Source organism: Panicum hallii, chromosome 1 (genome assembly GCF_002211085.1).
Source record: "Panicum hallii strain FIL2 chromosome 1, PHallii_v3.1, whole genome shotgun sequence".
Taxonomy (NCBI): Eukaryota; Viridiplantae; Streptophyta; class Magnoliopsida; order Poales; family Poaceae; genus Panicum; species Panicum hallii.
In genome coordinates, this window is record NC_038042.1 from 668711 (window position 1) to 740310 (window position 71600).

Consider the following 71600-nt stretch of genomic DNA (forward strand, 5'->3'; position numbering starts at 1 on the left):
GCCAGCTGTGTACACGTGGGCGGACGCATAAGATGAACTGGAGGCTCCCACGTCCTCTCTGCCGCGACACGTCAGTGCACGTAACGCTCGCGTCAAGTTGTCTTGAATCTTACGCAAGCTGTCCTTGTACTGCGCCTCCGGTACACGTACTCCACGTTCAAGCAACGTGATCTGAGATGTAGCTTCGACCTCCGCGAAGTTGATCAGATCAATCTGCATACGTAATGGGATGCAGAGTAATATTGTTATCGATCTTTTATAAAAAAAGATTTAATAATTAAAGTTGCGAAAGACGTACAGCGCCACGCTGCTCCTGATCACGGTACGAGGGATACGTGTCCGAGATGGTCGGCTGGTGCTGATGCTCCGCGTCATCAATACGTGAAAGAGTGACGTACGGACGCGTGCGAAGGAGGTACCAGCGGAGGTATGCGGCGTATGACGCCTCCGTGTGTGGCTGCCCCTCGTCCCACACATCGTCACGTGCGTCAAGCCACCCTTCTACGTACTCCTGCATCTTGACGACCCAGTTGACCTCGTTGGCATGATATCCCCTGCGCGAATATCTGTTGCAAACATTTGAAAGACAACATTGCTTTATGATAACGAATATATAATTAATACAAAATGAGTTATCACAAACTTACTCGTGTACGTTGCGCAGCATGGCCTGGAACGCTCGAGGTAGGAGAGGAAAGTGCTGTCGTCGCCCGAACTGCCTCATCACACGCTCGACGCAGTACGGCTTGATGAGAATATCGAACACTAGGTTCGCCTTTGTCAGCCAATACTCCTCGTCACGCGTGCAGAGGGAAGACAACCCGTGCGGCGCACGTGTCTGGATAGCCGCAGCGGTGTACGGTGTCCAGATGACATCCTGTGGCCGCATCCGATTAAATTCGGACACGAACTGAGGGTATGCTTTTCGGACCTACCGATGTGCCCAGCTCATCTGCAAAATTACACAACTGCATCGATACTCCTCATATACAGAAACGTACAACAGTAAATTAAAGAGCTTAAAAGAACTTACCCGTCGATCGGTCCAAAGCGAACCCATCGTGGGGCTATCCTCGTCCCACATCCCATACATCTCGGGCGGATAAGGCTCCTCGCTGATTAGGGAACGTGCTATGGCGAATCGCTCGTACGACCATAGCTGCAGCAGAAGTGGGCAGCCTGTGATGACGGCGGTCCTCTCCGTCTTCAAACAGGCCTGGCAAATGCCTCGATACGTGGTAGAAAGCAGTGCCGATCCCCAGCTCCACCCAGGTACCTGGCCCGGCTCCGCATCCGCAATCGCGCGCGCGTATTGCATGATCACCTTGTCCACATAATTGCCGATAGAGTTGCATAAAAGAGTCCAGCCGAACAACCACAACAGATATGCCTCCAGGTATCGCGACACCTCGTACTGCCCAGCCAGAGGGTGCAGATCCTGAGCCTGAAATATATTTATTCAAAACTTAGAGGTAGTCACATATGATTCAATTAAATTAATTAAAAAATAATTGGACGTACCCTAAATTGTATTACCCAACTCTTGGCGGGGCCGGGCAAATCAGGTACGTTCACAACAAATGGCGGGTTCACTGGAGCAAACCGCTTCTGCAGCTCCGCCCTCCAGAAAGGTGGCACGGCAACCGGGCCAACAGCTTCACCCGCAATGGGAAGCCTGAGCAGGTACGACACGTCCTGCAACATGGGGGCCATCTCCCCGCACGGCAAGTGGAACGTGTGCGTCTCCGGACGCCACCTGTCCGCCAACGCTGCAAGTAGAGAGCGGTCCAGCTGCATCCGTTTCTTGGCGCCACCGTCTTGGCCGTCGCCGGCCTGAAGCATACGTGCGAGTGGCAGCAAACCAGCCTCACGTAACCTGTATATTTTGCATTGTGGTTACAATTATCGTACAAGCTATACATTAGTTTCGTTAAAAAATATAAAGTATCACCTGTCAAGCCAGCGGTCGTCTAGGTGCAACAACTCCTTTGCTACACGAGGGCGCAACTCATGAAGCTCCTACCCCTCCACCGCTGCCAGGTACGACCTGTGCCGTTCGTCGATGTGCGCGTCAAGGAGCTCCGGTGTCTGCGCCATATCTTCATGAAAAATATAAGTACCGTAAGACATATTCCTACAAACAATTGAAAATACTAAAAACTATTTATAATAGAACTAACCTAACAAATATTTCTAAAAGCTATTAAAAATACTAAAAACTATTCAAAATATAACTACCCTAAAAATATATTTGAAAACTATTGAAATTATAAATACTATTCAAAATATAACTACCCTATGAAATTTATCTAAAACTATTGAAAATACTACTAATAAATATTTCTAAAAGCTATTAAAAATACTGAGAACTATTCAAAATATTACTACCCTAAGAAATATATCTGAAAACTATTAAAATTATAAAAACTATTTGAAATATAACTACCCTAAGAAATATATCTAAAAACAATTGAAAATACTAAAAACTATTTATAATAGAACTACCCTAAGAAACATTTCTAAAAGCTATTAAAAATACTGAAACCTATTCGAAATATAACTACCCTAAGAAATATATATGAAAACTATTGCAATTATAAAAACTATTCAAAATATAACTACCCTAAGAAATATATCTAAAAACTATTAAAAATACTCAAAACTATTTAAAATAGAACTACCCTAACAAATATTTCTAAAAGCTATTGAAAATACTGAAAACTATTCTACGTATAACTATCCTAACAAATATTCGTAAAAATAATTAATAATTATACGATTATAATACCTCCAAACTGACGTGTGGATAGGGTTTCGCCGCTTTCTCTCCTCTCCTCTCTCCCTCTCCTCATTTTCTTTTTTTGTTGATTTTTGATGAATATTATGAGAATTAGGGGTGGGTGGGGGGCTTAAATAGTTGGGGGGGTGACATCCCGCCCGTTGGAAGGGCGGGATGCCCCTCGGGGCAACCTCCCGCCCGTTGGGGGGGCGGGATGCCCCTTGGAACCTCCCGCCCTCCCAACGGGCGGGAGGCCCCTCGGAAGACACCCCGCCCGTTGGAACGGCGGGACATCGCGTAACTTTCGTGAAGAGGCCCCTGCGAAATTTTTTTCGACCCCCCGCCGACCCCACGCCCGTTGGATGGGCGGGATGTCTCATCCCGCCCGTTTATTGGGCGGGAGGCACCCATTTTTAAAAATGTTCTAAGCCGCGACCCCTTTTTCGAATTTTAATTTTTTTTAACCCTTTTTTTAAAAAAACTCAAACTTGGAACGCGACCACGTCCCAGGAAACAAACCCGGCCTGTCACGCCCACGCCGCTCAAAATTCGTCTGCGGCCCGAGACACTTGGCCCAGTCTGTGGCCGCTATCTTGCCTTGCGGGCTGCGCTGCGCTCTTGCAAGAGGCCCGGACCGGGTTTCTGTTTCACGGGTCGGTCCGTGGCGTGTTAGTGGACAGACTTGCAAAGGTTTCTGGCTCGTTCTCCGGCCCACGTGAATCCGGCCGTGCGCTTCGGCTCCTAACAAATCCAGACGACGACGATGGCAACGCACCCCGATCTCGCTTTCGGTTCCCTTCATCGTCGGCGGCAATGGCGGGGAAAGACCAGCGCGCGGTGGTGCTCCTCCCGGTGCGCGCGCTCGACGGCCGCACCACCACCGTCCGCCTCCTGGCCGCGGCCACCGTGCGGGACCTCAAGGAGGCGCTGCGGGCCTCCTTCCCGCCCGCGCAGGCCGCCCCGGCCTTCCACCTCTTCCTCCGCGGCGGCAAGCTCGTCCTCGACGCCGACCTCGCCGGCATCTCCCTCGCCCGGGGGAAGTTCGTCTCCCTCATCCCCTTCGCCACCAGGCCCGCGCCGCCGCAGAGCACGCCGACGCCGACCGCCGCCGCCGCTCCGAACCCGAGGCCGCCCGCGTTGAGAAAAAGAGGAAGTATTTTTCGTCCTCTTGGCGAGGCGAGGATGTCTACGCCAAGATCGCCAGGGTGCCCAACAGCAACCCTTCCTCGCCGTCCTTCTACTGCCACGGCGAGCAGCCGCTGGGCCCCGCGCCGATGGTGGAGCACCTCAAGCAAGGGCTCGGGAAGCACGGCCAGGTCAGGCATGTCCAGGAGATCCCCGGCAGGGAGGCGTCCTTCTGCCCGCTCCCTCCTCATCTCTCGCAGCCCACGAGGGACGCGCTCAAGGCCATCGGAGTCACTAGGCTGTACAGCCACCAGGCTCAGGCCATCGAGGCCGCCGTCTCCGGCAAGCACGTCGTTGTCTCGACCTCGACGTCCAGCGGCAAGTCCCTGTGCTACAACGTCCCCGTGCTCGAGTCCGTCTCGCGCCCGAGCTCGACGTCGTGCGCGCTCTACATCTTCCCGACCAAGGCGAATGCGCAGGACCAGCTCAAGACTCTGCTCGAGATGACGAAGGGACTGCGCGATTTCGACGTCAACATCTACGACGGTGACACTCCGATGAAAGACCGTGCAAAGGTCAGGGACGGCGCGCGGCTGCTCATCACCAACCCGGATATGCTGCACATGTCCATCCTGCCGTCCCATGCCCAGTTCAGGAGAATTTTGTCCAATCTCGAGTACGTTGTCATCGACGAGGCGCATTCGTACAAGGGCGCCTTCGGCTGCCACACCGCACTGATTCTGAGGAGACTGAAGCGCATCTGCCAAGATGTCTATGGCAGCCACCCCAAGTTCATATTCTGCACGGCGACATTGGCGAACCCCCGGGAGCACGTCATGGAGCTGGCCAAGCTCTGACGACGTCGAGCTCGTCGAGAACGATGGGAGTCCTTGCGGCTCCAAGCATCGGTGGCCAGGGCGCAGGAGAGGCGCCCGAGCCCGATACAGGAGGTCTCCTACCTGTTCGCCGAGATGGTCCAGCACGGGCTCCGGTGCATCGCGTTCTGCAAGACGAAGAAGCTCTGCGAGATGGTGCTCGCGCGTACGCGCGAGATCCTGGAGGAGACATCGGTAGATCTCGCGGATTCCATCTGCGTGTACCGTGGTGGCTATGTCGCGGAGGATCGGAGGAAGATCGAGGCTGACCTCTTTGGGGGAAAACTTCGCGGCGTGGCGGCGACGAATGCTCTTGAGTTCGGGATCGATGCCGGCCACATCGATGCTACATTGCACCTCGGGTTTCCCGGAAGCATCGCCAGCTTCTGGCAGCAGGCAGGGCGATCTGGACGGAGATCGAAGCAATCCATTGCTGTTTATGTTGGCTTCGAGGGTGCTCTGGATCAGTACTTCATGAACTTCCCACAGAAGCTGTTTGGCAAGCCGGTTGAGCATTGCCAGGTTGATTCACAGAATCAGAAGGTCCTGGGGCAGCATCTTGCCTGTGCTGCTTTTGAAAAGCCGTTATGTCCGGAGCACGATGAGAGATACTTTGGTTCTGGTATGAACAGTCTGATGGTGACACTGAATGACAGAGGATGTCTGATGAACAATCAGTCTGGAGATTCAGGCGTGTGGAAATATGCTGGACCTGACAAGAGCCCTTCGCGTACGGTGAGCATACGAGCAATAGAACATGATCGGTACAAGGTGATTGACAAGCAAGGTTATCGAGTGCTAGAGGAGATTGAGGAAAGCAAGGCTTTCTTTCAGGTGTATGAAGGTGCTGTTTACATGCATCAAGGCTGCAGCTACTTAGTTGAGAGGCTTGATCACTCCTCAAGGACAGCTTACTGTTCAGTAGCTGATCTGAATTACTACACCAGAATTCGAGACCACACCGAGATCAGTGTCCTTGAAGGTGATGTTGCTTTGCCTCCTAGGAGCGCATCATCTAAAACTGACATGGTCAGGACAACTGCTCAAGCAAACAATTGCAAGGTGATGACGGAATGGGTATGCTTTGACCGGATTTGGAAATCGAACAACCTGTTCTCTGACAACATTAAGCTTCACTTGCCTCCATACTCCTTTGATACTCAAGCTGCATGGGTTAGCGTTCCCAAATCGGTAAGAGCAGCCATCGAGCAAAGGAAATTGGGATTTCAAGGTGGTGTCCATGCTGCGTCGCATGCTCTTCTAAGTATAGTACCTCTGCATATGATGTGCAGTACTTCTGATCTCGGGACACAGTGTGCAGGCCCTCAACAAACCTCTAAAACTCCTGACAGAATTCTGCTGTACGACAAACACCCTGGTGGCATCGGCTTGGCATCACAGGTCAAGCTGCTCTTTGGGGAGCTGCTGGTTGCCGCTTTACAACTTATTTCAGCATGCGGCTGTACCAACTTGGATGGTTGCCCAATTGCATCCAGTCATCTGCATGTGCCGGATACAACAAGAATCTGGATAAGGCGGCGGCAGTTTTGATTCTCAAAGGAGTGATTGAAAACGAAAGGTTGTCTGTTTATGGCAAAGATGGTTCTCAGCCGAGCTCATGACCTGATGTGCAAGAGAGACCAGATTGCTATAACGTTCTTCTCTTCACAAGGCTCACTCTATTGATGCATCGTTAGTGATGTAACGTGACTAGTAGCATGTCAGGACATAGAATTTCAAATGAAAAGGATGAGTCAGCATTTGTGTTGTTATGTAGGACAGTAATAAGTTGCTAATTTTTTTTGGTTGAGAGTTATTTCAAGAATTCTGTTATATCATCATCAATCATATGGTTGTTTGCATTAAAAGGAACTTCATTTACCTGCATACAAACTCCTTTTAGTGATCACAGGCCGTTTGAAGGTATATGCATGCATATCTGTAAATTAAATTTCTTTTCGAAGGATTTTCCATCTGTGAGTGGATTTAGGTGGCAATTTATATTGTAGCTTCTCTTATAATTTCTATGCATACGGGTTTTTAGTTTTTGATAAATGATAAACATATACACGGCCTTTTGCAGCTATATATGGGCATTGTGCACAGATATATGTTCCTTCCTGCTGCCACCTTCGTGTATGTGTTTTAGCAATCCATACTACAGGTGCGTGGTTACCTGAAGAATCCATTGATTTGCACCATGAGTTTCCTTCTTTAATCTTTTATGCTATTATTTCCAGCTAGCTCACTAAAATTTGATCTTCTTTCAGCTAAACTATTATGTTTCATGGTTTGAGCAGGATAGTATATTTTATTATTTAGGGGAGTTGCGTTTATCCTCTTTAGAATACTATACTTTCAGGTTACTTTTAGTATGACCCCTTTATTAGGATGTTGGGCAGTCTGCCTGCACTGTAGTGGTTATTACACATCAATATGCTGTAGTTCTGCTTTCTGTAATTTGGTGGCTTCTTACCGTGTCGCCATTTCTATTAGATGGAACACCAATGAGGAATGATTCGATAATAAATCTGCCTAGCATGATTATAAGTTTTTCTGGCGATGAACTTTTATATGTTTGTTCACCTAGCCTATCCACATGGTTTTAGTACAAAGGAAATAATGATTCATTATGGAAAATTTCAGGCACATCATGCTTAGGTTCTGAAGCTTCAGGGGCACACTATTCTAATGTGGCAGATATGCAGTGGTGCTGTGAAAATAAATAGTTTTTCATCAGCCTATTCAGGCCAGGTTTAGACACCGACCCTACATCTCTTGGCCTGGGAACAATGGATACCTTGACGGGCAGATAAATGGTGCAAAGTACTGAGAAAGTAGTCTTGTTGAAAAAGGTTTGGCTCAAGAAACTCACTATGCAAGATTCAGGTTATAAGCAGGCAACCTTGTACCCTCATATTAGCGAGAAACTGGAAGGGATCATCCAAACCTGACTATATATGGAGATCAAATGTAAGCGGTTCATTTCATTTTATTCATTCTTCCTTGATCGTAAGTTCAAACTCTTCTAAGTTTTTACCAAAGGTTCCTTGTATCTATATTTAGTCCAATTACTATCAGAGAGGAATATGAGCAGCTGAATTGTATTCTTAAAATGGAAATAAGCATCCCACCTGAACTAGAGAGGGTTGCTTGCAGGATTTTAACTATGCTCATTTTTCAGGTACCAATTCATACCACGGATGAGTTTTCTGAATAGCCTTTTGGTTACCTGGCGCTCCTGATCCTCGTCGAGTGGTGCATGGGCTCTCAAGCTGATCTTTATATTTGTCCAGATTGTGGACTCCAACCTTTAGGTGATCTCGTGTGCTGCATTGTTCACCTAGCTCTTTGGCTTGGAAAATCCTCTTGGCAGCACATGGATCGATCGTGTCCATCTGCTGATGTGGTTCCACGCGTGCACCGACTCACCGAGTCAGTGAAGAGTCAGCATGCAGGGGGAATAGGGCAGGGCTCCGATCCCCGAGCAAGTCTTGGCTGCGTGTATAGTTGACTTGCGCTTGCAACTTGCTCGAGTAGGATCGGAACGAATCCTGTGGTGTTACGATTTGTTTATAAGTATCAGCCGAATCTCTGATCCTATTTTCACTATTATTAGGAGGCGGAGATTACAGATCTCTGCTTATTCTGATCGTCTGCTTTGGACGGCAGGGTGCAGATTAAAAAAAAAGAAATACTGTTCTGCCGTTCTGCGAGACCAAATGAATATTACTAGTACATGCATGCTTTATGTACTATATATATATATAATGCAAATAAACAAGCAAGAATTGAAGCATTAGCCGGGACAGATGCATGCTTTATATCTGGGATGCTGGATGGATTCAGAAAACTCATGAAGAAGTTACTCCGGTTGGCCATCAAGGTCGATGGTCGGTTAGGACAGGGATTATACTCCTATATAGGGATCATTGGAATTGCCTTGGACTTGGATGTCTGCCAAGAACGAAGAGGGATCGGAGGATTAGCTTGGATGCAGTGGATCAGACAGCATGCGCGGCATCGAAGACAGGATGGCGGCCCGAGAGCGAGGCCAAGTAAAGTACGAGCTTTGAAGTCATTGCGTGCTCATGCTTGATGAACAAAGATGTGCTTGAGATAGTAGAATCTGAACATGGAAGCAAAATGGAGTCTGGTTTGCAGCAGCTGGCGACCGAGAGCTGTTGGCTGGGAGTTAATTTGTCAGACGAGGACCCATTAACGACCCCTTAAACAAACATTACCATGATGAGCAACACAACTATATGAGAGCAAAACCAACCTTTGAATAATAAGGTATGGGGGGCGTTATTGTTCATCCAATTTTATTACCAGGGGTGTCAGGAGGAGCACGGTCTAGAGTTGACTTTCAAATTCTTTGCGGTCAGGGGGTGTTAAGAAGAGGACTTCTAGAACCTAAAGAAAAATACGATACAAGAATCTTGAAAAATAGGGTCATCCTTCCAAGCATAAAACCTCATGTTTTCACCTAATCACAAATATAATACTCCCTCAGTCTATGCATCTGGACAAGTACTCGTCTAGGTACGTACATAACCACAGTGCCTTATATTTTTATTATGGTGATTGAGTACATTGTTTTCAATAGAAAGAGTTATATATACATGTAAAAAGTGTATTTCATAACGAATCTGCCAACATCAACCATATACTGCGCACTCATTATGAGGTTTTATTACATATTTAATGGTCAGAGATAAAACGTTTGTTCTGAAAAAAAAAATTCAATTGATGGTTATTTCGCATATGAAATATGACAGGAGACCCCTCAATTTGCATGGTTATGCGTGCCAAGGATCCGGACGTGAAGATTAAGGATCTTTCTACGGAAAGAAAGATAGAAGGTTCGTCAGATACTCCCTCAACTCCTATAGAAATATAATTATCGGAATGCCTTCCATTTCAAAACTGGTTCTGCTAACTTAGATAGACTTATATTTCCAATGGGAAGGAAGCTAGCTTTAAATTCTCTGAGATCTTTGTGGATACGTACGTATATCCATCATAACACATACTCCGTACCTATCTCTTTCGTGTGTCCGGCCGTACAACATGAATGAATATAGTTAAGCAGCTAGCGGTTGTTTGAACTAAGTAGATGGTGATGGTTGTTGCTAGCTGTACGGCTGGTGTACGTTTGTGTGCGCTCCAGTCAAAGTCGTAAACAAGCGGTGGCTACACGTGGAGGTTGAGAGAAGGAATATTCCATTGGGACCCAACCCAAGAAGCAGCAGGTAGCAGCCGCCCGGATCGGAGGGAAAGCTCGCCCGAGTAGGCCAGCCTTTGACCAAGCAAATATCCTGGCGAGGCGATAGGCTATCGTGCATGCAGCGTTGGCAGCCCACCAGATAAGTTATCTTTCAGTTTCATTTGTCAGCATGTACAACAGAGTGCTCGTTTATTTATTTGTCGTTAGCTAGCTTGCTTCGATTCGATTCGGGCTTATTATGACTTTTTTACAGACCTAGCAACCATGAATTTAGTTTGCTAGTAGTTAAAATACTTACCCAATAATATTTCATGGGTCAACTAATTCTAGTTCATTTCTCCTCCTAAATTAATTACCACATGCCTCCGTCGCACTCTGCTGCGAAAGAAGTTAAGACACAACACAACAGCTAGAGAGCTGCCCTCTAACTTTAACTACTAATTAATAATCAATCTCCATGGTTGTTGGGCGCACGCACGCGATTTCCCTTCGATTCCGTTAACTACTTGATTATATATACAACTTTGTTGAGAGAGAGCTAGGCAGCTAACTGTTCCGATTTTATATATATAGTAAATAAAAGGAATACAAGGTGTACAGTATTACGTGTACCTAGCCTAACGACGTGTTTGATATGGCTCCCGCTTTAAAAAATTCATAGAGTTTTTGGAGCTGCTCAAACCAGCTCCAGAAATTCTTGAAGCTCAAGCCTTTTGCTGAGTCATTATACTTTCATTTTAGATTTAAAATAAAAATATAAAATATTTTAATCTATTTTACAAACTTCAGCTCTCGGAGCTGGAGCCGTACCATACCAGACAAATCCTAAATGTCAACTTATCGATCAGTTGTCGTTTTGCTAATAATATAGTATAATCTTATATTATTGGAGCAGGATTACTTAAATAGTAATGACGATTTCGTTGAAACCTCGCTTTCACATGGGCCGATTCTTGCACACCGTGCCGACGTAAAGTCAAATAAACACCGCATGCTACGGCGGCTGCCGTACGGAAGCCCCAATTGCTGCCCACGTATGCCTTAAATTCCTGAGAAAATTCTCTATTTGATCCTACTAAACTTACCTCCTCCTTCACCGCCACGTGAAAAGACCATTTTACCCCTATTTACACATGTACATGTTGCAGCGCTTGAGGCTGCTGCGGGCTCACCAAATGTTAAGATTCGTTGTCGTCTTCTCCCTGGCGCTCCAAGGCTGCACTGCACGCATGCAAAGCTAGCTCTTAGAGCAGCCATGGCGACGGCGGAGGCGGCGTCTCCTGCAGGCACCGGCGGTGGACGCTGACAGCGCGTGCTGATGTTCCCACTACTTTTCCAGGGCCACCTCAACCTGATGTTGCAGTTGGCCGAGACCCTGCACGCGGCGGGCGCCGTCGGCTGACCTGCTCCCATCCGGTAGCAACATGGACTTCGCCAGCACGCTGCTGTGGATCAACGACCGCCTGCGAGAGCCGTTCCGGGACCGCCTGTGCCAGGCGCTCGCCGAGGAGGAGGAGGGTGACGGGGCGGCGGCGTGCCTGGTGGTGGACTCCAACCTACGCGGGATGGTGGTGGACTCCAACCTGCGCGGGATGCAACCGGTGGCAGAGGAGCTCGGCAGGGGAGCCTGGTCCTGCAGCAGACCCGCCCCTGCAGCAAGCCCGTGGCCCTGCGACCCGCCACACGCCGCGCGGATCCCTCCTGCCGCCTCCCGCTGCATGGGATCCACGCCCAAACAAGCAGGCATGTGCTGGCAATCGGATCACAGTGAGAACTTGAATATAAACCACCACAGGCAGTCATCTTCTTCCTCCCACTCAGTCTGTTCCTCTTTTGGCCGAGTTTCTCTGTTCGTCGAAATTCATCGCCCTCACTTCAATCCAATCAAATTCCTTGCACTCACATCCTTCTCACACTCCCACGAACCTATTCGATCGAATCTCAGCCCCTGCCATCCCTTGTCGCCGACGAGCATCGAGTTTTCATCATCTCCGTCCACCATCGTGCCGTGTAGGTGAGGCCATCGGTGAAGTTGGGTGTTCTAGGTTCTAGGTCATGTTGCAGGGGTTGGCGAGGGCGAGTGAGGGGTAAAGATGGTGTTCCTAGCGTTGGTTGGCCGGTTCCGGGCCCAGGGTGGCCGGAACGGCCAGGCGCTGTCGCGGTCAGGCTTGGGCAGGGCTGTCGTCGTGGAGCAGGGAGCTCCGGCTGTTTTTAGGCGCTGTTGCTGGTCTTGGTCCACTCCGTGGGGTGCTGTAGTGCCGGTCAGGCAGCTGGTCAGTGCTGGGAGCCCTGGGTGTAGCCGACCACCGTGCGTTGTGGCTGTGTCGCTGCCGGCGAGGACGTTCCTCTTCCTCGCCGGTGGTGCGTATGTGCTTGGGGGTTTTAGGGCGTGAGTGGTACAGGGAGTTGGAGGAGGGCCGCGGGCTTCGTCTGGGCGCCGGCATGGTCGCCGCCGGGGCTGCCGCTCCCCTGCTCTTAGTTTTGCAGCGGGAGGCCCATGGATTGGGCTGCGCACGTGCGAGTGCTGGCCCCCGCCACAGGTCGCGTGACGCCTCCCCGCGCCTGCTGCAGCACCCCCCCACCTAATTCTGCGTGATGCTTCCCGCACCTCCGCCTTGACGCGCGTGCGCGTGGGGGGGGGTGGCGCCTCCGCCTGTTTCCTCCGCCGGATCCATGCTGCCACCGCCGTCGCCGTGGGTTTCGTATGTTTCAGGAATTGAGTGGGGGAGGGGAGAATCAGGGGCATTTTGGTCTGTTCCTAAAAAAATCTAACAAGTTTGCATGTGGGTTGACGACAGCACCTAACGGAGGTAATAGAGGGGTCAATTTAGGGAAGAATGAAAGTTGTGGTGTCAGATAGGGGAGTTCTGGAAAAAAAGGCCAAGGAAGGAAGAGGTAAGTTTAGTAGGGCCAAATAGGGAATTTTCTCTAAATTCTTACTAGCACAGTACCCGTGCGTTGCTACGGGTAATATAAATTTTACCCGAATCTACATGAGACCACCAACAGGCCATGTCGTGATTGCGTTAGGTATTGATTATCCGGGTTCCGATTGGGATTCCAATTGATTTGTCCGGATTCTGATTGGGATTCGGATTAATTTGTCCGGATTATGATTGATTTGTCCGGATTCCGATTAGGATTTAGATTAATTTGTCCGGGTTCCGATTAGGATTCCGATTGACGAACCAATGAATCATTGCTTGCTTTGAAATAGTAGAGATTAGAGCAAACTTTTGCCCATCCAAACTAATTGCCACTTCTCATAAAAATCTCAGCGGAGTACTGCTTTTCTTCTTAAAAAGAAGATAAAAACGGACAGAGTATTTGTTTGAGACCCATTAAGCTTATCTTTATTTTTTTTTCTTTATCGGCAGAGAAAAGACATGTATCCGTGTTCTCGAGAAAATGGGAGAGATGCCAGAGACTTATCCGTTTTTTAATATAATGACGCTAATAGACGGTATATATTATAAAAATGAGGGGCATTGCTCTTGGATTAAGAGTTATTATTATGACAAAACCATTTTCTTCCCCTACCTCTTAATCCAAGAGCAAGAGGCTAGCTTTTCAGAGATATAAAATCCATCGGAACCCAACCATATCAAGGCAAGCTCTTTCTACCAACTAACCGTTTACTTTTAACAGTGATCTATATATGCTTAATTATTGTTTGATCAAAATTAAGATCATTACAACACTTGCTCTGATCTGTCGTGAATCACAAGGTTCAAATTACCCTACAGCTGTACTAACAACTTGTAAGAAGCTAGCTGAGCAGTTTATTTTTTTTTTAGATATCGTGGGTCCTTGTGTACGGCTGGAGCACCAACAAACAGTAGGCGACTTTTATCAGACGCATTTATTTGACTGCTCAGGTCAAAGACAGTCCCAACATAAAAAATATATAAGCAATGTCGATGCGTCGAACGAATATTCGGACTCTCAACTCTCAAGCATCAGATCTACAAAAGCTCAAGCTGCTATTTTATTACCAAATATCACGCAGAGCACCGCCCGATGCATAAATTAATTAATTATCTACTAGCTGCTGGTACTACTGGTATGGTTTTCAGTCGTTGAAAGTACTGTAGCAGTTCCTCAAAATTTGACAAAACGACTGTGGAAGACACAAAAGTTTTAATTTTGAGAGGAAAGCAAACATTCTTCACAAGCTTGCTACGTACGCGCTGCCGGATGTCTACTCAATATAATTACAAGTTGCCATGCAGCACATCCTTCTGTAAATATGAGAGGCACTTCTCTCAAGCACGCAGGTTGTTTCCTTTTGTTTACGGCATGCACACTGCACTTGTTTCTTAGCAGATTAAAATTAAACATGCACGATGAGTAATAAGCAGCATCCCTGAAATTTTATCTTCTTAGTTACACTGATTTTATTTTCAAAACCTTATATGAAACTGAACGGCAATATGACACATTATCAGCCGCGTGTATCCATGCATGCATAAAATAAAAACAATGCAAACTAATAAGGTGGCTAAAACCAGTGCAAGCAATCTAAACGGTTCTATATTGCAGCTAACTTCTTTTTTGAACAGTGCATTTAACTTCTTTATTACTTACCTCGAAACTTAAGAAGATAGAAACATTGGCTTTATATATGAGAGTTGAAGAAAAAATGTGTCAATGCAACTCAAGTGACAATGCACATTCTACCACCCCATTCCTTTCATTTGCCATTTAATTTTATTACTAAGAAAAGAGACCAACCCTCTAGATAGAACACCTGTACGTACTCGCTAGTTTGTCTACTTATATTAGCTACTAAACTGTCTGTGATGCACAACGAACAAAGGGGGACATATATAACTATCTTTTTGCAAGCTAACGTGTACCTGTAGCAGTTTAACTTTGAAGTTGTATAGTTTGCTAAAAGTTGTAATTTGTATTGCTCAGCCAACATGCATGCATGTGCTGTATCATCGAGGCGCATAGCAACTATACATGAACTAACTTGCATACCAAATAAAGTCAGGTTTGCAGCGAGGTAAACAGAAGCTTAATTTAAACTTGTAACTTTGAACTTGAGCACATGCACATGCATCTGTGCACAGTACGCGCAGTCGTTGTTAAACTAAACAGAGAATGAGAAGGCATGCAGCTAGCTGATCCTGAGACGACGTCGCTTGCTAGCTTTCACCTGGTGCAAAGTCAGAACCGACAGCAACCGGCACATGCTGGGGAGTGCACCGCGCACGGCATCCCATGCTGTCTGGCAATGTCTGGTGACTTCTAGCTAGCTATCTGCTGGCAATGTCAACTTCTCCGGGATCGGAGAGTACTTATCAGCAGGAAGCTAGCTAGCCCTAATTAATAGAAAATGTCAGCTCGATCGGCCTGCTCGCCGGCTATAAAACCCCATCCATCGATGCGGGAGTGCTCATCCCCAACTCCACCACCCCAATTAAGCGCGAGCTCATCAAGCACTAGTTACCCAGCAGGTTCAATTCATCGATCAGGCAGTAGCTAGCTAGCAAGTGATCGAGCTCTCATCAGGGCTAGCTGCTGGAAGTGGAAGAAGAAGAAGAAGGAGGAGAAGAACATGGGCAGTGACGGAGCGCCGATGGGTAGCTCGCTGCACGGTGTGTCGGCGCGCGAGCCGGCCTTCGCCTTCTCCACGGAGGCCGGGCGCCCCGAGGAGAACGAAGCCAGCAAGTTCGACCTGCCGGTGGACTCGGAGCACAAGGCCAAGTCCCTCCGCATCCTCTCCCTGGCCAACCCGCACATGCGCACCTTCCACCTCTCCTGGCTCTCCTTCTTCACCTGCGTCGTCTCAACCTTCGCCGCCGCGCCGCTCATCCCCATCATCCGGGAGAACCTCGGCCTCACCAAGACGGACATCGGCAACGCCGGCGTCGCCTCCGTCTCGGGGGCCATCTTTTCGCGGCTCGCCATGGGCGCCGTCTGCGACCTCCTCGGACCGCGCTACGGCTGCGCCTTCACCATCATGCTCGCCGCGCCAGCCGTCTTCTGCATGGCCGTCATCGACAGCGCCGCCGGATACATCACCATCAGGTACGAGTACGACGACGACCGACCTAGCAGTCAATGCACCAACCAGCAGGCTCTACTATATAGCTAGCTACGATCGAGTGTCCATCTCAACACATGCATGTGCATGCATGCAGGTTCCTGATCGGCGTCTCCCTGGCGACGTTCGTCTCGTGCCAGTACTGGACCAGCACCATGTTCAACATCAAGATCATCGGGACGGTGAACGCGCTGGCGTCCGGCTGGGGCGACATGGGCGGCGGCGCCACGCAGCTCATCATGCCCTTCGTCTACGAGGGCATCCTCAAGTGCGGCGTGTCGCCGTTCGAGGCGTGGCGCATCGCCTACTTCGTGCCGGGCCTCATGCACGTGGTCATGGGCATCCTGGTGCTCACCACGGGGCAGGACCTCCCCGACGGCAACCTCCGCAGCCTCCAGAAGCAGGGCGACGCCAACAAGGACGACTTCTCCAAGGTGCTCCTGCACGCGGTCAAGAACTACCGGACCTGGGTCTTCGTCTTCGTCTACGGCTACAGCATGGGCGTGCAGCTCACCACCAACAACATCATCGCCGAGTACTACTACGACCGGTTCAACCTGGACATCCGCGTCGCCGGCATCATCGCCGCCTGCTTCGGGATGGCCAACCTCGTGTCGCGGCCCCTGGGCGGCGTCCTCTCCGACATCGGCGCGCGCTACTGGGGCATGCGCGCCCGCCTCTGGAACATCTGGATCCTCCAGACCGCCGGCGGCGCCTTCTGCCTCTGGCTGGGCAGCGCCAGCGCGCTCCCGGCGTCCATCACCGCCATGGTGCTCTTCTCCTTGTGCGCCCAGGCCGCGTGCGGCGCCACCTTCGGCGTGATCCCCTTCGTCTCCCGGCGCTCGCTGGGCATCATCTCCGGCATGACGGGGGCCGGCGGCAACATCGGCGCCGGCATCACGCAGCTCATCTTCTTCACCCTGTCCAACTACTCGACGGGCACGGGGATCCAGAACATGGGCATCATGGCCATGGCGTGCACGCTGCCCCTGGCGCTCATCCACTTCCCGCAGTGGGGCTCCATGCTCCTCCCGCCCAGCGCCGACGCCGACGAGGAGCGCTACTACGCCTCCGAGTGGAGCGAGGAGGAGAAGAGCCTGGGCCGGCACAGCGCCAGCCTCAAGTTCGCCGAGAACTGCCGGTCGGAGCGCGGCAGGCGCAACGCCATCCTCGCCGGCCCAGCCACGCCGCCGGACAGCACGCCGGAGCACGTCTGATGATATATAATAGTAGTTAATACTATGGCCGGATTAGCGAATCTGTATGCATAAATAATAAGTACAAACGCATTCGTAGTAGTACGTACGAATATGCTAGCTAGCTAGCTCTAGTGGTAGCTCGTGTAGTGGACTCTCTAGCGTCGTCGGCCATAACCATTGTGGTCGATCGAGATGCATGCTCATAACGTCACCTCTCTCTATACCTTGTTCCTAGTTTTCATATCAATGCAAATTATTAAACACATGTTGATGAAGCGGAGATAGGAGTGACCCTACTGCCTGCATGCTGTACGGTACGGTAATCCCGGGCGTAATTTCAGGGTAACAAACAGCTCACTGGCCTCTTACTTCTGTGATCACTGATCAGACGGTATTACGTTTTTCTTAAGAAAGCAGGTTGGGCTTTATTAAATATGGAAACGTAATATTACATCCAGCCCCGTGCAAGCAAAGGGACCCCTGCAGAAAATAGCCCGACGTGCCGGAAGAGCCCATGGAGGACGAGGAACTTATTCCCCCCCCCCCCCTTTCATAATTAAGCCCAACAGGCCCAACTACACAATGAAAGGCGGCGCCGTCACCGACCCCCGGAGTTTGAGAACCCAGGTGCCGCCGCCGGCGTGCGGGCCGCCCGCAGATTGGGACCCAAAACAAGGGCAAACCCAAAACGGCAGCGCAGAAGCTGTGCCACAAGAATACGACGAGATCCTCCTCCACCTGCTGCCCTGCTGAGCCCCCCTTCACTCTCCTCTTCTTGTAGCGCGACGGTGAGCGTCTCTCAGTTAGGTCGCGGAGCAGCCTCGGCGGCGGCGGAGTCCGAGGACGAGGACAAGATGGTGGTGCTGGTGGTGGCCACCACGTCGGACCCGGCATCCATCGGCCCCGCCGCTGCCTTCCTCGCCATGCCCGGATGGTCACCCGGCCCGCCCATCGCTGTAATTAACTAACTCCCCGCTTGGGACCTTACCTTCCATCTGATGGATCGATTGAGTCCATCCGCTGTTCTTCTATGTTTCGTACTGCCCACGTCCCTCCGCATAGCTAGTGGCACAAAACTGGAGTAAGTTTTATACGCTTTTAAATGTTGTGCTAAGGAAGGCACCCGACCGCTGCTAACTGAGCTGACATTTTGCAGCTCTCTAGATACATAATTTAACGCTCTATATATCATGGTTCCCAATTAATTTTTGCCCAAATTTGTTTTGCAGGAGGGGATGGAGAGCTTTACTAATGGGAATGTTCGGTTATTGAAGCATGAACGCAGCATCATTGCAGAGGATGATCTTGACCAGCGATGGCTGGAAGCCACTGGAGAGCCTGTCTCTGAGGTCATATTCCTCAGCAAGCACACTGCGGTCTCCAACCGTCCAGCACTCACAGTGCATCCAATTGGTCCGTTCTTCTTTCATTTGCGAACTCATTTATCCCAATGGCGAGGTCAAATGCTTGATGTTTTTTGTTGTTTCTTGTTGAACAACAATTGCTTCACAAGATATCTCATATAAACATATGTGTTACAGTAAATACAAAAGGATAACGAACTGTGTTGGTTATAGCATACAGGCAGTTCTTTATGATCCTTTTGATCTGAAACAGCGCGATCCTATATATTCTGCCTTACATGTATTTATTATTGTTTTGTTTACTAGTTATACCACCATGTTTCTTGAACGACATGCATAGACGTATGATGGTTTGTTCTTTATTTTATCAACCGTTGATATGCCTGATAATAATGTATATGGGCCCTTACTGGTAATTGCACATATAAAGGTGTGCCACATCTGAGGGAGGATGAAACCCCACCCCAAGGAGGGACTCCTGGATGGGCAGCAATACCAAATCCTCGAATCGGCCCCTGGCTCCGGTTGATGCAAAAGATTGCTGCAGAACAAGGTCTTGTTCCAGAGTTTGAGGTAGTTTGCTCTCCTTCAGTTACCCATATCTCTCTGAGTCAACTGATTTTCATTATGACCGCTTCTGAAGATTACGCTTGAGGCTACTCACCATGGACCAGTTACCAGCACACCCACCATGTTTGTCGAGATAGGTACAAGCTTATGTCCATCCTTACCTTTTTTGTTTCTTGCATGTTATCATCGTCCACCCTCTTGAAAGTTCTTTCTACAGTTTCCAGAGAAACCCTAAACTTAGCTTAGCAACCTCTTGGATCCGTTACACATTACTTGTGTCCTCTTTGCATCCTACATGGCGTCATCCTCAGCTCTTATTCACATGCTACAAGCAGTGCATTCCTGCTTTGGAGTTGGAAGCATACATGTATGCCATAATTAATAGTTACCTGTGCAACATATTCTTCGATTAGTGGCATATCTCAAAGATGGATCCATACTATACTTGTGGGTGGGTAGTTATCCCTTTTATTGGGTTTTCCATGTTGAGTTTACTTTGCAAGTTAGTGTATACCCCCTCTAGTTAAAAACCTTTTGTTTTAGTTCCATTCTCGCAAATCAAGGAGTGAGTTAACACTTTGCTTTCTATTGTAGTTTGCCCTATTGATTGTGTGTCAATAGCTCTAGTGTCATTACCAACACTCAAAAGATAGGCCATCTATTAGAAAATTCCAGCCTTGGAAACCCAAATGACATTCTTTTTAAAAAACCAAAATGTAACTCAAAACTGACATTTCTATCCAGAACACATATTTTCAAGCTCAACCATTGCAATGATCTGTATCCAGCTGTTTTTTTAGTTGTGTCAACAAACATTTACATGGTTTGCACAAGCTATATGCATTGTGTTTTTTTGTTCTTCTGCGCTGGAAGAGTTAGTTGCTGCATTATGTACATACATACAGATTTAGGTAACATGAATACGGTCGCATCCTCGAAAAAATTACAAATAAGAGGTAGTTACCATAAGCATGTGAAATTTGGGAAAGAGATGATGCTTATAACATGGACAGGATGAACAAGATGCAAGTAACCAGTCTTTTGTGCTCCATCTAGTCAACCTTTTCAAAAGGGCATTGAGTTATGTGAACTCAATATAGCTCAGCGCACCAATCCTGCAGCTGAAATAATAGGCATACCAAATATTAGGCTCTACACTGCCATCAATGCATGTGGTAGATCTGAAATTTCTAACTTCAATACTTTGGACTGCTATAAATATCCAGGAAGTACGGAAGAATACTGGGGCAGACAAGATGCTGCACAGGCAATTGCTCTGGTGAGTCCTATCCCTCCCTCCCTCCTTATTACGATATACTTCCTTAGTTGCAAAAGCAGACAAGAGTGCTTCCTTGTTGGGATGTCAAGATCATATAGCATGTAGAGTTTCAAAGCAGATCTTATACAACAGATTTTTTACATTCAATATGGTTCATTGGCCTCAGTTGACAATCAGACAAATACAGATCAAGCATTTTGAAGTTCTGAAAAGACAATGGTTTTCATTTGCTATGTGCCCAACTAAATATTGCTCTTACTGTCTTACCCTTTAGTTAGAATGTTATCTTTTAACTTTCTCTTGGAATGCAACCTTTGTTGGAAACATGCAATTGAGTTTTTCAATACTTGCAGGTTCTATGGAAAGGTCTTGGTCTGGAGGACGGAAATGATGTTGGAAGTTGGCAGGGGTATGTTGATATGCATTTCACCCCCTTGTTGTATATACTGTGGCATCGATGGGGATAATATCAGATTATAATTTTATACAAAGCATTATCCTCAATGGAAAGTAGGATAGAACCGGGTACTGCACATTGCTACAAATTAGGAATGCATTAGTGACACTAGCACACAGATCAGACACCAGAGTGAAGTTGAGTCAGTATCGTTATATACCACTGGGAAATTGAAGTTCTATTGTGTGAACATGGATTACAAATTGGAATTCTAAGTACCGTTCCTTTAGCACCATCTATAACTGGTTAACTGATCTCGTTAGGTGAACCAGGGTTCCAAAATAGATTTCTCTTCCTTGGTCAAGTAGGCAAAAGTTTGGATACCATGTTTAAAATAAAAGGTGGGAATGCCATTTGCTCCCTGTTTGTTCATTATAAAATGGAAAGGACTGACAAATTTGCAAGCACAATTCCGGGCAGTCGATCTTTAATTTCAGGATAATATCAGGGGAGGGCCCTAATGATTTTTATTAATAATTATAATTAATAAGGAAATGAATTTTTAGCAATAATTATAATAAATAAGGATATAGATAAATCTACAAGACTGAAAAGGTCGAAACAAACAGCAAAGAGTGAAGACATGATTAGCCGAGTCAGATACAGTTGTTTGTACGAAGCCATGAATTTCCAGAGCAAGGGACAATGACAGTTTAATTCAAGTCCCATTGTGAACACCCTGTTTTCATCACCAGCCAGGCTATAGCTATTTTGCTTAATCCATTATCTAGATTTCTTTGTATACAGCTGTTGATAACATACATTTATTTATCATTTGCTTTCTTAGATATGTATTTTACCACAATAATATCGTGTCTATTTGTATCCTAAAATTAGGAGAATATGGAAAAATACCATTGCAAAATTCATCTTAGTTGTAAAATACCTTCAGTGTCTCTATGGCATGTGGCCACAGTGCCCACGTGTTATCTTTACATCTGATGGTATTTTCCAAATATGAGCATTTCTTTTTTGCGATGGCATCCACCTAATTTGACCTTTCTTTTTCTTGTAAGCATTTTTTTGTTACCCTCTCACTCCCCTTTTTTCTTTGTTTATTTAAGCACATGAAAACTCATTTCTTGTTATGCAGGAATGGTGAAAAGGTTCTACTAGGTATAGGAGGTGGTCACTATGCTCCTCGTCACATGGATATTGTCATGTAAGCACTGAGATGAAGTTATTCTTGAAGGCAATTTCTAATTATATGCTGTCTCCCCTGTAGATTTTCCCTGCTAAAAACACCAGCATACTTTGCTTTCTTCAAGTGAGGGGACAATATAATGCTAGTGTTAATGAAAAATTATTTTGATCTTAAACTGTTTTTATATCATGTGAAACTAGTTAAGTGTAGAAAAACCTGTGTTCTATCTTTATTTTTTATACTTTTGATTTAAGGGCAGAATGAGTATTTTAATGTACTTGAGGAATACCATTCTAACAGTCACATTCTCAAAATATTTCAGCAAAGATGGCGTATGGGTGGGTCATTTACTCTCTGGTTACTCCTTGCCGATGGACACGCCATCCCAAGTAAATGGAAAGACTTCTCAAGAGGTTGCTGGTATGTGGAAGCACTCCATCAAAGTTTCCTATGAAGCCACAAAGGCAGCATTTCCTGGTGGTGAAGTTATCGCACATCTTGATCACAAGTAAGTGTCCTAACCTGTTAACCAGTTTGGTGCATCTAATCTATTGAAGATGCTACTTCATTGCGTTCATTGTTTAGCTTATACGCTGTAATTTCGGATTGCAAACTACTTGCTCGTAGTTTTGAGTTTAATAATTCCAGTTCCATAAATTGGCATGCCTGGTGCCACCACCTGAAGCCTTTTGTTGTGTGTTAATGCATTTTTCTTTGGCAGAATTCTATGCCGATGTATAACAAGTTGTTAAAGGAATGTTTTACCACTCTTTGTATTATGCTTTGTACCCACATAGATAAGGCTCTTCGCAGCAGCTTTGGAGCTAAAATAACATCTGTCATGGACTCTTGGAAATTTCAAATTCTGACTAGACTTGCATGGTACCTTTAAATATACCTGCACTAGGTTGACGAGGGGCTCTTGACATCTAGTTCCATTATATATTGTTAAATTCAGTATAATGTTGAATGCTAAAATAACGAGGGCTTTCTCTTTTTTGGCAACGCATTAACAGTAAGATTTATGATCTTTAAATTTGTCTGTTGTCTTTGTCTATGTGAAGTTCAATATGTGCAGCTCAATTTTGGCTGCAGTTGCCCAACTCTGCTTGGGCTCAAAGCTTGGAAAAAACAAAATGTTGAAAATATCTTCCTTCTTTGCTAGTATTTCTTTTTTTTTTTTGCTAAATGACAGTATGCGTACCTACCTTCTTTGATAACAAAAACATACATTGTTTTGCTGGAAAGTTGTCTTGACTATTTGTAGCGAACTAAAAACAATGGATTTCTGGCCATAATGTTTCTTCTATTAATACAGCTAGTCTACTGGGGTCATCCTGTTCTGACGATGCTCTGAATTATTATTATTACAATGAAAGCAACCTCAAACCATTTAAGTTTGATGACATTGTTAATCTTTTGGCGTTTGCTTTGTTAGGAGCTTCAAGGGCTGGCAAAAGAATGCTGTTACAAGCTACTTGCAGGAGGAGAACATTAGGATAGGAAAGCCTAGTGATTTCTTCTGATATGCTGCAACAGTGCTGTACACAAATTTTTGGCGCGTATCATGTCGGTTTGCGAGTGCTTTGAGCTATACTCACCACTCCACACAAACCGAGTACATATGGAACAGCAGACTTTAAATAATACCATTTCCAATGCGATTCCAAGAGCTTGAGTTTGCCTGAACCTCAACTTCTTAGCTCTTGTTTTGTCATTAGAAAATATAATGAGGCTACAGTCAACCCATGTGTATAGAAAGCTTCGTAACATGTGGGCCTGTTGTCAAGAAATCGTAGGTGTGTTACGGCCCATGTTGATGGCCCACTTAGCCCATGCAGAAGAAGAGAGAGGTCCCCTGGCCGCCGCAGTGCAGTAGCGATCGACTTGTCTGAATCTTTATGCAAATGTTCTTGCTTGTGCCTCGATTGACCTTCTTGATGAGCGTCTCCATGGCTAGAGCTCCAACACGAGAACTGAACAATTTGTTGAAACAATGCAGACCGTCAACAAATTCTTTCTTTGTCTCTCTGAAAGTCTGAATATCGAGCTGCGAAATTTGTGGACATGAGGACATGTAACAAGAGAAAGGGGAGACGAGAACTTACAGTCCGAATCCGTGGTGACCCAGTGAGCCATCCTCATGTCATCATCCTCCGACCAGGAGCTGCCGCATGACAGCCGCAGCCCGCTGGTCGCCGGCGAGGACATTTCTCGCCGCTGCTGATCCTCCGTCGCTTCGGCTCGCTGTGTGGACACGAACGCCGGCCACAGCAGCGGCGAGACGTTGGCAGGGGACAAGCAGCTGGCAGACGCTGAGCAGCAGCTGCAGCTCTCCGCGGCGGCGTCCCAGCTGAAGCTGCTCTGGCTGGAGACGGACGACGACGAGCTCAGCATGCCGCCGTCTTCCTGCAGAGCTGCTACCTGCTGATGGTTCTTGCTCCTCCTCTGGATCCGGCCGACGGCTCTCTGATCGAAAGGGAAGAATTAAAACTATATTAGCAGACATTTACTGTAGCAATTTGCAAGTAGTAGTGAAGCACGAAGGATGATGGTTCAGACAGTTGAGGTAAGCAATGAGTACCTTCCATTTCTTGGCTGTGGCGACGGTGGAGCGGCGGAGCTTGGAGTGAGCAGACTGCGCGGCGGCGGCGCGGCTGAGGAGCTCCCGCATCCTGGCCACGATGGCCTTCCTTCGCTCGGCCAGCCTCGTCATCTCCGGCTGATCCGGCTCCTCCTCGATGGCGGGAAGGACTCTGCAGCCTGGCTGATCACCAACAGCAGCAGGACCACTTCCATGCCCCATACTGAATCGAAAACAAAGCTCGAATCTGTTGGCTGTTCTTGAGCAGCTCGACCAGGACGTACACCTCGTCAGTGCTGGCTATATAGTAATACGCATGGCTCGCACCAACCGATGGATGTGCCAGCTTGGAGGGATCTAGCAAGATGATCAGCCTGCAGGAACTGAACAGTCTCCATCCAATCTGGTCTGCATTTGGAGCCTGCCTGCCTGCCACCGCATCGATCAAGGTCGATCGGCCGGCCGATCATTTGAACCCATGTTCTTGATCTCCCTGCAGAGAACCTTGTGGAGTTGTTTAGTCTGTTGCTCACTCGGGTCGAGGGTCAGGAGCTGAACACGTAAGCTTCCAATCGGAGACTGCAGATCTGGTTTGTCGCCTTCATTAGCTAGCCGAGAGACTGCTGCAGTTCATGTTCAGAGGAGGAATCAAGCTGAGGAGGCTAGCTGGATGGGTTAATTGCAGTTGTTGTCGTTAGTGGCCACACTTGGATTAGATTGGAGGTGCAGCAGGTTCAAGCCATTGATTCATGAGAATAACAAACAATCCGAGATGCTCTGACTGACTAAGGGATTAGATTAAGGGAGAGACCAACTAATGAATTACTCATGCATGCATTGGTGCATCTTCGTCCATGGGTTAGCGGCGGCCGCTGCTAGCTGCAGCTTGCTTCGTTGGCCATGTGATGCAGTTGCAGCCATGGAAGAGACAAACAATGCAGCACTGCAGCAGCCGTCCAAGGAAGGAAGAAGATACAGGGTAGATAGTGGGCCCAATACTAGAAACCCAGAGCCCATTCGAATTGAAAGCCTTCGGCCCAAGAGAAAAAGGCCATGTTTGGAAAACAAGCCTCAAAAGGCCTGCTGCAGCTGCTGCCAAGAACGCTAAAGAACAAGCTGATGGTGTGCGTGTCACTTCGATCAGATGGCTTCAGTTTCTTTTGTTTCAATATTGTGTGCTTTTTCTAAGAGCAACTTTGTAGATCGTGGGCCCTCGTACGGCTGCTGTACGAAAGCCAAGATAAATTATTTGATTAGCGGTGCAATTATATGCCTGGATGCGAGTCAAACAACCTATCTACTCATCAATAAATATAAGTATGAGCAAGCAATGTGTCATCCATGTATATATGTAGTTTGACTCTCTTAATCATAGCTTATCGTGGAAAGGTATGCATAGCAGGGTCGGCAGCCCTGATAAGTTCTAAGGGCCAAACTACGTACACTTGTTTTAGCTAGCTAGCCTTTTCTTTCTTCAATGGACAAATAGCTAAGCTGCTGCATTCTTCTTTCTTCATTTCTTTATTATCTTAAAACCCATAATAAGGTGCCGGTTAGTGATTAGCTATTCTCATTTTTCTTATTATTACTGGTCTCCTAGCTGCTAGAGCACAAGAGGCCATGCATTCCATTCCCTGTCGTCAGGTCACAACTCACACGGTTGGTTGTAGCTGAGCGAGCTGATCCAGGAGCTCGCTAGACGTCGCCTGTCAGGGTCGGCTTACGTGTGTCGTCGTTTGGAGATTTTAAATACCAAAGTCAGACACCCAGACCACCGATCGATGCATTGCATCCAAGCATCGTCGTCGACTTTGCATGGTGCTGTAACTGTGGCCGTTCGATAGCGGCAAAAGATGTTTTTTGTAGGCTAACACATACACTACTGCTATCGTCTATTCTGAAAATTCCCAACAACGTACAAGCTGCTGCACTGAGCTGATGGATCTCAAGTTCTCGACTTGCATATATGCATGCACTGAAAGTCTGAAACCACCACCAGCTGAATTCCATGAGTACGGTACGGCAGCAGGAGATGAGGACGACGAGCATGAAGCACGATGTATCTGGTGTAGCGATGAACGTACACTACTATCTGGAGAAGCGAGCGAGGCACAGCTACGAATGACCAAGGCACGACGACCATGCCGGATCTGCGCTGCCGACCCCGAGCAGGCGGTGACCCCGGCGCGGCTTGCATTGTCCTGATCCTTGATCCTTGGAGGATTCCAAGGCAATGGGAGGTAGAAGAAGGATGCATGCCTTCTCATCCCCCCCCCCCCCCCCCCCCCCAAGCTGCAGCGTCGTCTCTCTGGAGATGCATGCGGCGCGTAGGTTCTCCTCCCAACAAATAAAAGCTCTCTGACCTTGTTCTATGAGTATTCTAACCCCTCCTCTTGCCCTCTTCTATATTCGTCGTCTTTCCTCTCCAGCGCAGTTTCAAAGCTACAGCTCAACGGCAGCCTCCCTAGCTCGATCATCACTTGCTCTTGCTGTTTCTGTTCCATTCAGATAATAATATACCAATGACAAGGAGGTTATCGATGATCCTGTCGTCTCATCATCCTATAGTCGTCGACCGTACTTATCCACGGCCCCAAATTAAGGCCAAGCACCGGTGGTTCAGCTTAGCCCTCATTGTCAGGCGGGCCCAACACGCTTGCTGTACCAGACACTGACTGATCCGAGTTTTGCAAAATGTCAACTCCACCACGAGCTACAAATACCGAGCAATGCAGTGCAGGAAAGAGCATCCCAAGCACAAAGTGATCGAGCAGCTGCCTCACACACGCACCGATCGAGCAGCTAGCTATGGCGGACATGGAGATCGGCGCGCCTGGGAGCTCTCTGCACGGCATGACGGGGCGCGAGCCGACGTTCGCCTTCTCGACGGAGGATGCCGCGGCGGCGAGCAAGTTCGACCTGCCGGTGGACTCCGAGCACAAGGCCAAGACCATCCGGCTCTTCTCCTTCGCCAACCCGCACATGCGGACCTTCCACCTCTCGTGGATCTCCTTCTTCACCTGCTTCGTCTCCACCTTCGCCGCCGCGCCGCTGGTCCCCATCATCCGCGACAACCTCAACCTCACCAAGGCCGACATCGGCAACGCCGGCGTCGCCTCCGTGTCCGGCTCCATCTTCTCCCGTCTCGCGATGGGCGCCGTCTGTGACCTCCTCGGCCCGCGCTACGGCTGCGCCTTCCTCATCATGCTCGCCGCGCCCACCGTGTTCTGCATGTCCATCATCGACAACGCCGCAGGCTACATCGTCGTCAGGTTCCTGATCGGCTTCTCGCTGGCGACGTTCGTGTCGTGCCAGTACTGGATGAGCACCATGTTCAACAGCAAGATCATCGGCACCGTCAACGGGCTCGCCGCCGGCTGGGGGAACATGGGCGGCGGCGCCACGCAGCTCATCATGCCGCTCGTCTACGACGTCATCCGCAAGTGCGGCGCCACGCCCTTCACGGCGTGGCGTCTCGCCTACTTCGTGCCGGGGTCGCTGCACATCCTGATGGGAATCCTGGTGCTCACCATGGGGCAGGACCTCCCCGATGGTAACCTCAGGAGCCTCCAGAAGAAGGGCGACGTCAACAAGGACAAGTTCTCCAAGGTGATGTGGTACGCCGTCACCAACTACCGCACCTGGATCTTCGTCCTCCTCTACGGCTACTGCATGGGCGTCGAGCTCACCACCGACAACGTCATCGCCGAGTACTACTACGACCACTTCAACCTGGACCTCCGCGTCTCCGGCATCATCGCCGCCTGCTTCGGCATGGCCAACATCGTGGCGAGGCCCCTGGGCGGGATCCTCTCCGACATCGGCGCTCGATACTGGGGCATGCGCGCGCGCCTCTGGAACATCTGGATCCTCCAGACCGCCGGCGGCGCCTTCTGCCTCTGGCTCGGCCGCGCCAGCACGCTCCCCGCCTCCATCACCGCCATGGTGCTCTTCTCCTTCTGCGCCCAGGCGGCCTGCGGCGCCATCTTCGGTGTCACCCCGTTCGTCTCCCGCCGCTCCCTCGGCATCATCTCCGGCATGACCGGCGCCGGCGGCAACTTCGGCGCGGGGCTGACGCAGCTGCTCTTCTTCACCTCGTCCAAGTACTCCACAGGCACGGGGCTGGAGTACATGGGCATCATGATCATGGCGTGCACTCTGCCCGTGGTGCTGGTGCACTTCCCGCAGTGGGGTTCCATGCTCTTCCCGGCCAACGCCGGCGCCGCCGAGGAGCACTACTACAGCTCCGAGTGGAACGAGGAGGAGAAGAGCAAGGGTCTCCACAACGCCAGCCTCAAGTTCGCCGAGAACAGCCGCTCCGAGCGCGGAAGGCGCAACGTCGTCGAGGCCACTACCGCCACCACGCCGCCAAACAACACGCCGGAGCACGTTTAAGGCCTAAATTTGGCATAGTGTACGTGCTATTTGTGCTTGTACTTATGTTCCTACTCCAAACGTACAAGCAAGTACGTCGCATATGAGAGCAACGGGATAAGGGATTAATGCATAACAATGGAGGGCTGTAGCTACAAGCTGTACAGTAGCTTCAGCCTTCTCCTGCTCCTCCAAAAATAATGGCGGACTTATTATTTTCTTCTTCCAACAAACCCACAATTACTCCTCCTTCTCTATTAATACGTGCCTGAAATAATAGTGGATTTGTTGGAAGAAGAGGCATCCAATGCTTAAATCGGAAATCTGATTTTGAGGGTGGCAGCATCGCAGCGGTCCACTCTTATCTTTCTTGGCTCAGATCCGGTGCTCCGGTGGTTGAGCAACACCGCTTGAGCGGCTGCAAACCCACGAACACGTAGCCATCTTAACCTCTGAGAAATAGATATGATTTTTTAACGATTTGAAAATGTTCATAGCTTAACACCTAATCTAATGTTAGATCTCGGTCTATTCTTGGCAAATATATATGTTTATAGTACTTCCTTTTGTAGCAACATTCAATAGTCAATCCAATGAGCCTTGAAAAGAACCTGCATAGGGATGTGTTTTTTTCCTTGGGAAAAACCACACTATTTGAACTGATCCATAATACACAACATATTGCACCCATCCAAATAAAAAAATTTATTCTCTAAGTTTCTTTCCCTATTGCTGCTAGCCATGATTCCTACAATTTGACACACTAAAAGAGGATTCTAAACCAAAAGAGTTAATTCTACACCATTTTCGAAATGAGCTTAGCAAGATTACAACCAAAGGGAAGGTTCCGAGTTGTTTTGTCAATAGTACAAAACAGATGATTTTCTCTTCTAAATTTGTTTTTAGCTAAGTTGTCTTTTGTAAGGATAATATATCCTATTGCATCATAATATGTACATTGTGGCACATATATAGGATATTCTGGTGACATGGCACATATAGTTAAAGAAGAGAGTAGAGAAAGTTGTATCATCATGGAGATACAACTTGGACTCGATATCCAAATTAGAAAACATGCTCACATTTTGGATCCACTCTCATAGACATAAGCATGCATCAATTAATTGTGGAGGCAATTATATATACGCTCACACCATTATTATGAAAGATTGAAATTTCGTATATGCCACCGAAATACTTGTGGCACCTTTCATATTATTGAGTGAAATTGTTTTGGACCATAGTGCCACTACCGTCAAGTTACATGTTCTTTTTGTTTCTTAAATGACTTTAATACTCTTGCCCTTTCTCTCTTATCCCTCCCGCGAGTTGAGCAGAGTAATGGCACATAAGAATTAGGAACCTTTTAATGGCGCAGCAAGAATTGCCTCTTAATTGTGTTGCATTGTAAGAGTTGTTTATACACATGTATTCTGTCTTATGCTTTCGATATTATGATATAATAATGCAATGTCATCCCACCTAGCTTACTGTTAAAGCCTCCATTTCTTCCTCTATCCATTGCGAAGATGCATGATACAAATTAAAAATTAAACAATTTAGTATTGATTCAGTTCACCTTTCAATTTTTCTTGTGACGCATTTCTTCAAGATACTCAAGGATAACTTGTGCTGATCATGGGCCCCGCTACGGATTCCGTGCCAAAACTGAGACAAATCTGATTAGCGAAGCAATTATTTGTCTGCAGTATAAGTCAACTGAATATACAAGCAATGTGTAGTATGTGGATGTTGAGAACCGAAATTATTCAGACCGAATCATCAGACTGAGAAAATTAAAAGCTAGCTATCTGTCCATGTGTGGTCATCCATCTAGTTTAACCATCAAATTAATCATGACTTATCGTGCATATATATAACAACAGGGTCGTCGGCAGCCCAGATAAGCTCTAAGGGCCAGAATGGACTTGCTTCTGGTTTTCAGTCGACCCAACAGGGGGGGTGTTTTCTATTCTTCTTTTATTGAATACATAGTGGCTTGCGGTTAGTGATGGAATTATTGTAGACGAACGTACATTCAGCGCCAAAACTACTGCTTGGTCAGAAAACTAAAGGTTAATTACAAAATTATGAAAAATAAGGGGTTAATTACAGCATATTGTAGGACTACAATAGAACTCTAATTTTATAAAATTTATAGCTCAAACAGATGTGGAACAAATATAATCCAGCAATTATGTAGTCGAGTACGATACAATAGAAGACTCTGATTCAGATGAAACTGCACATCTATCCCAAAGAGTCATTTGTGACAAGCTAAGGGGGTCATTTGTCCCCTTGCATTGGGTTAGTAGTAGTAGTAAGCAGCGGCGGCGGCTGCTTGGAATCGTTCCGTTCCCTGTCGTCAGTCGTCACGCAGCATCGTCATCCCTGCTCTTGTTAGTATTAATCTGGCCGTTGGATTGCTGCAAAAGATGTTTGTGGCGGTGTGTGCACGCGTGCGTGATCTGGGTGGGATAGATCACACAACGCTAGCTGCTGCTGTTCTTCCTGCAGGTCTACTCTGAAACACAGCTTCCTTTCCAATTTTCACGCACATGTTCAGACCGGCTGGCTGGTGCCTCCAAGCAAACACCAACCATCCCTGCACACATACCGACATACGATGACAGTTTCAGACGACAGAAATTAAAGATCGAAATCATCTATATATCCAAGTCACCAGAAGAGATAGAATGAAATTTTCAAGCATGCCCTCACGTTTGCTCTGGTTGCCAGCTGCAGATTAACATATTGCAAGCAACAAGCATCAGGAGCTGGTGCTGGTCCTATATATTTTCTGATCTGATCCTTGGGCGATTCCAATGGATACCTACCTTCTCGGGATCCCAGGGCCGCAGCACCAGGAGATGCGGCGCCGAGGTTGCCTCTCGCTCCCCTCTCACCTCTGACTTTATTTTCTCATTACCAACCAGTCTCAGATTCAACGCTCGAGCTCGATCATTAGCCTTCTTTTGTGTGATTAAGAAATATGTATAAGCACCTGCTGGTCGATCGTCTATGCCGTCTCAGCCTATAGTCGGCCGTACTTATCCCCGATCCGAAAGGCCAAGCACCAGCTCAGCCCTCGCTGCAAGGTGGGGCCCACGCGCTTGCCGTACCTGACACTGACTGATCGGCGTGCAAATGTAAACTCCACCACCAGCTATAAAAATACAGTCGATGCTGGACACCATCCCAAGCACCCAGGGATCGAGCGAGCAGCTTCAGGTATCTCACACACAAGAGAGACAGAGATGGACATGGAGATCGGCGCGCCTGGGAGCTCTCTGCACGGCATGACGGGGCGCGAGCCGACGTTCGCCTTCTCGACGGAGGATGCCGCGGCGGCGAGCAAGTTCGACCTGCCGGTGGACTCCGAGCACAAGGCCAAGACCATCCGGCTCTTCTCCTTCGCCAACCCGCACATGCGGACCTTCCACCTCTCGTGGATCTCCTTCTTCACCTGCTTCGTCTCCACCTTCGCCGCCGCGCCGCTGGTCCCCATCATCCGCGACAACCTCAACCTCACCAAGGCCGACATCGGCAACGCCGGCGTCGCCTCCGTGTCCGGCTCCATCTTCTCCCGTCTCGCGATGGGCGCCGTCTGTGACCTCCTCGGCCCGCGCTACGGCTGCGCCTTCCTCATCATGCTCGCCGCGCCCACCGTGTTCTGCATGTCCATCATCGACAACGCCGCAGGCTACATCGTCGTCAGGTTCCTGATCGGCTTCTCGCTGGCGACGTTCGTGTCGTGCCAGTACTGGATGAGCACCATGTTCAACAGCAAGATCATCGGCACCGTCAACGGGCTCGCCGCCGGCTGGGGGAACATGGGCGGCGGCGCCACGCAGCTCATCATGCCGCTCGTCTACGACGTCATCCGCAAGTGCGGCGCCACGCCCTTCACGGCGTGGCGTCTCGCCTACTTCGTGCCGGGGTCGCTGCACATCCTGATGGGAATCCTGGTGCTCACCATGGGGCAGGACCTCCCCGATGGTAACCTCAGGAGCCTCCAGAAGAAGGGCGACGTCAACAAGGACAAGTTCTCCAAGGTGATGTGGTACGCCGTCACCAACTACCGCACCTGGATCTTCGTCCTCCTCTACGGCTACTGCATGGGCGTCGAGCTCACCACCGACAACGTCATCGCCGAGTACTACTACGACCACTTCAACCTGGACCTCCGCGTCTCCGGCATCATCGCCGCCTGCTTCGGCATGGCCAACATCGTGGCGAGGCCCCTGGGCGGGATCCTCTCCGACATCGGCGCTCGATACTGGGGCATGCGCGCGCGCCTCTGGAACATCTGGATCCTCCAGACCGCCGGCGGCGCCTTCTGCCTCTGGCTCGGCCGCGCCAGCACGCTCCCCGCCTCCATCACCGCCATGGTGCTCTTCTCCTTCTGCGCCCAGGCGGCCTGCGGCGCCATCTTCGGTGTCACCCCGTTCGTCTCCCGCCGCTCCCTCGGCATCATCTCCGGCATGACCGGCGCCGGCGGCAACTTCGGCGCGGGGCTGACGCAGCTGCTCTTCTTCACCTCGTCCAAGTACTCCACAGGCACGGGGCTGGAGTACATGGGCATCATGATCATGGCGTGCACTCTGCCCGTGGTGCTGGTGCACTTCCCGCAGTGGGGTTCCATGCTCTTCCCGGCCAACGCCGGCGCCGCCGAGGAGCACTACTACAGCTCCGAGTGGAACGAGGAGGAGAAGAGCAAGGGTCTCCACAACGCCAGCCTCAAGTTCGCCGAGAACAGCCGCTCCGAGCGCGGAAGGCGCAACGTCGTCGAGGCCACTACCGCCACCACGCCGCCAAACAACACGCCGGAGCACGTCTGAGGCGTACAGTAGTAAACATAGGCGCCTGCTGTTTGTGCGCATGAATGTTCCTACTCGGAGCATACATCATGAGGAAGGTTGTGAGGCACATATGTACTATAGTGAGTACAAATTTCACATTTTGTTGTGTAATAATACATATTGCTGTTGTACGCAGGAAATTATTGTTGTCATACGCATCATATACACTACTAACAAACACGCTATCGATCGTACTAAAGTACTGCTGCCGCCTCTATCAAAAATACTGGTAGGAAGAACTGCTGCTGCCTCTATCAAAAATACCGGTAGGAAGAAGATCCGGTACTCCTACCGGTATTTTTGGGGTGGATAGAAAGGTCGAGGATATTTAAGTACAAGGTGGAAATACCAACCGGTACTAAATTTTAGACATTAGTACCGGTTAGTTTTACCACCCGGTAATAATGCCTCCGCCTACATTAATATCGGATGGTAGTACCAACCGGTTCTAATGTCTAACCTTTAGTGTCGGCTGTTGTTACCATCCGGTACTAAAAAGATCTTCACGGATTATTTATAAAGGAAAGTATCTTTCTTCCTATCACAAGTGCTATGTAGATGAGATGGAAAGGAGGTACCTCCTCGAGGCAGGAGGTCTTGGGTTCGAATCCTTGCACCGCGCGCGCGTATTTCGTGTGAAAAAATTATGTGATTTGTGACTTGTATGCTTACAATATTTTTTAAAAGTATTTTTTTGACTTTGGTACCGGTTGGAAGACCGGTACTGACGGTTTTTTTTACCCGGTACTGATGGTCTTTTTTCCAGTAGTGATACCTATATATGTTGAATATAGGTTCACTAGGGTTAATATATTTTTCTTCACTGCTCCCTGTTGGTATGGGAAAGAACTGAAAAATGACCATTCATTTTTCTTACAATATAGTGTAGAAGTGCCATAAACTCAATGTTCCCTCCTTAAAATGAAAGGCAAGGTTTGACCTGGTGCGATCTACGACAACGCTAAATTTTGATTGTTGATATCTCATATACTACAATGTTAGTGACCATAAAATTGAGACGTCATATGAAAGTACTTTTAAATGTGAACCAAACAATATCAACTTTGTATAAGATAATATACATATTCAATAACCAAGCAAGTGTCGGTCACAGATAAAGTTTAAATCTTACGCTGGATGCGTGGCTTAAAAGTGAGAAGGAAGTACCATCTTATAAGCATTTTGAATACAAATCATCTACTGATACAACTTTTACACTTTAGAAGGCAAGATTTTGCTATTTTTTCATTCGTTTGATTATTCAATTTTTTTCTATAAATATTTAAGCATCGATAAATATAGTTGAACCTAAAGTATTTTTACATAAATATTTGTGCAAATTGATAAATATTTATCAAAAATTTAGTAACCAACAACTTTTAGAATTGAGACAGCGACAATAAAAAAATCAACAATTTCTATTTCAAAAGACTTGGGGAATGTTCTATGATTCAATTGGTATAAATTGTTTTCTTGATGAATGCATGTGGTCCATGATGATATGCCACCATATACAGTTCCAACTAAATCCATGACACAATATAATCCACTTTCATTTATTTATTACCGATTTCTATAATTGTTTAGGTAGCCTACAATACAGTGCTAAGTTCGTAAATCCCTGATACATTATATAGAGAAACATAAATCATACATCTTCTCGAGCTTGCCCCGTTTTCAGGCTAACGTTCTCCCTCAGGAAGGCTGACCGGCCCTCTTTTTGTTCGTGTTTGGTGTATCGAGAGCCCATGTAAATTCTGATTTTAGCTAAACAATTATTATATTATTATCAGCTATTTCTTATGTATACCGTCGGTATCACCATGAGCCATCGGCATTAATATTACGTGTACCGTAGGTATAGGACCATGAGCCATCAGTACTAATACTACGTGTACCGTCGGTATAGCATCAAGAGCCGTCGGTAGTAATAGTACGTGTACCGTCGGTTGCAATTTTTAGGTGAGGGTGGAAAATTCTATTTATACCTGCGGTTTATATATTGTGAGATATGACTGTATAGCAATTTATTACCGTCGGTCCTTTATCTGATGGTGAAAACAACACTATTTATACCGTCGTCACTTCAGTTTTGTCGGTTGCTCTCATAACGTACGGTAGAAATGGTTGAAATAGTAGTGTGAGAATAAAACGCTAGATCAACTGTAAGTATATGAGCAACTAATAACCTGTCTTTGACGTGACTTCATTCTAACTTTAAGTCAGTTAGTTATTAATCTTCATTGCACCCACCTGAAACAATAGCATGTCGTATACATCTTACCTCATCAGGTTATCAGGATACAATAGCAGTCATTATTGTAACTTATTTAGCATGATATTACAATATGTATAATAATTTAGATCATGATGAAGCATATGCTACTGACCTTGATTTTTCAGTTTGACATAATCAGCGTAGTGCAGTCACTACTTAGAAAACAAGCTATTGGTCCACCACAAATATACCGGTAGGAATTAGACTAGTAGCATAGGTACCGGGTCTGATGCCTACCGGTATATTTGAGGGTGAATCAAAAGGGTCTAGGAGCCTTTTAGCAACAACTGGTACTAAAAGCAAGTACCGGTTGGTGTTTCCACCTGGTACTAATGCTTCCCCACACATTAGTACCGGTTGGTAATACCATCCGGTACCGATGTACAGCATTTAGTGCCGGTTAGTGTTTCCGCTCGGTACTAAAAGGTTCTCCACGGGTTAGTTGAAAAGGAAAGCGTCTTTTCTTCAACCATAACTACTGTGTAGGTGAGATGGTAAGGAGGGTATGTGCGAGGCAAGAGGTCCTGGGTTCCAATCCCATCCATCGCATGTGCGGATATTTTGCGTGAAAAATTGCGTGACTTTGTGGATTGGGACGTCGAGAGTGTGTGGACCTCTTTCTGGGTTTAAAATATTTTTTTACCCAAAATGATTTAGTACCGGGCGGAAGCACCACCCGGTACTAAAGGGTACTTTTAGTACCGGTTCATACAACCGGTGTTGATACCGGAGACTTTTAGTCCCGGATGCATAGCACCGGTTGCATAACCGGTACTTATAACACTTTTCAGCCGGTGCTATAAGCATCTTTTCTAATATAATAGTGGTTTCACTACTACAAAAATAATTTGTAGTAACGTTCTCCTTTTTCCAAGGGACGGGTCAAAATGTAACCCATTGCTACAAATGGAGCGGGGTTACTGTAGGAACCGACTGTCAGACCCGGGTACACGGGACTGTACACGTGGCATACTTCTCCTAGGATACGGGATGGGACATGGCCCACACCCTACATCTGTTGTAACTACTCGTAGTGTAGTAGGACTACTCGTACAGTAGTGAAACTAGTCGGACATGGTAGGAAACTATCCGAGAAGTACTCGGATAGGACTCCTGGGCTTGTACCCGACTAGGACTTCCATGTAAATCTGTCCCCCCAGACTATATAAGGGCGGACAGCGACCCCCTCGGGGACGATCACCACAAAAGGCAATACAAACCATACAGGACGTAGGGTATTACGCTCTCAGCGGCCTGAACCTGTCTAAACCTCGTGTTCCTTTGCACCTTTGAGTTCCTGATCTCAGCGACACCCTACCTACAAGCTCACCACCTTGGGGGTATCCCTCGGTGGGCGTGGAGGTAAAACACCGACAGCTGGCGCGCTAGGTAGGGGTGTTCATCGAGCATCCACCGAAGAATTCGATGGCATGCTTCAACTTCACCAACGTTGTGCTCGATAAGGGCACAACTTTCACCTTCGGCTTCTGGATCTGCATCGCCAACGGTTCGGGTGGCTTCAACAGCCACCTAGCCAACTCCAGGGAGCCGGAGGCCTCTTCATCGACTCCAAGCAGCGATCTCGACGAGTTCATCGACAACCTCGATGATCTGTTGCTTCCCGATCTAGCCTTGCAGATCGAAAAGATGTTCGTTTTCGACGCAATTTCCACTCGTGATGCACCAGATCTATTTGGGTTAGATTCAAACCGATCTGAAAAGACCACAGGATCTAAATCCCTCTCCAACTTTGAGGAGGATTTGGATCTGCTGCTCAAGATCAAGGACGTAGGAGCCACCGTTTGCTGGGGGACCCCCATTTTCGACATCTACTCGGACTCCAACGAAGAGTACTCCTCGCTCAGTACTACACCTTCAAGCCAGTCCTGAGAAGGACTCGGAGAAGAGGGAGCCACCGCTCGTCGGGCAGCCCCCACCCTTGAAAACCACTCGCAACCCGACGGCCACACCGAATCATTTTCGGGCAGCCCTTTGGGTTTAACAATAACATCAACGCCGCAAGGCCGTTTCGTGTATTGGAAGGGTTTTGAGCCCTCCGAACTACTCGATTACGAGTCTTGCCTTGTGGCCTTCACGTAGGAACTACCCTTCCAGAAGGGTAGAGCTCTCTCTCCCATCACGGAAGAGGGAGGAAGTAGCACAGAGCTGCTCGAGTACAGCCTTATGGCTAACCACTCGCCGGATTGTCAAGTCTCTATGGCCTCCCTTCGCAACCTGGAGGATGACGAGCTGGACCCCCAATTTGACAATGAGCAACTCGCAAACGTCTTAGCCGATGAGCCCACAGCTGATGCTCCCCAAGATGAAGACGAGGAGCACCGAAGGATCGGACGGGTAAAGAACGCTAAGCGCGCCCAACGCAGGCGCAATGCGCAGAATTGCGCCCACGAACCACGGGATCTAAACAACGCTTTCATAACAGTCACGGATCGGGAGTACCGTACTCCGATTGGAGCCAATGCAGAAGCAGTCGTCTTAGCTAAACAACTACCACCCAATCCCGAGATACAAAGGCTACAGTATCTGACCCAGCACGCGGTCGTGCAACTTGATTGGAAACATCCAGTGTCTTCCACTCGGAATCAGCCCTCGAGGTCTAAGCGCCATGGTGATACCGTGCTGATCAGTCGCACCCCCGGAGGAGGCCCCAGGAGCTGGAGGAACGACAACCGCCAGCGCATCAAGGGCCACCCGTCCGTGCGTGGCAACAATGAACAAGAAATACAACAAACCACTCGCAACCAGCGTGGTGCAAGGCATCAAGGCCAAGATCCACTCGAGACCAACCTCCAGAATGCTCCCACGATCGATCGTTTCCCCGCCTTCACCACCAGCATCACCGACAAGTCCGATCCAAAGGACTTCAAACTAGTCGGAATCCTGAAGTACAACGATAAGCAAGACCCGCATTAGTGGATTCGTTGCTACTCCGTCGCTATTGAAGTTTCAGGGGGATCCAACTCCACAAAAGCTCTCTACTTCCCGGTGGCTCTGGAGTCCGCACCCCTCACGTGGCTTGAAAGCCTCAAGCCAAACTCCATTGACTCATGGGAGAACCTCAAATGGGCCTTCATCGATAGCTTCCAAGGATCCATGATCAGAGCGGGTACTCGCCACGATCTGTCCCAGGTGAAGTAAGAGATGAACGAGACCCTAAGGTGCTACACCCAGCGTTTCTTCGAGACACGCGCCACCATCACTAACATCACCGGTGAGGACGTCATCCGCTGCTTCCAGAACAGGCTCTCCTTGAAGCACACGTACCACAACTTCGGACGCAGCCGCCCGACGACTGCTGTAGAGTTGTGCGACGTGATGGCACGGTGGGTTGACCAAGAGAACGAGGAGAACGACCACTTTCCCAAGTGCAACAACGGCAAGCAAAACAACAACAACGGCCACTTCGAAAAGAGCCAGCGGACCTACTCGAGGAATACCCAAAAACGCAAGCTAGACCATGAAGTCGCGGCTGTCGAGCACAATCTGCGTGGCAAGAAGTTGGGGAACAACGACTCAGAATATGAGCAAGTCATGCACAAACAATGCCCGATACACCCGACATCGCGACACACGCTCTTCGGGGGTGTCACCATCCACAAGACAATCAATGCCCCACCCCTCCTTCAAGCAGGGAAGTGAAAGAAAAAGGAGGATGACGAGGAAGGTGACAAGTCGGGGCCTCAAGATTTCCAAGGTTCGAAGAATGTGTTAACGTCATCTTTGGTGGTGACGGTGGATTCCCCTCCAAGCGCGTAGAAGTTGACCCTACGCGAAATACTTTCTGTGGAGCCGGCCACGACAAGACCTCTGAGATACAGTGAGGTCCCGATCTCCTTTTCTAGGGTTGATCAATGGACCAGCTTCTCTGAAACACCCCGGTCTAAACAACCGGAGCTAAACATGTATTTAAACACCAGAAAGCAGTCTCTGGCGAAAATACATTACACAAGTGGTGCCACAGTCATACATAGCTTTATTTAATACGTTCGATTACAATAATAACATAAACTAGGAATACAACAATAGCGGTGATAAACGCGAGGGTAAACTCTTCATCTGACATGGTGGCTTCTACTGCGACGGCACCACTCCAGACTTGGGTATAGGGCACGAACTACTCACCTTCCTTAGGCACAAAATCAGGATCCTTTGCAACAAGTCATAAACGGGTGAGTACAAAAGTACTCAGCAAGTTCCACCTCACCCTACGGGAGGGGAATGATATGCACGATGCACATTAATCACAATGCATTAGTAATGCAACTTAAGTTATACAACTCTTCCCGACACAACCCACAGTAGGTAGCTCACTAGTTGTCAGGACCACACCGTAGCCTGTCCATTCCGTGGACACGGACCATTCGAATGGATTCTATACTCTGCAGAGGTCGTACACTGTACCCACAAGCTCGACTGCCCGAACGGACAACCGACATAGCCGACACCCAGCCGTGGTCACGCCCCAGCCCGGCCGCACAACCCTCGGGTCCTGACCCCAATGGTCTATACCCGTGAACCATCCCTGCGACCGCCAGGCTAACCAGTGGGATTAGGCTAAGTCCGGCCCATAACGGAACCTGTGGTCGTACTAAAGTAAGCTAGGTGAGATGTCAAAACAACTCGGTCCTTATGGTTTACCAGGGCAGCAACCATTCCTCAACATGTCAACTCGAGCCTACCTCCACGGTAGCACTCACCTGCTAGTCTACCACCACGGTAGCGCCGGCTCCAACATACCCAGCTGCCCTAGCCTCAACCAAATCCCTTCATATCCTAGTCTCAACTCTGGATATGCATAACTATTCACATGCATGTATGAGCACACTCAATCACTCAAGCATCGGTATATGTAATCGATCCTAAACCAGAGCTACAACTAGACGTCCTCACATGGATGCAACCGCTCACGTAGGGGTCAATGAAACTTGCCTTCGCTTATGTACGCGTCGGCGGCGCCGGCTTCCTGCTCGTGGTACGGGTCTTCTGGCTCCGGCCCGCTGTACTGACCTTCGTACTCCTTGGCCGGCTCCTCCTCGGTCACTCCGTGATCTACGGGCGGAAACGGCACAACCGGCAAACAACACAAGCAAGCTATAAAATAAGCTCAAATGGAGATGAAAATAGGAGAAATAGATAGTATACGATTTGAGGAGAGGGTCAACTGTTGGAGCTTCGTCTCATGAGTGAACTGGGCTCGGGAGAAGTGGTTCAGCTAGCAAGGTGAAGCGGCTCGGTGTGTTAGGGCTGATGGTGGAGTTCATCACGGCCTCGCTCCTTTTATAGGCAGGGAGAGCAGCAGCGGCGTCGCACAAGGACGGGCGACGGCGTGGGCTGCGGCAGCTCGCCGTCAGCTCCAACAGTGGCAGCACTGGAGACGCGAGCGTCGAGGCGGCAAAGCCGGCGAGGACGCTGCAGCGGCGTGGGCGAGGTGGGGACGCGGAGGTGGGCGGCACGGCGCGGTGTCGGCGGCAGTGCGCGGTCCTGTCGTGGGGCCGGTGTGTCGCGCGTGCGCGAGCGAAAGCGAGCACGGGTGGGGGACGGCAGGGAGGTGCGTCGGCTTCCTTTTTAAATGAGGTGAGGTGGTTTGCGCGGCGGAAAAATATCTCGGCCGGCGCTGTGTGCGACGACCCTGATTTATGGCGAGGTGGAGCCTACCAACAGATGAATCACAACCTATATACTACGTACTCGAGTTTAACCAGGAGACTAACACTTACCTTATTGGAGCGACAAAGCCACGAAGGAACGCACACCTTTAAGTGGCTAGTCCAGTACTAACCTTACCACAACTTATCTACCTTGCTCATGGGTGAATGGCAAAAGGGGGGGTCCTATTTATAGATCAAGGGGGATGGTGCTGCCAGTGAAGATAAAGAAAGCACCGGAGAAGGAAAACAGAGGGGAAAGGGAAATGGAATTCCTCAAGGACTTATGCGCAATTTCAGAAAACTGCAGGGACTCATCTGTAAGGCAAAATTTTCCATGAATCCAAAACTCAAATGAAGAAATGCCTAAAACAAAAGTTGAAGAGTTTTTCAAACTCTACAACATTGCTTTAGGGCTCAAATTCAAAAACTCAAAACTTATGTTTTTACACATGAATTTTTGAATAAAAGTCGGATTTGAATTGATTTTGTCCTAAAGGGTAAAACTTTATAAAATTCAGGACCTAAATGCAAGCATTTATGACACGTCATGATGACGGGATAGACTTGTCATAATGGTTGGATAGACATGTCATTATGACGGGATAGGCTTGTCATAATGGTTGGATAGACATGTCATTATGACGGGATAGACTCGTCATAATGATTGGATAGACATGTCATCATGACTCGTATTTTTACACTTTAGTCCTGAGTAAATTTAAAAGTTACTTTTGTTAATCAAATATTTGCATAAAAGGACTTGTACTTTTATAAAATTACGCAAACACCCTTACTTTGCATTTCTTTCAATAGTGATGAAAACTGGGATGTTACATTCTCCGAGCTGGGAAAATTCCCGCTCGTCCTAGACCATGTCGTGGCAGGCTCACGGCTAACCCGAGTACTCATCAACGACTGGAGCGGCCTCGACCTGCTTTTCGCGAGTACTCTGAAGAAGATGGGTCTGGACATCTCCAAGATGCTTACCCCCAGCAAAGCTCCTTTCTACGACATTGTCCCGGGTAATGCGGCTACACCACTTGGGTCAGTGGTCCTGCAAGTCACCTTTGGGACGAAAGACAACTCCCGCACCGAGTACATCAAGTTCGAGATGGCAGATTTTGACTTGTCATACCATGCCATCCTTGGCAGACCGACACTGGCCAAATTCATGGCCGTGCCCCACTGCGTCTACCTGCTACTCAAAATGCCAGGCAAGAAAGGCGTACTCACACTCCGTGGCGACCTGAAGAAGTCGTAAGACTGCGACTAGGAAGCGATCGAGTATGCGACGACATCACGCGCTCCAGAGCCATCTGCAGAAGTACTCGCTGCCGCGCAGAAGCTGACCAACTCAGAGATGGAGGTCTCCAACCAGCGGCCTATCCAGTCGAGAGTTAAACCCAACCCCAGCAACGTCGGCATCAAGGCCATCCAGCTGCAAGAAGGCGACCCGTCCAAGACTACTTTGATCGGGGGCGGCTTAGGCGACAAATAGGAAAGCACGCTCGTCAGCTTTCTTAGGGCCAACTGGGATATATTCGCGTGGAAACCTGCGGATATGCTTGGGGTGCCCAAGGAGTTGATCGAGCGCTGCCTAAAAGTCGACCCTAAAACTACTCGCGGCTGGTTTTATTAAAGAAGTGTACCACCCCGAGTGGTTAGCTAACCCTGTACTAGTATTGAAAAAGAATAACAATAAATGGAGGATGTGTGTGGATTATACTAATCTTAATAAACATTGCCCGAAGGACCCCTTCGTGCTCTCATGCATCGACCAAGTCATCGACTCTACGGCTGGCTGCGTCTTGCTCCCCTTCCTCGACTGCTACTCGGGCCACCATCAGATTGCTCTCAAGGAGGAAGATCAGATCAAAACGGCATTCATTACCCCCTTTGGAGCATATGCATACACTACAATATCATTTGGGTTGAAGAACGCAGGAGCCACCTACCAACGGGCTATCCAACCGTGCCTTGCGGACCAGCTGCACCGCAACATTGAAGCTTACATAGATGACGTGGTCAACAAGACCAGATCCCATGACAAGTTCATCACTGATCTCGGGGAGACATTCAACAGCTTGCGACAGTTTTGATGGAAGCTTAACCCGACGAAGTGCGTCTTTGGCGTGCCACAAGGAAAACTACTCGGGTTCATTATCAGTCACTGAGAAATTGAAGCAAACCTGGAGAAGATCAATGCCATCAGAGCCATGGCCGCTCCAAGGATGATCAAGGACGTCCAGAAGCTCATAGGCTGTATGGTAGCATTGAATCGATTCATCTCTCGACTTGGAGAAAGGGGACTACCCTTCGTCAAACTGCTTAAGCTCCACGACAAGTTCCAGTGGACCGAGGAGGCAAACCAGGCGCTACAAGATCTAAAGCACCATTTGCAGTCGCCACCCATCCTGATGGCTCCCCATCCAGGTGAGAATCTTCTACTCTACATCGTTGCGACTACTCACGTCATTAGCACGGCTATTGTGGTGGAACGACAGGAGGAAGGCCACGCCTTCGGGGTGCAGCGACTAGTCTACTTCATCAGCGAAGTCCTCTCTATATCTAAGGTTCGTTACCCAACGATTAAAAAAATTCTTTACGGTATACTCATCACTTCCAGGAAGCTTCGCCACTATTTCGATGCATACAATATCCGGGTGGTCTCTGACTTCCCATTGGCGGATATCCTCCACAATCGGAATGCTACCGGTCGCATCTCCAAGTGGGCCGTAGAGGTGGGAGCCCTTACACTCAACTTCAAGCCCCGGATAGCCATCAAGTCGCAGGCACAAGTCGATTTCATGGCGGAGTGGTGAGAAAACCAAGTGGAAGCCCCAACCAACCAGCCAGAGCATTGGGTCATGTACTTTGACGGATCACTCAAGCTCGGTGGCGGTGGTGCGGGAGTACTTTCCATCAGCCCGAGAGGTGAACAGCTCAAGTACGTGTTTCAAATACTATTCGAGGTCTCTAACAACGACGCCGAGTACGAGGCATTATTGCACGGGCTACGCCTGGTAGTCTCCCTGGGCATCAAGCGACTACTCCTCTACAGTGATTCCTTACTGGTGGTTCAAAAAGTCAACAATGAGTAGGACATCAACAAAGACACCATGGATGCCTACGTTACAGAAATATGCAAGCTCGAGAACAAGTTCTCGGGGATGGAAATTCACCATGTGATTTGCGACAACAATATGGGCGTGGATGTGCTCTCCAAACTGGGTTCTGATTGAGCTAACGTTCCACCGGGAGTTTTCGTTCACGAGTTGCATCACCCATCCATCAGGGCACCAGACTCAAGTTCCATTGCTCAAGGTCCCAAGGAACCTGATCAAGAGGTCTTGATGATCGAGGTCGACTGGAGGGTGGTCTTCATCGACTACATCTAGGAGCACAAACTACCCCCCAGCGTCAACCCAAAAAGCACTGAAGCTACTCGCATCCTAAGGCGCAGCAAAGGGTATGTTCTAGTTGGGGGTAACTGTACAAGCGTGGATTAGCATCAGGCATACTCATGAAGTGTGTCGGCATGGATGAGGGCAAAGAGATACTCCAAGAGATTCACGAAGGCGTGTGAGGGAACCACGCGGCTTCTTGCATACTAGTCGGCAAGGCGTTTCGATCTGTTTTCTACTAGGCGATTGCTTTGGCAGATGCCGAAGCACTCGTTCGCCGGTGTACCAATTGCCAATTCTTTGGCAAACAGCCTCATGTTGCAGCTCATAACCTTATTACTATACCACCCTCATGGCCGTTTGCATGCTTGGGCCTGGGCATGATAGGGCCCTAACAACTGCGCCAGGAGGTTTCACACACGTGTTGGTGGCCATTGACAAGTTTACCAAGTGGATCAAATAGAAGCCAATCGCAACGCTCTCGGCAGATCAAGTGGTTACTTTCATCTGCGACATCTTACATCATTTTGGCTTCCCCAACACCATCATTACAGATTTGGGATCCAATTTCCACTCGCATCAATTCTAGGATTTTTGTGAACGCAGTTCTATTGAAGTCAAATATGTTTCGGTGGCTCACCTGCGAGCCAATGGCCAGGTTGAGCGTGCCAACGGCTTGATTCTTGATGGATCGAAGAAAAGACTCTATGACAAGAACAACAAAAAGGGCAGCAAGTTGATCAATGAGATCTCATTAGTAGTCTGGGGGCTTCGCATACAACCAAGCAAAGCCACAGGACAGTCACCTTTCTTTCTCGTATACAGATCTTAAGCTATATTACCAGCTGACGTAATATGGAAGTCTCCACGACTGGAGATGTTTGAAGAAGGCGAGGCTGACACTGCAAGACATCTCGAGCTTGACTCAGCTGAGAAAATCCGATGCAATGTGTTGCTCCAGTCGGCCTGCTATTACAAGGAGTCCGTCGTTACCACGACAGGAACGTTCAACGATGCTCTTTCAATGTTGGAGATATGATTCTTCGACCAATCCAGGATGATACCGGACTACACAAGCTTAACTCACAATGGGAAGGACCTTTCATTGTGCACAAGGTTACAGGCCCTGGATCTTATCGCTTATAGTATCCTGCTGGCCAGGAGGTACCTAATTCTTGAGATATTGAGCATCTACGTCGATTTCATCCTTGATCAACTAGGGACATTTTCTATTGGTGCCTAGAGATTGATACTTCCAGTACAACATCGTTCTACCGGTTTATGACTGGTACTACGAGCAAGTTTACTGAAGGGGCCTCGCTCCCATACTTCCAGTAACTAATTACTAGAGCTACTGAAGGGGTCTTGCGCTTATACTTCCAGTACAACGCTGTTCTACTGGTTCATGACTGGTATTATGCGCAGGTTTGCTGAAGGGGCCTCGCTCCCTTATTCCCAGTAACATATTACTTATTTTTGACTTGTATACTATGTTATTAAAGGAGCATCGCTCCCACAACAAGAGCTTTACTAGTTTACAACGAGTTCTACACCTGTTCGACTACTTCGACTACTCATCTTGACTAAAATCCTAGCCGGGATCGACTCTGACTAGATGACTTCATTGATTATTCAAGACTCAGCGGCTACTTGCCCAATGCCTGGACTCGGGGGCTAGCGCCACCGTTCTGGTACAACTATATGCTTATGATCTGGCTCCTGGCTCGGGGGCTTCATGGGACAAGGCACTTAGCGTGTCTCAAAGGACAGCTCTTATGCTTATATGCTGGATGCTGCACAACTACTCGACAATACCCAATGTCAGGGATAGATCCCCTAGGTACCGCAAGAAAGTTACCCGTGAGGAAAAAGAAGTCTGATTCCTACTAGGATTCCACTGTAATCCTATTAGGACTCATACCTTGTAATTCTACTAGAACTCCTACATTATAATCCTACTAGGAACCCCGTCCCCTGGGATATATAAAGGAGGGCAGGGATACCTAAATAGGCAGAGAGAGAGAACCAGCAGAGAACCAACAGAGAGCAACCAACAGGCTACTCAACACCCAAGCGCAGGGTGCAATATACAACACCCCAAAACAGGACGTAGGGTATTACGCTACTCTAGCGGCCCGAACCTGTCTAAATTTGTGTCTTGTATCCTTGTGTTCACCTTCAAGTTCTAGATCCGACGATCCCTCACCAAATAATCACCTACCTTAGGGTAATTACCGTCGGCCTACCTAGGGATACCCTACGGTAGGCCGATAGATGGCACCCACCGTGGGGTCAATCATCACGATCATTGGGCGAATTTGAAGGACCTCTTCAGCAACATCAAGCCACTCAAGATGGCGGATTGCTACTTTGTACGTATGCATCGGCGGATCGATTCATCGAGTTCGAGATTGGATCCTTCAGCGAACGGCTACATCGACCTCGACTACTCGGCTCGACTTCACCTCACGCTACAACGTCGATGCACCACAGCTACCGACCTGGACGACCCGGTTCAACTTCAGCTTGTGCCGCAATATCCGCGCGCAGCAGCGACGAGTTCGACTACTTCGACTTCGCGAGGAGGCTCGGCGGCCCGCCAGCGACTACTTCGACTTTGCGAGAAGGCTCGGCGGCCCACCGGTGATCTCTTCAACTTCGCGAGGACGATCGGCGGCCCGCCGACGACTATATCAACTACTCGTCTCGACTTGAAAACTAGTCGGAATTGACTCCGACTAGTCCAGCTTCATCAACAAACTGTCGTAGCTCCATCAACGAGCTCCACGGCTTCGTCGAGATTCGTCCACGGATCAAGCTAAGTGACTTATACCCTTTCCAACTTGTTCCTCACAAGATCGGCTACCTTTTTGTGTACGCCTCTCAACGGGCATGAAACACTCGGGGGCTACACCATGATAGACTACCTATCCGTGTACGTCTCTCAACGGGCATTGCAACCCTCCAGAGCTACACTTCGCCGACTACTTATCCATGTACGACCCTCGATGGGCATTGAAACCCTCCAGAGCTACACTTCGTCGACTACTTTTGTGCACTGCGCATCCTCTTTGTCGCATGATGACTACTTTCTGCTCGTTGTCTCCTCTTAACGGTCGCTAATCTACTCGAGTAGCAAATGTCTCATCCATGAAATTTCGAGTTTTCAGTTATGACCTAAGCGACCCGTCCTGTATGAGCGAAGGCTAGAGACCTAAGCGACTTGTACATGCTATTGGGTGAAGGCTAAACTGGGACCGGGTGAACGTAAAGGGTGGACTACTCGGGAGATTTAAATAGCCTAAAAAAAGGCTCGATACAGAAATTTTTACGCTGAATAAATTTTGGTGTCTTCACATTAGTACTGAGTACTACTCTGTATCTTCGCATTATGCTACATAATGTATGCATTGTCTTTTTTCATATCAAACTTCAGCAAAAACCCTCCAGGCAGCACGGCGTGCCATCATAGTTCCGCTAGTTCCCAGGCTCGGGGGCTGGGCGATGCACACTACTCGACATGGCTCCTTCGGCTCTCCTGGCTCGTAAGCTCGGGGGCTGGACGCCGCAAAACTACTCAAAGATGATTCATATGAAGACTGAGAGTGCAAAAGAAACCCTAAGTCACCGCACGGTTAAATAAACCAGCGGGAGGCTCAATTTCACTCTGCAGAAGGCGAAGAGTTTTTCTCGGGATTTCAGAGTAACACCAATGCCACAATTCTTGGATCCTTTTTCCGAACCTAAGGGTTTTGGATTCAAGGCTTGGGGGCTGTAGGATACGTGTCATCGACTACTTATTTTTTTGAATATATTCTGTGGCAGAACCAACCTGAATTATACCGACTCAAGTACGCGAGTCCTCACCCAAGGGCTACCTCGTACTTCAAACGGTATAAAACCATTGGTCTGTCGGGTAACGTCCCGATAAACCACCGAACTCAGGATCCAACAAGGTACCTCACACGAAGGTGAGTCTAGAGATACAATGCCAAAATATCTTACACCACAGGCAGTTACATTACAACAGTGTACAAAACATCATTAGCTCCCACAGAGGAGAGATTATTACAAGACAGGTTTTTGTTTTTAGTCAAAGCAGCGGAATTTTGAAAAGCGTAGCCATTATACACGTCGTCTTTACAGATATTATGCTAGCCCTGGCATAATATCACTCGGCGGAATCAGTGTTGGCCGGGGACGGATCCCATTCCACAGACCAACCATCAGGCAAAGGGTAGGGCCACGGAGTAATGAAAGCTGGCTCATCAGGGAGATTACCTGGATTGAATCAGCAAAAGCAAGGCTGAGTATAATAATACTCAGCAAGACTTACCCGGAATTGGGTATACCTTAGCCCATAACTAGACTCATGATGGCTTTTAGCTTTGGGTAGGGTTTCAGCTGAAAAGCAACAAAGAGTAGATCCTTAATTTCAGCTTTTAACTTTCAGATTCTAGTTGATTAACCATTCTAGGTAAGCACCTATAACTAGTCAAACAGGGTAGAATCTTTATTCAAACATCATCTTAGATAATCACATAATTACTCTTATTACTCTATGTGGTAAAGGGGATAAGCAGTCTCATACATCGTGAGAGGCGGACGATTCTGAATCGAGATTCAACCCTTGCAAGGTAAACCTAACTCACACGCTTGGAACACCACAGGGTCGTTCCGAAGCAACCGTTTGCCTTTCATTCCGACTCGTGGATCAGTGCCACCACAAGCGACTGCAGGTCATACGCACTACCAAAGTGCAGGACGTACGTCTGTAGCGCGACTACAAAATCCGTACTCCTGGTTGCCCAGCAACACGTAAGCCTACACGTCGAACAAAGTAACCAAAAGAAGCAAATACATGTGGTGGGGGGTATGTCCACTCCTCGGGCCGATCGGTTACTAGGCTTACCGCTTACCATATTTCACGGCATGTGGCTAGTACTTTCAAACGCTTAACCACCGCTACCACACACTGCGACCTTACCAAATTTATCAACACAGACGGGTATCATCTTGACCATGATACTTCATAAATTCCCGTCCGGTATCCTTATAGTGATAACAGGAATGTAAACATTTCAATTCCTATATCGCGCGAGTGACAGGAAATCACTCGACTTCTACCGGTCCTATAAGCAGAGCAGCTATTCGGACTCAATTCTAGTGTTCAATACATTGGTTCCTAGAATAATGCAACTATGGTTTCCAAACAACTCCTAAGAACCTAATGCATAAAGATATACATAAATAGTATAAGTTGCAGTGTAATAAAATAGGGTTATGTCCGGGGCTTGCCTTCGCTGGTAGGGTTGGGGTTAGTCAAACTATTTTCTTCCGAACCTTGGTTCGGGGCTTCGGAGAAATCCGCGACGAGAGTTCCGGGGTCTTCAGAATATCCTTCTTCTTGTTCCGGAATCAGCTGATAATCCCCGTCAGCGAGAGTGGTCGAGTCTATATGAGATGCAAAGTTATACGTTATGGAATGCATATGTATATTTTTATATTAATTCACAATAAAGTTGCAATCCAACTTAAGAAAAATTACATTACGACGACAATCTAACTACCCTGTACTGGGCAGTCATTTATCGAGTACTAATTAAACTAACTAGTCTCGTTGGGCCACCGGGGTGGGTTACCCTAAACATCCAATTTAATTATGTTAGGTAGTGTATCTAATTACCTTAAGCAACACTTCGCACACTTAGCAATTCCCATTTAAACATTGTAATTAACTTTAGGTTATTATTTAATTATGGTTAACCTTGATTTAATCTTAGGCAAATTATAATTTAGTAAAATTAAATTTATACTTATGAAAATTACCCTAAGTGGGTTTAATTGAAATAACATTACTCTAGATATTTTATACCATAAATAGCAACTTACTTAATTTTAAACATGATCAAGATTTGAAATTTTAAGGTGTAATCACAACTAGAGTTTTACACTACGATTAGGGTTCAAAATTTAAGAACATCATAAACTACTCAAGCCTAACATTCCAGAAAAGTTTCATAAATTTTCATGCATTCTAATTATTATTTATGATTTATCTTAAGAGCTAAGTTTGAAATTTATAACTCAAGTTATATTAGGTTTCTGTTTCTCAAATGTCTATGTTATATCACACTCATAAAGACTAAACTATAGGAAAAATTTCATCCCTAAATATGCATAGATACTTCTGAAACTAATTTGCCAAGCTTTTACTAACTTATAACAAAAGTAACCAAATACCCTAGCTAGAGGACTGATCTAGGCCTCAAAAATTTACACAGAGCTATTTACATTACCTACAACACATGCTCCAAAAATTAACAGCAACAAGGCTATGAATCACAAGATTTAATTAAAGCATCCTTTTACTAGTATTTAAAATACAGAACAAACTATGCACTTTCATGGTATGGTTATAAAATAAAAGTTGCAGAGTTCATCACAAGGTTTCTAACCCAACCAATTTCGTATTTTTCTGATTTTTCTACTGTTTTCTATGCATTTTCAAAGTTCACAGCAGAGAACTCAAATAAGGTTTACAAAACAGCCCCTAGAATTAGCACAAAACCCCCTGAAACTTCACTGTCTTCTCCAATGGAGTCCCTGGCCGTGGTCAAAGGGGACGGCGGTATTTGACCGGCCAAATCCGTGATGCTCGGGTCGCAATAGTGGGGGAAAAGAGGGGGAATAGCTAGAGGAGATCGAGGGCTACCCGGGAAGGTGCTCGGTTGGATCCCTACGGTGGCGTATGGGTCTACCCGCGTGGAGCAGGCGGCCGGCGACGGGGAGGACCTGGACGGCGGCACACCGGCAGGCTGGGCGACGAGGCTCTGCTCTAAAAGCTTCAGGGTACCAAGGGGAAACTTCCAGTGGCGTTGGATGGGGCGGAGGAGGGCTGCAGGAGTGGACCCGCGGTGGCGCCGAGCTTGCCGGAGTTGCGGTGAATGGCGACGGCGTTCCAGTGTCCAGGGGCAAGGAAAAGACTAGCTAATGGGAAGAATGGTTCAAGGAGGCTCTTGCGGTACTGATGCGCCCACAACATAGGAGTTGAGCACTCGGTTTGGAGCTCGCCACGGCGGCAGCTCGGTGGCGGCCGCACGGCGACGGCGTGCGCGTGGCAAGCGCGGAAGAGGCCAGGGGAAAAAGAGGAGCCGAGGTGGGAGAGGTAGAGGGCGACGCGTGGGAGGGGAATGCAGCAGGAGGTGGCGCGCGGGGAGCTGCGCCGGTGGTGAGCGGCGGCGGCAGGAGCAGAGCAGGGGCGAAGCGGCGCAGACAGAGGAAGAAGAAGCAGCAGGTGTCAGCAGGACTGATTTGCAAATTTAGAGATTTCCAGGGACTCCTCTGTAAAGGAAAAATTCCCGTTGATACAAAAGCCTAGTTAGAAAAGTGTCTAAAGCAAAGTTGTAGAGAATTTCAAACCCTACAAGAATGCTTTAAGGTTCAAGTTCAAAATCTCAAAGAATATAGTTTTATTTTAAACTTTAGAGCACAATTCAAATTATAAACTTTGTCTTGTAATTCAAACAAAATGCTTTAATGTTTAGGGTCTTTTTTGCAAGTTTTCCTGCAGTAATCATGACTAGGTCTTTTTACAATTTAACCCTTAGGTAAAACTAAGTTTTACCATTATCTCTCACCTATTTTATAAGTAAGTCCTTATATCTTTGCATTAATCACATAAAGGTCCTTAATTTCATATAAAGTCTATTCCCCTTAGGTTTATTTAACTTTTGCTCTTTTCTTTTCTATAGCCATCTGAAATTTGACATCTTAGAACATTTTCACACATTTGCACATGAGAATTTATAAAACTTATAATTTACAAATATACCCTTATTGCTTTGTACAACTTATATACACTATAACATGCTTACATATAATACACCCAAACTTAGTATCTAGTTGTCTAACTACCTGGATATCACAGCCTTCCCCCCTTAAAAAGAATCTCATCCCGAGATTCCGAAGCTGAACAGAATTGAATGATTAGATTTGGGGATTGGCTTGAAGGAAGTCTGGAAAATTCCGTTGAAGATAAGACTCAGTCTCCCAAGTCGCTTCTTCTTCGGTGTGATGATCCCATAAGATCTTGTACATCTTAACTGCCCTTCTTCTGGTGAATCTTTCCTTAGTATCCAGAATTTGAAAAGGTTGTTCGATGTACGATAAATCAGGTTCAATCTCAATGGCACCTGTCTCAACGATTTCCGTGGGTACTTTGACACACTTTTTAAGTTGAGAGACATGGAAGACATTGTGAATAGCCGCCCATTGAGATGGAAGACGAAGTTTGTAAGCCACTGGGCCACAAATGTTTAAAATTTCAAAGGGTCCGACATATCGAGGTGCTAACTTCCCTTTTATGCCGAAACGTTGGACACCTTTGGTAGGAGATACTCGGAGATAGACAAAATCTCCTATCTGGAATTGCAGAGGTTTCCTTCTTTTATCTGCATAGCTCTTTTGTCTGGACTGGGCGGTTTTAAGATTAGATTGAATAACCTTAACCTTATCTTCGGCTTCAATGACTAGGTCGGGTCCAAAGATTTTGCGTTCACCGGTCTCTGACCAACTCAAAGGAGTTCGACACCTGCGACCATATAACGCTTCGAAAGGAGCCATTTGAAGACTAGCTTGATAACTGTTGTTGTAGGCAAATTCAGCTAGAGCAAGGCACTTGTCCCAACTTGTACCATAGTGAATAATACAAGCTCGGAGCATGTCTTCAAGAATTTGGTTAACTCGCTCAGTCTGCCCATCAGTCTGGGGATGATACGCAGAGCTTCGAATCAATTTGGTTCCTAGAGCTGATTGTAACTGCTCCCAGAACCGTGCGATAAATTGGGGCCCACGATCAGATATGATAGTTTTCGGAACCCCATGCAATCGAACGATTTGTTCCAGATAAACTTCGGCATACTTCTTAGCAGAGTAAGTGGTATGCACCGGAAGAAAATGAGCTATTTTTGTGAGTCTATCGATGATTACCCATATGGAGTCATGTTTTCGTGATGTGTTGGGAAGACCGACAATGAAATCCATGCTAATGTCTTCCCATTTCCATGACGGTATGGGTAATGGCTGAAGCGTACCAGAGGCTTTTAAATGGCTAGCTTTAACTCTCTGGCATGTATCACATTCGGATACATATTTGGCAATTTCTCTCTTCATTCTGGTCCACCAAAAATGTTGCCGAAGATCTTGATACATCTTGGTGCTACCAGGATGAATAGAGAATTTGGACAAATGTGCTTCGTCGAGGATTTGCTTACGAAGTTGATGATCCTTAGATACAACCATTCGATCGTTAAACCATAGGATTCCTTGATGATCAGTGTGAAAACACCGATATTTAACTTCTCCCTGGGATAGCTTGGATTTAATAATTTTGACACCCTCATCATGTAGCTGCGACATGACGATTTTATCCTGCAGAGTAGACTCAACGGAGATCAAGTTTAAACTTCCTTGGAGAATAATCTCAAGATTGAGTCTTCTCATTTGATGGCAAAGAGTGTCATTCAAGGTGGATATGGTTAAGCAATGACAATGTGATTTGCGGCTAAGTGCATCCGCAACCACGTTAGCTTTGCCCGGATGATAGTGTACCTCAAGGTCATAATCTTTGATTAACTCCAACCAACGCCTTTGCCTCATATTTAGATCAGCTTGAGTAAAAATATACTTGAGGCTCTTATGGTCTGTGTAAATGTTACACTTAGCACCCATAAGATGATGTCTCCAGATCTTGAGAGCGTGAATAACTGCTGCCAATTCAAGATCATGTGTTGGATAATTTTGCTCATGAGTCCGAAGTGCTCGGGATGCATAAGCAATAACCCGGTTGTTTTGCATAAGAACACAACCAAGGCCAATTCCAGAAGCATCACAGTAGACATCAAAAGGCTGAGTATTATCCGGCTGAGCTAGTACTGGAGCCGTCATCAACAGTTGTCTTAAGGTGTGAAATGCTTCCTCACACCTATCATCCCAGCGGAACTTAACTTCTTTCTTAAGTAGCTCAGTCATCGGTTTGGCTATCTTGGAGAAGTCTGGAATGAATCGGCGATAATATCCTGCCAATCTAAGGAAACTTCGTATTTGGTGGACTGAAGTGGGAGGCTTCCAATCCATAACCTCTTGGACTTTGGTTGGATCAACCGATATGCCTTGACTAGAAATAGTATGCCCCAAAAATTTCACACTATCCAGCCAGAATTCACATTTTGAAAATTTGGCATAAAGGCGATGATCCCGTAGTCGTTGAAGAACGACACGTAAATGATTAGCATGGTCTTCTTTGGTTTTGGAGTAGATCAAAATATCATCGATGAAGACCACAACAAATTTATCAAGCTCCGGCATAAATACAGAATTCATGAGATACATGAAATATGCCGGTGCATTGGTAAGTCCGAATGACATAACTAGATATTCATAAAGTCCATATCTGGTTGAGAAGGCCGTTTTTGGAATGTCACTAGGCCTGATCTTGATCTGATGATAACCAGAGCGTAAGTCAATCTTGGAAAAGACCTTTGCTCTAGCTAGTTGATCGAACAAGATATCAATGCGGGGAAGAGGATACTTATTTTTAATAGTAACCGCATTGAGTGGACGGTAATTGACACATAATCTCAGACTATCGTCTTTCTTCTTGACAAAGAGAGCAGAACAACCCCAAGGTGACGCACTTGGACGTATATACCCCTTATCAAGAAGATCTTGAAGCTGAATTTTCAGTTCTGCTAATTCATTTGGAGGCATGCGATACGGCCTCTTTGAAATAGGAGCAGTGCCCGGTTGAAGTTCAATGATGAACTCGATGTCTCTATCTGGGGGCATTCCAGGCAAATCATCTGGAAAGACATCGGGGTATTCACATACTATAGGAATATCCTTGACTTTGATATCTGTGATAGCATAAGTGCAGGGGTGCAGACACTCTGGCTGAGGCAGATAAAGGGTAGTAACCCCATAGTATGGTGAATCAACTTCAACAACTCGGGAAGCAATATCTAACCGGACTCGATGTTTAGTCATCCAGTCTGTCCCAAGTATAATATCAATACCCTCCAAACTTATTAAGACCAAATCAGTTTTGATTTCTATACTACCTAATTGAATTGGCACATATCTACTCACTTGGTTGGAGGTAACATTTCCTCCAGGGGTAGAGATCATATATGACCCCTGGATAGAACAAGATTCAAGTCCTAGTCGGGTACCACAGTTGTTACTAATAAAGCTATGTGTTGCTCCAGAATCAAATAAAGTAACAACTGGTTTATGGTAAATAGAAAATATACCCGACATGACGGGAGCTCCATCTGGAAGTTCTGCCAGAGTGGTGAAGTTAATCCGTCCTTGACGGACTTGCATCACCGGCTTCTTGCCCTTGTTCTGGTTCCCCTGAGTAGAGCTTTGCCCGGGATTAGGCTTCTTGGGCCGCGGACAATCTCGGATGAAATGGTCCGCACTTCCGCAATTGTAGCAGCGATAATTGCTGCCTTTCTGTGGCACTTGCGGAATATTTGGCCGTTGGCCAGATTGTTGTGCTTGTTGCGGGGGTACAGGAGGTCTGTACCTTCCTTGCTGCTGAGGCGGCCTAAAAACCAATCTTCCTGTTGGAGCATTGCACTGTGGTGCTCTGGGCGGCGTATTGGAAACAACCCGATACCTCGGTGGTTGAGCACTCGAGGGTCCAGCAGGGTTCTTCCGCTTCTTCTCGGCATAATGCGCCACAATGCAATCTTCTTGAGTTAAGGCCATGTTAACCAACTCACTGAAAGTATTTGCCCTTACAAGGTTCAGGTGTTCCTTGAGTTTGGTGTTAAGGCCTCGGCGAAAACGATCTTGTTTCTTGGCATCATTATCTGCATGATACCCTGCATACTGGCACAGATGATTGAAATTCTGTGCGTACTGCAGAACTGTATTGGCACCTTGAGTAAGAGCCAGGAACTCATTAAGTTTTCGCTCCAACAGTCCTGCAGGAATATAATGCGCTCGAAAGGCGACCCGAAATTCATCCCAGGTGATGACATGTCCTGCAGGTTGCATGGCAAGGAAATTGTTCCACCAGATTCGAGCGGCACCACGAAGTTGTTGAGCAGCAAAGGAAGCTTTGCTAGAATCCGCACATGGTATGGTCAGGAGAGCGAACTTCGATTCAATGATGTGGAGCCAGGCATCGGCATCCAATGGTTCCTCGGCCTTACTGAAGAAAGGCGGTTGGGTACTGAGGAAATCTTGGTAACTAGCCACAGGAGGATTGCGATCATCACGGCCTCCTCGGAATTGATGCTGCTGGTTTTGCTGGGCTTGTACCAGCAAATTAAGCAATTCCGTTTGCCGAGCCATGACTTCGGCAAGGTTGGGAGGAGGTGGTGGCGGTTGCTGAGAACCGCTGGCCTGATCAGCCCGGAAACCCTCCGGGGTTCCTCGTGTAGCACCGACCATCTGAAATAAAGGAGATGTCCATTATTAACCATATATCCTTACTCCCGATTTCAGAAGACATAAACAATGCATATATTCCGCACAATCATCTCATCTCAGAATTAAAGATAACGAACAAGATGATAAAACCGGAAATTATATTACATTGCTGACTCAGATAGTTCCCACTTCGCATGTCGAAAGTTCACTACATAGGCCATCTATGTTACATCAAATGGCGCGAGGTTTGACTACTTAAACTATTACATTCCTTTAGATTACATCTCGAAAGTCGACGATTTACTAAAAATCGTCGAAATTTCCTACAGAAGACTAACTACCAGATAGAGAGTGACGGGGACTAAGAACAGGATCCCCATGCTCAGAATCAATCTCTGAAATACCCTCGATTTCCTCTGGGTCTTCTTCTTCTTCTTCAGGTACTATGGGTATAGCGGGAAGTATCAGTTGCTGCTGCAATTCCTCAATGTGAGCTTGGGCATCATCAGCCACAAGTATCAGATCATGAATTTGTGCCTGTAGAAACTCAATAACAGTGTCACGCTGAGTGATAATATGATCACTCTCATTGATCTGATCTTCACGATGGAGGATTGTCTCATCTCTTGCTGCAATAATTTCATCCTTCTGAGTCACCAAAGCTTGTAATTCTTCTATTTGGGTTACTTGATGGTCAGCGTTCCGATAGTGGCTTTGAGCCACACCAGTTATCTGACTCACCCCATGACGCAGTAGCATTTGATAATGATATTGCACATCCATGAACCTGGTAACCATACGGACGGTTTCTTCAGCCAGATCTCCTAGCAGATGACCATGATGGTCTGTCCGAAAATCCCAGTCCGAATTACCCGGTTCTATGGTAGGAAATAACCCAATAGGATATGCAGCAACTTCAATCGGATGTTGATTGCAGAAGAGTTTGATACCTTCTAAAGCAGCAGTTTCAAGAGTATCCACTAGACGATATCCAACCACTTCCACTTCTATGGGAGGCCATAAGGAGCGGAAAGGGTGTTGAGGAATTATCATCTTAACCCTGCAGCGGGGAACTCCTTCTTCACGATACTCTACCCCATCATACAGAGGAGGCTCTGTATAATGAAACATACTCAAGGATTCCCACAAAAGATGAGGAAATCCCTCCCAATGTAAACCATTGGTGTGAAAGTGCCCCTCCTGATCCCAAAAGGTATTAGCAGGAGCAGCCATCTGCGACAACAATGCAAATGGTAAGATATTTTTACCCTGTTGAGAAAATTTACAAGGTAAAATTGGATTAAGATAGCTGATTCTGATAACAGCAAAGGCTGGAAATCAGATGGATGCCTAAGATACCCAACTAAGATTCTTACTTACCCAAACTAAGAAAAACCAACATGTTGCCCATTTTCTTTAGGAAGCATTAAACAAGCATTCAATTTAGTTGATTAATGGATTATGCATGCACGTACTAACCGATCTCACAAACAAAAATTAACTGCCAAGTAATCTTGGTCTTACGTGGTTAGTTATGGTGGCATAACATAAATACGTCTCTCACTATTAACTAGTCGATAAACCCTATCCGTCCTAGTTTCAGAATCGTGGTTAGTGTACCTGCAGAAAACCACAATGCATATATATATATATCCAATGAACCTTTCATGCCAGCATGTCATGAAAGCGTCCCCATTCATTACTGCTCACTATAGAAACAGCATCTGTACAATTACCGCCGTACAGACAACGTTTAACATACGTTATTTGAATAACGTATTCACGGGGGTACCGCAAAATGCGGGGGTATGAACAGCGATCGCCATACCCTGCGCCGAACCATATACTCCCAATGTAGTCAACCGAGGTTGGTACATTGGCAGCATCTCAAGTAGGCCACTGCTTGAGAAACAGCGTTCGGTTCGCATCACCGACGAGAAGGCCAAGCTCCCTCAGTTGGCTGAGGATCCTTACCTCCTTACCTCACGATCGAAGATGTCGTTACAGAAAGTAAGGTTGGGTTGTGCATAAATTTAAGTTTCAATAGAAAAGTAATGCTGGAAGTCAGAGTCATATATATATATATATATATATATATTACAGCCACCTCTAATTCCCTTAATAGCATTACCCTAGGGCTTACGTACTATATATAATCCTTAACGAATCAACATAGTTTACAAATACTTGATTAATCAAATTTTATACTAAAAATTACTTTTTAAGGCTAATTATATCTCCAGAGTACTCTTGTTAGCTCTGATACCAGCTGTGGCAGAACCAACCTGAATTATACCGACTCAAGTACGCGAGTCCTCACCCAAGGGCTACCTCGTACTTCAAATGGTATAAAACCATTGGTCTGTCGGGTAACGTCCCGATAAACCACCGAACTCAGGATCCAACAAGGTACCTCACACGAAGGTGAGTCTAGAGATACAATGCCAAAATATCTTACACCACAGGCAGTTACATTACAACAGTGTACAAAACATCATTAGCTCCCACAGAGGAGAGATTATTACAAGACAGGTTTTTGTTTTTAGTCAAAGCAGCGGAATTTTGAAAAGCGTAGCCATTATACACGTCGTCTTTACAGATATTATGCTAGCCCTGGCATAATATCACTCGGCGGAATCAGTGTTGGCTGGGGACGGATCCCATTCCACAGACCAACCATCAGGCAAAGGGTAGGGCCACGGAGTAATGAAAGCTGGCTCATCAGGGAGATTACCTGGATTGAATCAGCAAAAGCAAGGCTGAGTATAATAATACTCAGCAAGACTTACCCGGAATTGGGTATACCTTAGCCCATAACTAGACTCATGATGGCTTTTAGCTTTGGGTAGGGTTTCAGCTGAAAAGCAACAAAGAGTAGATCCTTAATTTCAGCTTTTAACTTTCAGATTCTAGTTGATTAACCATTCTAGGTAAGCACCTATAACTAGTCAAACAGGGTAGAATCTTTATTCAAACATCATCTTAGATAATCACATAATTACTCTTATTACTCTATGTGGTAAAGGGGATAAGCAGTCTCATACATCGTGAGAGGCGGACGATTCTGAATCGAGATTCAACCCTTGCAAGGTAAACCTAACTCACACGCTTGGAACACCACAGGGTCGTTCCGAAGCAACCGTTTGCCTTTCATTCCGACTCGTGGATCAGTGCCACCACAAGCGACTGCAGGTCATACGCACTACCAAAGTGCAGGACGTACGTCTGTAGCGCGACTACAAAACCCGTACTCCTGGTTGCCCAGCAACACGTAAGCCTACACGTTGAACAAAGTAACCAAAAGAAGCAAATACATGTGGTGGGGGGTATGTCCACTCCTCGGGCCGATCGGTTACTAGGCTTACCGCTTACCATATTTCACGGCATGTGGCTAGTACTTTCAAACGCTTAACCACCGCTACCACACACTGCGACCTTATCAAATTTATCAACACAGACGGGTATCATCTTGACCATGATACTTCATAAATTCCCGTCCGGTATCCTTATAGTGATAACAGGAATGTAAACATTTCAATTCCTATATCGCGCGAGTGACAGGAAATCACTCGACTTCTACCGGTCCTATAAGCAGAGCAGCTATTCGGACTCAATTCTAGTGTTCAATACATTGGTTCCTGGAATAATGCAACTATGGTTTCCAAACAACTCCTAAGAACCTAATGCATAAAGATATACATAAATAGTATAAGTTGCAGTGTAATAAAATAGGGTTATGTCCGGGGCTTGCCTTCGCTGGTAGGGTTGGGGTTAGTCAAACTATTTTCTTCCGAACCTTGGTTCGGGGTTTCGGAGAAATCCGCGACGAGAGTTCCGGGGTCTTCAGAATATCCTTCTTCTTGTTCCGGAATCAGCTGATGATCCCCGTCAGCGAGAGTGGTCGAGTCTATATGAGATGCAAAGTTATACGTTATGGAATGCATATGTATATTTTTATATTAATTCACAATAAAGTTGCAATCCAACTTAAGAAAAATTACATTACGACGACAATCTAACTACCCTGTACTGGGCAGTCATTTATCGAGTACTAATTAAACTAACTAGTCTCGTTGGGCCACCGGGGTGGGTTACCCTAAACATCCAATTTAATTATGTTAGGTAGTGTATCTAATTACCTTAAGCAACACTTCGCACACTTAGCAATTCCCATTTAAACATTGTAATTAACTTTAGGTTATTATTTAATTATGGTTAACCTTGATTTAATCTTAGGCAAATTATAATTTAGTAAAATTAAATTTATACTTATAAAAATTACCCTAAGTGGGTTTAATTGAAATAACATTACTCTAGATATTTTATACCATAAATAGCAACTTACTTAATTTTAAACATGATCAAGATTTGAAATTTTAAGGTGTAATCACAACTAGAGTTTTACACTACGATTAGGGTTCAAAATTTAAGAACATCATAAACTACTCAAGCCTAACATTCCAGAAAAGTTTCATAAATTTTCATGCATTCTAATTATTATTTATGATTTATCTTAAGAGCTAAGTTTGAAATTTATAACTCAAGTTATATTAGGTTTCTATTTCTCAAATGTCTATGTTATATCACACTCATAAAGACTAAACTATAGGAAAAATTTCATCCCTAAATATGCATAGATACTTCTGAAACTAATTTGCCAAGCTTTTACTAACTTATAACAAAAGTAACCAAATACCCTAGCTAGAGGACTGATCTAGGCCTCAAAAATTTACACAGAGCTATTTACATTACCTACAACACATGCTCCAAAAATTAACAGCAACAAGGCTATGAATCACAAGATTTAATTAAAGCATCCTTTTACTAGTATTTAAAATACAGAACAAACTATGCACTTTCATGGTATGGTTATAAAATAAAAGTTGCAGAGTTCATCACAAGGTTTCTAACCCAACCAATTTCGTATTTTTTGGATTTTTCTACTATTTTCTATGCATTTTCAAAGTTCACAGCAGAGAACTCAAATAAGGTTTACAAAACAGCCCCTAGAATTAGCACAAAACCCCCTGAAACTTCACTGTCTTCTCCAATGGAATCCCTGGCCGTGGTCAAAGGGGGACGGCGGTATTTGACCGGCCAAATCCATGATGCTCGGGTCGCAATAGTGGGGGAAAAGAGGGGGAATAGCTAGAGGAGATCGAGGGCTACCCGCGAAGGTGCTCGGTTGGATCCCTACGGTGGCGTATGGGTCTACCCGCGTGGAGCAGGCGGCCGGCGACGGGGAGGACCTGGACGGCGGCACACCGGCAGGCTGGGCGACGAGGAGTTGAGCACAACATAGGAGTTGAGCACTCGGTTTGGAGCTCGCCACGGCGGCAGCTCGGTGGCGGCCGCACGGCGACGACGTGCGCGTGGCAAGCGCGGAAGAGGCCAGGGGAAAAAGAGGAGCCGAGGTGGGAGAGGTAGAGGGCGACGCGTGGGAGGGGAATGCAGTAGGAGGTGGCGCGCGGGGAGCTGCGCCGGTGGTGAGCGGCGGCGGCAGGAGCAGAGCAGGGGCGAAGCGGCGCAGACAGAGGAAGAAGAAGCAGCAGGTGTCAGCAGGACTGATTTGCAAATTTAGAGATTTCCAGGGACTCCTCTGTAAAGAAAAAATTCCCGTTGATACAAAAGCCTAGTTAGAAAAGTGTCTAAAGCAAAGTTGTAGAGAATTTCAAACCCTACAAGAATGCTTTAAGGTTCAATTTCAAAATCTCAAAGAATATAGTTTTATTTTAAACTTTAGAGCACAATTCAAATTATAAACTTTGTCTTGTAATTCAAACAAAATGCTTTAATGTTTAGGGTCTTTTTTGCAAGTTTTCCTGCAGTAATCATGACTAGGTCTTTTTACAATTTAACCCTTAGGTAAAACTAAGTTTTACCATTATCTCTCACCTATTTTATAAGTAAGTCCTTATATCTTTGCATTAATCACATAAAGGTCCTTAATTTCATATAAAGTCTATTCCCCTTAGGTTTATTTAACTTTTGCTCTTTTCTTTTCTTAGCCATCTGAAATTTGACATCTTAGAACATTTTCACACATTTGCACATGAGAATTTATAAAACTTATAATTTACAAATATACCCTTATTGCTTTGTACAACTTATATACACTATAACATGCTTACATATAATACACCCAAGCTTAGTATCTAGTTGTCTAACTACCTGGATATCACATATTCGAAGAGTAAGCAAGACAGATTCAAGACTAATGTGACTCTCAGCCTGATTCTTCGATTCAACCTAAGGCTCGGGGGCTACTCCATATGGAGTGCAATTTTTCAATCGCATCCTATACAAAAGAAGACTTAAAACTATTCAGGGCATGAGCACCTCATAGCCTCGATGCAACCAAGGAAGTACTCGAAGGAGACCTTTAAGCCGGAGTTTCAGAAGAAGCCGAAGACTACTTCAGAAGTACTCGAAATGCCTACAGTACTTGGCTATGAAGAGCTCGGGGGCTTGTCAGGGATAGATCCTCTAGGTACCGCAAGGAAGCTACCCGTCAGGAAAAAGAAGTCTGATTCCTACTAGGATTCCACTGTAATCCTATTAGGGCTCATACCTTGTAATTCTACTAGAACTCCTACATTATAATCCTACTAGGAACCCCGTCCCCTGGAATATATAAAGGAGGGCAGGGATACCTAAATATGCAGAGAGAGAACCAGCAGAGAACCAACAGAGAGCAGCCAACAGGCTACTCAACACCCAAGCGCAGGGCGCAATATACAACACCCCAAAACAGGACGTAGGGTATTACGCTACTCTAGCGGCCCGAACCTGTCTAAATTTGTGTCTTGTATCCTTGCGTTCACTTTCAAGTTCTAGATCCGATGATCCCTCACCAAATAATCACTTACCTTACGGTATCCCTAGGTAGGCCGATGGTAAAAACACCGACACCCGACCCAAGTGACTTTTTTAGATTTATCTTGGATAGAGATTTGTTAACCATTATTTCAAGAATTTTATTTTGAAATAAGGGGTTTATTCAAATTATTACCCAGACGACTTATTTAGTCATTTGCTTAGGGCACAAAAATTTATTTGACAGGTAATTTTGGGTGTTTTTTGGCGATGTTATTTGTTTAACCATTTTTTCAGGGAATTCATCCTGAAAAAAGAGATTTTCAAATTTACTACACCAATTTGCCCATATTCACCATCAAATCTTTACCGTCATATATTGCATGCCACGATTCTTTGGATCCTTTATTCCAAAACTTGGGGATTTGGATTCAAGGCTCGGTGGCTGCGGGACACGTGTCATCAGCGACTTATTTTTTAAATCTGCTGGAAGATAAGGACCGAAGACTCAAGATTAAATTGACCCTCAGCCTGATTTTACGAGTCAACCTAAGGCTCGGAGGCTACTCCATATGGAGTGCGAGTTTAATCGCACCCCATGTAAAGAAGAATGGATAACTACTCGGGGCATGAGCACCTCACAGCCTCGACGCAGCCAAGAAAGTACTCGGAGGACACCTTCAAGGTAAAGCTCGGGAGAACTCGAAGATGCCTTTAGAAGTACTCGGACGCCAGCAGTACTCGGCTACGAAGAGCTCGGAGGCTTGTCAGACCCGGGTACACGGGACTGTACACGTGGCATACTTCTCCTAGGATACGGGATGGGATATGACCCATGTCCTACATCTGATGTATCTACTCGTAGTGCAGTAAGACTACTCGTACAGTAGTGAAACTAGTAGGACACAGTAGGAAACTACCCGAGAAGTACTCGGGTAGGACTCCTGGGCTTGTACCCGACTAGGACTTCCATATAAATATGTCCCCCTAGACTATATAAGGGCGGGCAGGGACCTTCTCGGGGTCACCATCAAACGCAATACAAACCACACAGGACATAGCGTATTACGCTCTCGGCGGCCCGAACCTGTCTAAACCTTCTGTTTCTTTGCACCTTCGAGTTCCTGATCTCGGCGACACTCTACCTACAAACTCACCACCTCGGGGGTATCCGACGGTGGGCGTGGTGCTAAAACACCGACACCAGCCCGCCCCTACAAATGATTTGCAAATTTATTCCAAAAATTCATTTAATTCAAAAAATAGCAAAACATATAAAAAAAGGTGAAATTTGTACCATAAGCCTATTGTGATCTATAGAACTAGAAAAAATATTAAAAGCATATTTCAATGTATATGGTGATTATTAGCGTAGAAACCACAAAGTGAGCCTTGAGTCGTATGAGATAGTAGTGTGAGTGAGTTATACAGTATGGTTTCACACTCTTAACCATTATGTACGCTGAAATATGGTTTTGATATTTTTTTAATTTCTACATATCACAATAGGCTTATGTTAAAAATTTTACTTTTTTAATGTGTTTTGCTATATGTTTTCATTTAAACAGAACTTAGAATAATAAACAAATTATTTATAGGGGCGGGTGGTGGCGTCAACCGCCCCTGGAAGTCCATTTGTAGGGGAGGGTGGGGGCGTTACCCGCCCCAAAAAATGGAATTTGCAAGGGCCCTGGAAATGGAGGCAGAGACGGTGTCCTGTCCAGTAGGTGGTGGCGATCCACGTGCTGGGCAAAGCTGCAAGGCCATTGGCGGGAGCAAATCAGGCGAGGATCGCTGGGCCCACCCTGCCGTGCCCGCCGCTCCATCTCCTCCCCGCCTTTCTCTGTTCCTTATCTCTTCCATCGCCCCCATCTTCACCCCGCCTCTCTCTCTCTCTCTCTCTTCCTTATCTCTACCGCCTCCTGCGTGCTCTGTCGTTCCCTGTTGCTTCTCCACCTGCCCCTACCTGCTGTGCGCATCGGCCCGCCTGGCCGCCGTTAGGTCCCGTGCCTTGCTCACGCCTGCTCCACCGCCCCTGCTTGCCGAGCGCGCCGTGGCGCAGGCCACGCTCGTCGCGCGCTGCACCGCGCCACCGCCGACGAGGTCGCCGCGCTCCGAGCCCGCCTCGCCACCGTCCAGGGATCGCTCCGGGACATGGAGGTGCGGGCGGCTCAGGAGGCGCGCGCTAGGGGTGAGGCCAACGCACGGCTTGAGGAGGCCGCTGCGGAGAGGGTGCGGTCTCTAATGCTTCTCTAGGAGAAGGTTGGAGAAGGCGCGGGGGAGCGGCGGTGGCTGGAGCGGGGCCTCGGCGGCAGCGGCGCGGCGCACGGTGGCGTGTCGCGGCGCGGTGCGAGGCACGGTGCGCCGGTGCGGGGAGCAGCAGCGGTCGTCACGGGCCGCGACGGCGGCGGCACGGCGGCACATGCGCTGGTGCGGGGAGCAGCGACGGCTCGGAGTAGCTGGTGCCGGTGATTTTTTTGTTTTTTTATTCGATCTGTAGGTGCGGGTCGCGGCATGATCCGCCCTTGAAAAACCATTTCTAGGGGCTGGTTATTCCCTAACCCGCTCCTAGAAATCCATTTCTAGGGGCGGGTGAGGGCATGACCCGCTCCTAGAAATGGGTTTTTATGGGCGAGTGCCCACCGAGATCCGCCCTCGAGCTGTCGGTGTTTTACCGGCTGCGCACCGAGGGGTATACCCGAGGTGGTAAGTTTAGGTGAGGAGACGCCGAGATCAGGAACTCGAAGGTGCAAGGAACACAATATTTAGACAGGTTCGGGCCGCGAGGTGTGTAATACCCTACGTCCTGTATAGTGGTTTGTATTGCCTTGGGTATTGATGTTGTTTCTCTGCCTATCTAGGTATCCCTGCCCTCCTTTATATATCCCAGGGGATGGAGCTCCTAGTAGGATTACAAGGTAGGAGTCCTAGCAGGATTACAAGGTATGAGTCCTAATAGGATTATAGTGGAATCCTAGTAGGATTCAGACTTTTTTTTCCTCACGGGTAGCTTCCTTGCGGTACGTAGGGGATCTATCCCTGATAAGCTCCTGAGCTCTTCATAGCCGAGTACTACAGGCATTTCGAGTACTTCTGAAGTAGTCTTCGGCTTCTTCTGAAACTCTGTCTTGAAGGTCTTCTTCGAGTACTTCCTTGGTTGCATCGAGGCTATGAGGTGCTCATGCCCTGAATAGCTTCAAGTCTTCTTTTGAATGGGGTGCAATAGAAAATCGCACTCCATATGGAGTAGCTCCCGAGCCTTAGGTTGAATCGAAGAATCAAGCTGAGGGTCAAATTAGCCTTAAATCTTCTTTTCTTATCTTTCGAGTACATTTGAAAAATAAGTAGTCGATGACACGTATCCTGCAGCCCCCGAGCCTTGAATCCAAAACCCTTAGGTTCGAAAAAAGGATCCAAGAATCGTGGCATTAGTGTTACTCTAAAATTCTGAGAAAAACTCTTCGCCTTCTGCACAATGAAATTGAGCCTCCCGCTAGTTTATTTAACCGCGCGGTGACTTAGGGTTTCTTCTGCACTCTACCTTCATATGAGTCATCTTCGAGTAGTTTTGCAGCATCCAGCCCCCGAGCTTACGAGCCAGGAGAGTCGAAGGAGCCATGTCGAGTAGTGTGCATCGCCCTGCCCCCGGCCTGGGAACTAGCGGAACTGTGATGGCACGGCGTGCTGCCTAGAGGGTTTTTGCCAAAGCTTGATCTGAAAAAAGACAATGCATACATTATGAAGCATAATGCGAAGATACCAAGTAGTACTCGGTAGTAATGTGAAGATACCAAAATTTATTCGGTGTAGAAATTGCTGTGTCGAGCTCTTTTTTAGGCTATTTAAATCTCCCGAGTAGTCCACCCTTTACGTTCACCCGGTCCCAGTTTAGCCTTCGCCCATAGCATGTACAAGTTGCTTAGATCTCTAGCCTTCGCTCATACACGACGGGTCGCTTAGGTCATGATTGGAGACTCGAAGTTTCACGGATTAAGGCATTTGCTACTCGAGTAGATTAGCGACCGTTAAGAGGAGACAACGAGTAAAAAGTAGTCATCATGCGACAAAGAGGATGCGCAGTGCGCAAAAGGTAGTCGACGAAGTGTAGCTCTGGAGGGTTTCAATGCCCATCGAGAGTCGTACACGGGTAAATAGTCGGCGAAGTGTAGCTCTGGAGGGTTTCAATGCCCATCGAGAGACGTACACAGATGAGTAGTCGGCGAACTGTAGCTCTGGAGGGTTTTATGCCCATCGAGAGATGTACACAGATAAGAAGTCGATCATGCTATAGCCCCCGAGGGTTTCATGCCCGTCGAGAGGCATACCCAAAAAGGTAGCTGATCTACTGAAGAACAAGTCAGAAAAGGTATAAGTCACTTAGCTTGATTCGTGGACGAATCTCGACGAAGCCGTGGAGCTCGTTGATGGAGCTGCGACAGTTTGTTGATGAAGCTCGACTAGTCGGAGTCGATTCTGACTAGTTTTCAAGTCGAGATGAGTAGTTGATGTAGTCGTTGCTGTGAGGCTCGCCCTCGACTAGTTTCTAGTCGAGACGAGTAGTCGAAGTAGACATCGGCGGCCCGCCGATCGTCCTCGCGAAGTCGAAGTGATCGCTGGCGGGCCGCCGAGCCTTCTCGCGAAGTCGAAGTAGTCGAACTTGTCGCTGCTGCGCGCGGACATTGCGGCACAAGCCGAAGTTGTACCAGGTCATCGAGGTCGGCGGCCGCGGTGCATCGACGTTGCAGCGCGAGGTGAAGTCGAGCTGAGTAGTCGAGGTCGATGTAGCCGTTCGCTGAAGGATCCGATCTCGAACTCGATGAATCGATCCGCCGATGCATATGTACGAAGTAGCAATCCACCACCTTGAGTGGATTGATATTGATGAAGAGGTCCTTCAAATTCGCCCAATGATCGCGACGATCGCCCCTACCTGGCGTGCCAGCTGTCGGCAAGGCAACCCGCAGCCCCCCGACGTGCGGTGGCTTCGGGTTTTCCGATTTGGAGTAAGTAGTCCAAGTCATTTTCCAATGCCGAGAGGGACTCGGAATTGTTGGCCCCCTGAAGTTCAGTGGCCGAATTGCGTAGACCGAATCGTGATCGGCTACGCAAGTCCTCAGATTGGAACGAGTCCAACTTGAGCAAGGTTGTTGCAGCGCTGGATGGAGTCGCGCCGAAAGCAGACTCCTCCTCGGTCCTCGTAGCGGATCCATGGATTGACAAGTCGTCGAGATCATCAACGAACTTGTCGAGGTCGCTATGAAAACTCACCGCGGGAGTTTTCGGCTTCATGTTGACGAGGAATCGACGAAAACTGCCCGCGCCATCTACGACGCAGACCCACGAGCCAAAAACAAACGTCGTGCCCTGAGAGGGTACTAACCTGGTGAACTGGAAAGATGCCATCGAGTTCGCCGGTGGATCTTCGATGCACACCCCTACCTGGCGCACCGGTTGTCGGTATTTTGCCGGCTGCCCACCGAGGAGTATACCCGAGGTGGTAAGTTTAGGTGAGGAGACGCTGAGATCAGGAACTCGAAGGTGCAAGGAACACAAGATTTAAACAGGTTCGGGCCGCGATGTGCGTAATACCCTATGTCCTGTATGGTGGTTTGTATTGCCTTGGGTGTTGATGTTGTTTCTCCGCCTATCTAGGTATCCCTGCCCTCCTTTATATATCCCAGGGGACGGGGTTCCTAGTAGGATTACAAGGTAGGAGTCCTAGTAGGATTACATGGTATGAGTCCCAATAGGATTACAGTGGAATCCTAGCAGGAATCAGACTTCTTTTTCCTCACGAGTAGCTTCCTTGCGGTACCTGGAGATCTATCCTTGACAATGACCCACCCCTAGAAATGAGTTTTTAAGGGCGTCCACGTTACCCGCCCCTACAAATAGCATTTGTAGCGGTGAAAACTAGGGGCGGGTATCGCGCCCGCCCTTAAAAGTATGTTTTTATCCGCCTCTAAAAACTGTTTTCGTAGCAGTGGTGTAACTTGATGTTCCAATAGACCGACAATCCTCATGTTCAACATCTAGAAGTTTCCTAAGATTCAACTAGTGATTAAGGCAAGGTTGAGTTCTTTAGGCTACTTTGGGAGTGGGAAAAGAGGCAGCACATTGGGGATTAGGGTTAATTAGGAAACTTTTGTATAAGCAGGTGAGACCATCGATCAGCATATCTTTGACACTCGCTCTCATGTTCAATATATATTGTAGCAACACTAGTTCATGCATGCACCTAGATCATGCTTGTTTTGACTTGCCTAATCTGACCAATGCAACATATCTCGGCTGATTCAAAGTTGACATTGTGGATTGGATCATCAGGCAATAATTAAGCTCCAATCCAATTGCACAATTCATACAGCAGCTAATAAGCTTATGGCTATGGATTAATCAGCGCCAAGAAGTACCTGAGCTGTACGTGTTTATCTAGGTTGTTTATCTACACTCTTAATAAAATACGTGCTCAGTATCTTAGCACTGTCCTCCCGGTTTCTTTAAAACGCATCGTGCTGCTTCATCTCGACTTTGGGCTACCCCCAATCGTTGCTATATCAAACTCTTGTTTAATGGTAGCCGACAGTTGTCTGGTCATGTTTCAGAACTGTTCCAATAAAACCAATATAAGTAGCGTGGACACTTGCCACTTACAATGTTCGTCGTAAGATCAACCGACAGGAATGCTCAGTCGGATTTTGGATGAGGTTGTGTATGTGTACAGATAAGGACACAAGGTGGGACACAAGGTGTCCCATATTCAACTTGCATTTTCTAACAACAATTAAGGAGGTGTTTGGTTACAGGGACTAGTCCTATCACATCGAATATTCGATTAAAGATTAGAAATATTAAATATAGTTTAATTAAAAAACCAATTGCACAGATGGAGGCTAATTTGCGAGACGAATCTTTTAAGTCTAATTAGTTCATAATTTGACAATGTTGTGCTACAGTAAATATATGTTAATGATGGATTAATTAGATTTAATAGATTTGTAATTAGTTTATATTTAATACTCCTATTTAGTAACAAATATTCGATGTGACAGGAACTAAAGTTTAATCCGTGAAACCAAAAGATCCCCCGAG

General features: G+C 47.1%; 5 protein-coding genes and 1 pseudogene across 5 annotated transcripts; 5 read left to right on the forward strand and 1 right to left on the reverse strand.

Moving 5' to 3' along the window:
- Positions 1-3592: 3592 nt before the first annotated feature.
- LOC112883481 lies at positions 3593-6401 on the forward strand (annotated as a pseudogene).
- A 9155-nt stretch (positions 6402-15556) lies between these two features.
- On the forward strand, positions 15557-17543 carry LOC112903017 (high-affinity nitrate transporter 2.1-like). Its single transcript, XM_025972228.1, has 2 exons — positions 15557-16048; positions 16162-17543. The coding sequence occupies exons 1-2, from the start codon at positions 15576-15578 to the stop codon at positions 17279-17281; spliced, it is 1593 nt and encodes a 530-aa protein (XP_025828013.1). The 5' UTR covers positions 15557-15575; the 3' UTR covers positions 17282-17543.
- Positions 17544-17957: 414 nt separating this feature from the next.
- On the forward strand, positions 17958-23747 carry LOC112878845 (D-aminoacyl-tRNA deacylase). The gene is made up of 9 exons (XM_025943078.1): positions 17958-18219; positions 18493-18676; positions 19058-19200; positions 19271-19334; positions 20424-20476; positions 20830-20885; positions 22027-22095; positions 22400-22585; positions 23516-23747. The coding sequence occupies exons 1-9, from the start codon at positions 18118-18120 to the stop codon at positions 23601-23603; spliced, it is 945 nt and encodes a 314-aa protein (XP_025798863.1). The 5' UTR covers positions 17958-18117; the 3' UTR covers positions 23604-23747.
- Positions 23748-23883: 136 nt separating this feature from the next.
- On the reverse strand, positions 23884-25020 carry LOC112878846. Its single transcript, XM_025943079.1, has 3 exons — positions 24662-25020; positions 24186-24546; positions 23884-24053 (listed from the first exon to the last, which is right to left on the reverse strand). The coding sequence occupies exons 1-3, from the start codon at positions 24881-24883 to the stop codon at positions 24034-24036; spliced, it is 603 nt and encodes a 200-aa protein (XP_025798864.1). The 5' UTR covers positions 24884-25020; the 3' UTR covers positions 23884-24033.
- A 2360-nt stretch (positions 25021-27380) lies between these two features.
- LOC112887812 (high-affinity nitrate transporter 2.1) lies at positions 27381-29332 on the forward strand. Its single transcript, XM_025954118.1, has one exon. The coding sequence runs from the start codon at positions 27470-27472 to the stop codon at positions 29054-29056; it is 1587 nt and encodes a 528-aa protein (XP_025809903.1). The 5' UTR covers positions 27381-27469; the 3' UTR covers positions 29057-29332.
- LOC112887718 (high-affinity nitrate transporter 2.1) lies at positions 27429-34124 on the forward strand. The gene is made up of 2 exons (XM_025954010.1): positions 27429-27478; positions 32299-34124. The coding sequence occupies exons 1-2, from the start codon at positions 27470-27472 to the stop codon at positions 33874-33876; spliced, it is 1587 nt and encodes a 528-aa protein (XP_025809795.1). The 5' UTR covers positions 27429-27469; the 3' UTR covers positions 33877-34124.
- Positions 34125-71600: the final 37476 nt, after the last annotated feature.

Bases quoted from the DNA above. Each gene is read 5' to 3' on its own strand.
- LOC112887812 (XM_025954118.1), top strand. From the start codon at position 27,470: ATGGCGGACATGGAGATCGGCGCGCCTGGGAGCTCTCTGCACGGCATG.
- LOC112878845 (XM_025943078.1), top strand. From the start codon at position 18,118: ATGGTGGTGCTGGTGGTGGCCACCACGTCGGACCCGGCATCCATCGGC. The intron at 20,477-20,829 runs GTGAGTCCTATC...CAATACTTGCAG, and splicing joins CTGCACAGGCAATTGCTCTG to GTTCTATGGAAAGGTCTTGG. The intron at 22,096-22,399 runs GTAAGCACTGAG...AAAATATTTCAG, and splicing joins CGTCACATGGATATTGTCAT to CAAAGATGGCGTATGGGTGG.
- LOC112878846 (XM_025943079.1), bottom strand. From the start codon at position 24,883: ATGGGGCATGGAAGTGGTCCTGCTGCTGTTGGTGATCAGCCAGGCTGC. The intron at 24,547-24,661 runs GTACTCATTGCT...CCTTTCGATCAG, and splicing joins CCACAGCCAAGAAATGGAAG to AGAGCCGTCGGCCGGATCCA. The intron at 24,054-24,185 runs GTAAGTTCTCGT...CAAATTGTTCAG, and splicing joins GGTCACCACGGATTCGGACT to TTCTCGTGTTGGAGCTCTAG.
- LOC112903017 (XM_025972228.1), top strand. From the start codon at position 15,576: ATGGGCAGTGACGGAGCGCCGATGGGTAGCTCGCTGCACGGTGTGTCG. The intron at 16,049-16,161 runs GTACGAGTACGA...GCATGCATGCAG, and splicing joins GCCGGATACATCACCATCAG to GTTCCTGATCGGCGTCTCCC.